The sequence below is a fragment of the Mustela erminea genome, chromosome 18, assembly GCF_009829155.1.
Source record: "Mustela erminea isolate mMusErm1 chromosome 18, mMusErm1.Pri, whole genome shotgun sequence".
NCBI lineage: Eukaryota > Metazoa > Chordata > Mammalia > Carnivora > Mustelidae > Mustela > Mustela erminea.
Window position 1 is genome coordinate 36710617 of NC_045631.1, and position 60948 is coordinate 36771564.

Consider the following 60948-nt stretch of genomic DNA (forward strand, 5'->3'; position numbering starts at 1 on the left):
GGGATAGGCGAGCAGTAGGTCTCTGAACCAGACCCCAGTCTTTGACTTCCCGTCCAACGCTCTTTCTGGGCAGCCCTCCCTGACCTGCACCTGAGGGCAGCTAGGTCCATCCCTTCCTCCATCCTTTTGCTGTGCCTAGAGGACAGAGGATCAAGCGGGGTCCATGCCATCTTGTCTTCCTGCCCTGCCCCAGTAGCCTGGGCTCAGAGACTGGGCGGTGGGGTGGGAGCGATGGGAGAGGGGCTCAACTGAGGGGCTCAGCTGAGGGTCTCTAATTTGCTCTTGCCCCTTGATGTCCAGAGGAAAACAAGCCTCCTGTGCCCAAGAGATTTCCAAGCATAAACGGAGGTCAATGCCCCCCTCGCCTGCCCCGGAGGTGCCAAGGTGGTAATTAGGCTTGGGGGTGGGTCCTGGAACGGTGGGGGTGGCGTGGCCATTATCCCTGGGAGCTGAGCTGGGCAGGAGCTGTGTGGTCCAGGCAAATGGGTGGTTTGTAGGTGGTCTGGGGGAATGAATGAGTGAGTGTTTGGGAGGGAAGCTGGTGGGGAGGGAGTGGGGGGTGGGGCGGGGAGACAGAGCAGACAGATTGGAGAGCGAAGCTGGGTAGTCATGCCCTGGACTCACTGGTCTGGACCCCTGCCCATGTTCTGAGGCATCAGCTAGGAGAAGACCATGAAGCAAATGGGGGGGGGGGGCTCCCGAAGATGCTTGCCCTCAGTCTGTGCACTGGAGCACCCGGGCCGCCATTGGCTCCCTCAGCTTCAGGAAGGGAAAGGGAAGGAGGCGGGTGGAGGTCGTTCAATGCAGGGTCCCTGGCATGGTGTGGGTGCTGGCCTGCTGCCCCTCTGTGCCCATTCCCAATCCATGCTTCATCCCTCTCCTTGTCGGGGAAAATTCCTTGTTGGGCTTCAAAGGACACTTTGAATGAGCCCCTGGCCCTATCTCAACCTCATGGAGGCTGTGGGTCCTCAAGATGATCTCTCCTGGGGACGCCTGCGTGGCTCAGTCAGTTGAGCGTCTGCCTCGGGCTCAGGTCATAATCCCTGGGGTCCTGGGATCAAGTCCCAAAGTGCTCCTTGCTCAGCAGGGGGTCTGCTTCTCCTCTGCTTGCCCAAAGCTTTCTCTCTCTCTCTCTAACAAATAAATAAAATCTTTTTAAAAAGTGATCTCTCCCTTTGACCCCCAGGATCCACCATCCACTGCTTCTCCATGTCAGATTGCACAAGGCCAGCCCAGGTTTCCCTACCTGTGAAATGGGAGGAATCCCGGATTTAACTGTGGGAATTAAATAAGCCAGTGCGAGGCCAGGGTTCCTAAAATGGCAGTTGCAGCAATGACTCATGCCCCACAAGATGTCCCTTGTGTCTGGAGGCCGGGTCTCCTCCCAGGAATGGGGGAGCTGTAAGCCAGGACTTGGCCATGACCCCTGGCATAGGGACCAGGACCAAGGCGGGCAAGCAGTGGTGTGAGCAGGTCACGGGGAGGAGGTAGGATTGCTGGGACTGTCCGGTGGCATCCTGCCTGGCCCCGGGCACATTCCTCCTCCCCCGCTCTCCCCACCTGTCACCTGGCCTCTGGAGCAAGAAAGAGTGCCGGGAGACTTCCATACAGGGCTCCCCGGAGGAAAGGAATGAACAGAGGGAGTGGGTCAGGTTGGGACTGCCTGCTGGGCTCCCACATGGAGGGAGGAAGACTCTAAGTCCTGGTTTCATCCTGTTGCCCCTCAGCACCTCGGGAGTATCCTCACAACAGGGGCGTGGTTTATGCCCTCAGACTGGGGGGGGTGCTCCCTGAGGCAAGGGCTTGGGCTCTCGCCATCACCTTTCTGGGTCCCACAGCCTCACCCCACTGCTTGCTTAGATCCAAAAATTCGCTATTAATGGGAAAGTCCCTGAGGAAGCTGGAGAGCCCCCGGAAAACCTGGGGAATTGCCTGGTGTCCTCTGATCTGGAAATGGGTGAGGTAGGGGGAGGGTGGTGTGTGCGGAGAGGCAGCCTCTAGATTAGGGTCATTCCCAAATCACCTGCCCTCCGCCCTTCCCTCTTCAAATCCAGGCAGGCTAACCCCTTCTCTCCCTCTGTGCTCTGCCCAAAGAGCGGCCTGCAGGGGGCAATCTGGGGTGGTGGGGACCATGGGGGGGGGGTGATGAAGGAAGCCCCAATTCACAGCTGATGACACCCACGCTCAGTCTCCCTTCAGGAAAGAGACCCCTCCCCCCCACTCTATCCAAGTATGGATCATGGGGCAAGGAGGTGGTGAGGGATTAGGGAGGAGAGGAGCTGGGCTAAACGGAATGCTTTTCCTAGGCTGGAACTGGAAGGATTCGGAGGCACTTGGGAAGTAGAGTTGGAATCATTCGGACAGAGTGTAGACTGCGCTGGGCCAGCTGGGGCGACCGGAAGACCATCTCAGCCACCCCTTGGCTTCTGGGCCAAACATCACTGACTGACTACCTCTCAGACGACGTCTCCTGATTTAAGGTCTACTGCCATGAGCTTATGCTAAGGTCTCCACATCCTCACCATGGAGAGAAAAACACTTTCATTAAAGGCCTACTGCATCCCAGATCTGCCGTGTGCCCAATGAGGATGTTCTTTTTTTAAATTTCTTGTATTCTTGTATTTGCCTTTTTTTCTTTTTTTTAAGATCTTATTTATTTGAAAAAGAGAGACACAGCGAGAGAGGGAACACAAGCAAGGGGAGTGAGAGAGGGAGAAGCAGGCTCCCTCTGAGCAAGGAGCCTGATGCGGGGATTGATTCCAGGACCCCGGGATCACGACCTGAGCTGAAGGAAGACTCTTAACGACTGAGCCACCTGGGCACCCCCAATGATGATGTTCTTAGCATGACGGAGAAACACACCCCTCCCTCCTTTGAGCACCATCCAGGGACGGCAACACACAAGACAGATTCCAATTCAAGACAGAATGAAACCCAAGCTGGGCAGAGATGCCAAGAAATTGGGGTGTGCAGACAGGGAAATTCATCCCTACCAAAGATCAAAGATAATCTCCCCAAGCATCAAGAAGCCAAAGGTAACTAGAATCCAACACCCAGCTGGGCCTCTTCTGCCCAGCAGCTTTCTCTGTGTCCCCAGTCTAAATCGGTCCCTCCCCCATTATAGCTTCTCCTTGGGTTCCAAAAGACACCCTGAACGTATTGCTGTTTGTAAGGATATATTTATTTATGGGATTATGTGATTAATCCTTCTCCCCCACAACACCCTAAGTGCCAGGAACAAGCTTGTCCGTGAGCCAAGGTGCTTGGCCATGGAGGTACGCGGCAGGACTAGCGTAAAACAAGCCACTGGATGTAGACAGAATGGAAGACGGTGAAGTACATAGCGGGGGCCCAGGCTGGAAAGGCAAATTGGCACCAGATCAGGGCGGGCCATAAATACCAGGCAACGTTGGGACTTTATCCTGCTGGCAATGGGGAGCCATCAAAGGTTTTTGAGCATGAGAGTGGCGTGTTCCAACCTGTGATCTGAGATCCCTCTTAGTGCAGTGTGAAGGAGGGATAGGGCCGGGGTTGGGGGGGTGGGTGCTCCCCTGGAGCTGGCAGAACCAGCCATGGTTGCCATGATCTCTGGTTTAAAAAGACCTTAACTGTGTCCAAAGTAATCAAAGTGGAAAGAAAAGCGAGCACCTTCGAACCCACTAATGCTGCAGGAAGGGTGAGGTTAGGTGAGCTGTTGGATGGGGGGGTTTTCTAAATTCTAGTGTACTGTCTTAGAGACGGGATGCCTTTAGGCTAAATCAGGCATATCCAAGGTGCCATTTTGGGGGGAAGATGAGTTCTGTTTGGACGTGGTAGGTCAGATTCACGATCCTTCCTCCCGGCTACTCTCCAGTTGTCCCACTGTAGCCAAAGCCTCTGTTCCCTTACCTTTCTAGAACCCCAGCTTCAGGGTGGTTTGGCTTCCCCCAGGGTGGTGAGGCTCACAGAGACCACTGGAGAGTGAGTGGGTGGGTGGGTGGGGGTTAGAGGGGAGCCCTGAGCCTCCTGGCTTCCTGCCCCCACTTGGCACTGCCTCCTGACTGGACCTCCCACTTCCTGCCCCTCTAGGAGCTCCTACCCTTCACAGGTGGGGAGGAGGCTCCCCCGGCAGGCTGGAGAAGATAGGGAAGGGACCTGGGAGCTCCCAGGCAGAGGGAGTGCTTCAGTCTCTGGTAGATGCTCTGGTAATTAGGGAGTGGGGAAGAGTGGAGAGAGTTGAAATCTGAGGCAGGTCTAGCTCCAAGAGCTTTGCCCTCTTCTCCCTGCCCACCAGATAACCCCATGCATACCTGGATTCCTGCAACCCTCAGAAGAAGAGCAGGAGAGGAGGGTGTGAGGGACACCCAGGGGCGGTGGGGAGGCATTGGGTCCAGCAACATGCAGGTCTAGAGAGAGAACGCAAGCCCCTGGACTTGGGGACATTCAGGACATGGCCCCTGAATGATAATCACGGGTCTAGCGCAGGGCCCTCCCTGGAGAGCACAGGACACAACCCCCGGACCCTAGAAGCAGAAGCCCAGACCTCAGAGCATCACAGAAGGGACCCCACAGCCAGCCCCTGTGAAGGAGCAAATGCCTAGCTGGCAAAGCCCCCACTAAACAAAGCTGCATCTGCATGACCCAGCAGAGACAGACAAAAGGAAGAGAGAGCAGTTGGAGTCGAAGAGGCTTTCACAGGGCACCTAGATCTACATGCTTTCCAAACTGTGTTGCCTAGAGTCCTCCCTAGGAGGTCTCAGGAGTTGGGTGGGAGGGAGAGTGGACCTCTCTCTCTCCCTACTCCAGCCAGAAACCCCCTCTTTGTTTGATTTATATACTAGGCATCTGCCTGAGGTTCTGCTTGGGGGGGAAATGTAGGCTGCTACTAAGCCAGACACAGATAAATAAGGCTGACCCTGAAATGCTACACACTGGAGAAAGAGCGCCCTCCTTCCCTTGCTTCTGTCAGCCCAGCTGAGCCCCTCGGCTGTTCAGATGTGGGTGTTGGAGGTACACCTGAATTTCTGGACTCTCTGTCCAGTGCTCTTGAGCCGCAGGGACTTGCCAGGAGGGGGCACTGAGGGGAGGCCCGGTGGGAGAGGGGTTGATCCTCTGGGAGGCCAGGCTCAGAAATGGGGCGGCCCCGAACCAGAAGGGGCCCGGGGCCAGTGCCCCAAGGCAAGGCCGCCCACTCACCCTGGCGCGCCCGGCCCCCATCGCAGCCTCGCGCCCCTCGCGGTTGGCGACCACCCGGCAGGCGGCGGCGGCAACGAGGGGGTGCGGCCAAGAAAGGGTTAATCTGCAGCGCCTTTCATCAGCAGCTTGGCGGGCTCCCAAGGCCCACAGGCTGGGTACCTGGGCGCCTACCTCCGTCGGTGGGGCGGAGACGTGACCACAGGGCAGCCCTGCCGTCTGCATTCCTCCCGCGTGAGTGCGTGAGTGACAGCCGCCGCCGCGCCGAGCCCCTCACAGCGACCGGCCTCCCGCCCCGCCTGCCGCGCAGGAGTGGGGGCAGCCAACGCCAGGAGGGCCTCTCCTCCCGCTGCTGCAGGCCCCGCGGTCAGGGAGCCCTTTGCCGGGAGAGGGACCGGGACAGCCCTGCTGGGGGACAGAGGAGGAGGGAGACGCAGCCTCACTGGGAGGTCAGGATTCAGGAATGGAGAGATGCCCTGGGCTTCCTGGAGGAGGGGGTCAGGACAGGGTGGGCACAGCCAGATCAAGGCCCAGGGCCCTGGGAATTTGGCCTCTGTCCCCCGTGTCCTCCCTCGGCTCCAGCCATCCACATAAATTTCAACCCTCCCATTACATGGTGGCAGAATGGCCATCCTCCATTCCTCTTCCCTGAACTCACCAGCCCTCGCCTTTGATCTCTCCTGGGGCCTGTTGGTGGAAACAGGAAGTCGCCTCTGGCTTGAAGCAAACTCAAACAGGGTGTAAACAGGCAAGCACCCCACCTCCAGGCTTCCCCAAGATGGACACCAAGTGTCAGGACAGGAGGGAGGGTCCTTCTCTCTGAGAAAATGGTGGAAATGCTCTCCCTCCACCCCTAGGCCTGGGGGTTCTCCAAGAAGGCCAGCAGGACTAGTGAGAGATAGTGGCTTCATGGTGGGGGGGCTCCCTATCCTAAAGAGCCTGTCCTCGAAGTGAAGCTCCCGCCAAGGCTCAGCACCCCTCCTCCACACTAGCATGTGTGGCTGGATCCTTGCCTCTTCTGGGGGACAACCCCCCAGTATCAGTTTGTCCACCCAAGCCCTCTGGGAAAGGGGCGTTTGGGGCAGCCCAGAAAAAGGAGCTCGGCCACCTAGCCCTAAACCACACAGTTTCCACACAGCTTCCTGAACGCCTCAGTAGCCAGAGTCCTCAGACCTAGGCGGCCAGCAAAGAACCCTCCCGAGAATGTTCGAGAAAAAGGTGCACCCTTCGAACTGGCACTTCAAGCTCCATTTGAAGTGCAAGCTCAGCTCTGACTTCCAGGCTCTCTCTGTTCGGGTTCCAAGGGCGCTGGGCATGTGTACAGAGGAGAGAGAGGGGAGGCTGAGGGGAAAGGGGCATGTAGACATGTGGAGGAGAGGTGGGTGAGGGCAGGAGCAGGTGGGGACCTGCCCCAGAGCAGCCTGGTTCCAGGACAGCGGGAGCACAGCTCTGCCCGCTGGTGTCTGTCCCTCCGTGAGGCCTCCCGGGCACCTCCTTCCCATTGGGACTTCTTTGGGTTCCATCTCTTGGATGCCAGTCGCTGCTGTGAGAACAGGTAGAAGTGCGGTCTGGTATCTAGATTTAACGAAGCCCTTCTGTGCCTTTGGAATCCCGCCAGGACTCTCCTCCCCCTTCTCAGTCCTCACTTAACTATGTCATTAATGTCTGATGAGCGGGGTTGGGCCATCTTCAGGAGAGAAGCAGCGGACTCTCCCCCTATCTGGGGCCGACGGCTGATTCCTGACCTCAGGAAAACGCCCGAGCAGGAGATGGGGTGAGGAGCCGTGCAGGGCTGTCCATACCCAGGAGACCCTGCTTCCCTCTCCCCCCAACTCAGCCCCAGGGCCAGTAACTCCATCTCAGTTCTCTCATCTCTGAAATGGGATAATAACGCAGAAACCACACACAGAAGGTGCGCTGAAGGTTCATCTGTTAGGCAGAAATGGGTGTTGAACAGCCGGGGCCCTGGAGAGCAAGCCAGCTGGGCCAAGGACCCCAAAGCCCGTGGTCCCCAGCTTGAATGAGATGGATGGCCAAGCTACTCGCCCCCACCCCATCAGCGCCTCCCTCCAGGTCAGGACATCTTCCAACCTCCATGCATCGCCTTGAAAAGAAAGCTACAAGTAATAATAAGGCATTGGGCTAAAATCAGGTAAGGATGAAATAAAGTCAAATTAGGAATCAGGCAAGAGACCTCAGAAGAGCTGCTCTGTCCTCCATCCCTCTGCCTCATCTCTGGGGCTTGTGCCTAAGTAGGGGTGACCAGCTGTCCCAGTGTGCCCTATTGTGGCTTCAATAGAGAAGTCCCACATCCCAGAAGCCTCCCCCCATCTGGGGTAAGAGGGAACAGTTGGTCCCCCTTTCTCAGGGTAGCTGTGGGAATTAGGGAGATTACAGATGTCTGATCCCCTCACTCTGCCTGGTTTTCTTTCGATATCTATGTGGCAGTGGAAAAATGCTGGAGGCCTTAGAAACTTCTGCCTACCCCCCAAACAACATAACCTCATGACGAAAAGCAGCCTCCCGCCCTCACCCACCCCACGCTAAAGTCTAAGACCCTTTCCTGCCCGCAGTGATCCCTCTTCCAAGGAGAATTCTCAGCTGAGGGCTGAGGTCCTGGACCCCTGTCCCCTTGCACACACTCCAGGCACCAGCAGAGCCTTGGTACTCCCAAGCAACCAGGGAGAACCTTCCAGGAGACCAGCCCCATGTTGCCATCTGGTGGTAATTCCCCAGGGAAGAGATTTGCCCAGGTGACCTCTAGGTCAGGCTTCTTTAAATAGCCCCAAATTGCCTTTGACACAGGCAACCTGGGGTCACTGCTGGGGGAGGAAGACCCAAGGCTTTGAAGGCCACACCCCCCAATGGCACTACCTCGAAGCCACCTCTGGGGGCCAGGCTTCCAGCTGTGCAACAGCCGTCCACAGGCATTCCTGATGGGTAGCTCCAGCGGGGTCTCTGGGAGGGGCAGGGAAGGGGTGAAGGAAGCGGGGGTGGGCCCTCCCCTCCCTTATTCTTCCCCAGCTGTTTTCCTTTAGAGAACACCAGACCCCTGCCTCCCCGCCCCACCACTCACACACACACACACACACACACACACACACACACACACACACACCAGAGATGGGACCTGCAGGTGCCGGGGCCCTGTGTGGAGCATGGCATCCTTCGTGGCATCAGGTCAAGGGGGTGGGCAAGCAGCCTGGCCTTGGGCCTCTGCCTCAGAGCCAGGCCCCCCAGGCTGGGCAGGGAGCTGTCAAATCCTCCACTACAGAGACAAATGGAGCCGTCAGAGAAAATAGCTTCTAATGGGGAGCAGGAGCCAGGCTGGGCTGGGGGTTGGGGGGGTGGACTCTGCTGGCCAGATGTGAATTCTTCACTAATCACACCAAATTGGCCCAATTTGTTCCCTGACACGTGGGGGGACCAGCTCCATCTTTCTCCCACTGAGCAGGCTTCCCTCCCTCCCGCATGGAAGCACTTTTGCTCTAAGGGATGGGGCTGGCCAGCTGACAGCAGGGCTGGAGGAAAGGGGATGAGGCCAGATTTACATACCCTCTCTCCCTGGAGGACCCCAGGAGTTGGCTGGGGCTTGCCTGCCCTCCCTCTCGGACAACGCCCTGGGTCCTGGGTGCTGAGGGCCACACAGTTCAGGGGCTCTGGGGAGGGAAGGCAATGATGAATGGGGGCTAAGCCATCTGCTTCCTTGGAGTGGGTGGCACTGGTGGGAACTAGGGGGTCGGAGATATTCTTGAGAAGAGCAGGGAGGGGAGACGAGACAAGGTGATGTCACCTGTTAGAGGCAGCAGAGTTTCCCGGGTCCCATGAGGGCCACAAACTCGGAGCATGCTGGTGAGGGGAGGCAAAGGAGAATCCTCGCACCTCGCTCCAGCTCTGAGCCAAACTGACCCCTTAAATGCTCATACTGAAAAACCATCCAGAAGGTGGGATTCTAGCAGGAGGGCTGCTGGTGAACTTCAACTTCCACTCCATTTGGACCTCATTTTTCCAAAGCAAATTAGAAGGTGATAAAGAGATGGGTATCTACTGGGGTTGGGGAGTTCCAGGAGGTAGGATAAGAGGGTTGGATGGGGGGTTGGTAAGTCAAGGTAGGAGCATAAATGGAGGCCCCAGTCTCTAGAACTCTCTCTTCTCTGTCCTGTACCGGGAAAGGGAGGTCATGCACATAGATTTGGGTGCCCTAGCTCATCGTTCCAGGTCCATCCACCCCTGCTCCACCAACCCCACCCACTTCCCAAACAGCCACCCTGGGGTGAAGAAAAAATGGGGTAAAGGAGAAAGCCCGTGTAGACGCTGAGAGTGGGCTCAGGGAATTCGGGGGTTCTGCAGTCTACAAAGGGAATTGTGTCAAGCTCCTCGTTGTTTTCATGGAGTCCTCACTCTTGGTTAGGAGGGATCTGGCTGGGAGAGGGCCAGGACAAGGCTACTGGTGCCCAAGGCCCAGTAGCCACTGTGCCCCAGGCCCTCACTTCAGGCTGGAGAGAAGGTGAGGGGGATCCAGCCTGGCCAGCTCTGGGGCAGAGAACACCTCCCATCACCCTGTCCCCTTCCCTACTCTTGATCTCCCCCACCCCAGGGCTAAGCCAGTCCTGCCCCTGGGCATGGCCCTTAAAAACTTTCCAGTGCCACCTTTCACCCTAAATCCCAAACCTTCCTAAGGCTCATCCCTGTTGCAATAGCAGCTACTCCCTTGGGGGGAATTCCACTTGCGGAAACCAGTGGGGGAAGGGCCAGCCCTGCGGGGGGCGGGGGGGGGGGAGATGGGCCACCAGGTTCTGGGAAGACAAGGAAGTCACCTGGTGTGATAACCTGCGGGACCAGGTGTGGTGTGCTCCTGGCCAGCGGGAAGAGCAGGACGGAGCTGGAGGCAGTGGGGCTCAGGAGGCAGAGGATGGAGATGGCCAACCCTGCCAGCGACTTCAGGGGGCATGCTGGGGGAGAAAGGGCGAAGGGGAGAAGGAGCCAAGTGTTGCCCAGAGTCCATCTTGTCCCATCAGCCCTGGGATGCTGTTTTGTAATCATTCCTACCCCTCCCTCCCCCACCTGCCTCTCGGATCCTCCCTGGCTGGACAGAGCTCCCCCTGCTGGCAGGGTTAGAGACCCGGCTTCCAGAGAGCTGAGCTCACATGCAGGAAAGTTCCTGGATTTCTTTTAGAAACACACTCTACCTCCTATTTCCCTGCAGTTCCTAGCTGATTGGTGGGCTTATCTGCCCTAAGAACGAGAGCTCTTTCTCAGGCCTAAAGAGTCACTCTGGCCCAGGTATGGATTCTAGTCCTGCTACTTACTTGCTCTGTGGCCGTGATCTGGTATTACATAACTTTGAGCTCTCGGGTCACCCATCAGAGCCTCAGTTTCCGCACCTGGAGAGTGGGAGAACTACCACAGAGATCAGGGTGAGGACTACAGCAGGTCACAGAAATCTAGCACACGGAGCTGGCGGACCCAGCACCCATCCAATGAATCAATGAATGAATGAAAAAACAGACAAAACAGGGACGCGTGGGTGGCTCAGTGGGATAAAGCCTTTGCCTTCAGCTCAGGTCATGATCCCAGGGTCCTGGGATCGAGCCCTGCATCGGGCCCTCTGCTCAGCAGGGAGCCTGCTTCCTCCCCTCTCTCTGCCTGCCTCTCTGCCTACTTGTGATCTCTGTCAAATAAATAAATAAAATATTTTTAAAAACCAAACAGACGAACAGACAAAAGAATGAACTTAAAGGGCTCTCTATATCTTTTGCCTGATTTCCTCACAGATTCTTGGATGCCATCTAGTTTTCCAACAGACCAGGGACTTAACCCTAGCGTGTTTCAGTGTCCTCATCGATAAAATGGGCAATAATAAAATACCCACCTCGTGGGCTTGTTTCCAGGATTAAATGAGTCCATTCTAGAGCGGTGTCTGCTCTCAGTAAGAGTCCCAGGAATGTTGGTATTGTGAGACCAGCGGCCATCCCCCAACACACAGAGCAGGGCCCTTCCCGCCCCCATCCCACCTGTTCTTCAATGGCCAAGGAAAAGATGCCCCAGGGCCCTTCCTCTTCCCCTAATCTTATTGTCCCACAGGCCCAGTCCTCCCCCCTTGGAGATCCGAAAGCCCTTGGCTCAGTAAACTCCTTCAATCAGAATTACTCTTCTCCAAGACTGGAGAGAAACTCCAGGAAGTTCCACGTTCTTCAGAGCCTCCGGGCCCCACCCAGGCCCCAGTTTGCGTGGCTTTACCCTCTCCTCCCACCCTGTCTCCCTTTCCACCCTGTCTCCAGGACTGATCCTTCCCGTGTCCCTGCCCTGCTCTCAACCAGTGACCTGCCTCCCTCTCAGCCCTCCTCCCCAGCCGCCCCTCTGACTGGCACCTGGGCCGGGCTCTCCCGGCTGGCGATGGTGTGCAGACTGAGGTCCACAGCAGGCCCTGGGAGGAGCACTGGGTGCCAGGACCAGCCCGGGCTGGTGGCTCAGGCCTCCTCTTGCTGAAACCCGCCACCTCCCAACCCCTGTGGACACACACTCATCTCCTTCCGCCGCTGCCGCCAGGAAGCTGGCTCCAAGCACCTTTACCTAGAAACCAACCCTGCCTACATACCCACTCCTGACCCATGAGGTCTCTGCCGGCTTGTTCAAGGGTGTGGCCCGTGGTGTCTGCCGGGGCTCCGGCCCTCTCCCGTTAGGGGAGTCTTTCTAGAACCTGTTCCCATTCTGAAGTGGGCTCCATGCCAAACGGTGGGTGAGGAAATGAGTGGTGATGGGCAAGCAGCATTTTTCGACGTTTATTCCTCCTGGGGCAGAGACTTGGGGGACAAACAATATTCAACACAGCTCGCTCAAATGCTTTCATTTCAAGCCTCTGCTTTACCTTAATCCATATTCATATTCTCACCAAGTTTGTTTTAGTATGAAAAGCAAGCTCAGGGGGCCTGCCTGGCTCAGTTGGTTAAGTGGCTGCCTTTGGCTCAGGTCATGATCCCAGGGAGCCGCTTCTCCCTCTCCCTCTGCCGCTCCCCCTGCTTGTGCTCTCGCTCTCTGCAAAATAAATAAATAAAACTTTTTTTAAGGAAAAAAAAAACAGGCAATCTCTAAAACATATTCTTTTTTTAGAAAAAGATTTATTTATTTGAGAGAGGGAAGGAGAAAACACAAGCAGGGGGAGGGGCAGAGGGAGAGGGAGAAGCAGACTCCCCGCTGAGCAGGGAGCCCACCTCCTGGCTCTGCCCCAGGACCCTGAGATGATCACCTGAGCCGAAGTCAGAGCTTTCCCAACAGAGCCACCCAGGCAGCCCCTTAATACATATTCTAGTTGAGTTCTTTTTTATCCACTCCCTCCCTCCTCCATCCAAAAACTTTTGGGTTAAATGCAGGTGTCAGAAAAACGCATAATGGCTTTGGGTATCCCCCTGTGGCCAAGGGCACATCAGGGCCTCTGCTGTAGACGACAGGGTGGGGTGGGGGGGAGAACAGATGGAGGCGATCTAGGATGGGGGGGATGGGAGCATGAAGAGGGGATCAAGGGAATGCAGCGGGGAAAGCTCTGTCAGACCATCACCTCTTCCCCTTGCTAATCTCACTTTATCTAAGACCACGCTCTCCAGCCCTGACTTCCAAGCATGCCGCTTGTCTCAGACTTTTTTCTGTGCCGGGGTTTCCCTCACGGCTCACCCGTCCCAGTTCCAGCCAATCCAAACTCTTTGCCCCAACCCAGAGAAGAGGCTTTGGCAGGTCTAATTCTGAGGGGCACCAACACGGAGCCTGGCACAGCCCGACACGTTCCCACGCACCTGCGTTCTTTCCCTTCTGTCCCTGTCCCACTGCCTGTGTCCTCAGCTGTGGAGCCGTGGGGTTGAACTTTGGTCTCTTGGGATGCCTCCCACAGGAAGAATCTTAACCTCGTTACAGAAACTGCAGGCCTTGCTAGAAAAAATCAGTCTCTGCTTCAAAACGAATATTCTTCCACTCATTCTGCCAATGCTTAACTGAACAACTATCCTATGCCCGGGTCTGTGCAGGGTTCTGGGGCTGCCGGTAAAGCATGCTTCCCGCCCACACAAAACTCAAATGTGGGGGCGCCTGGGTGGCTCCGTGGGTTAAGCAACTGCCTTTCAGTTCAGCTCATGATCTCAGGGTCCTGGGATCTAGCCCAGCGTTGGGCTCCCCTCTCAGCGGGGAGTTGGCTTCTGCTTCTCCCTCTCCTTCTGCCCCTCCCCCCATGCTCTCTTTCTCTCTCTCTCAAATAAACAAAACTTTAAAACAAGATTTTTAAAAAACCCTCAAATGTGGGCATTAGTATTATGTTGGAAGTCTGCCTTTTTTTTTTTTTTTTTCTTCACATATACTTAAATCCTAACGTACCAGAGCCTGTGGAGGCCTGGTGAGGTGACCCAGCCCTGCCCCTGCTCCTGGACCAAGTGAAGACCTACAGGACGGGGCGGGGGTGGGTGGTGGCGATGCAGGAGGGTGCTGTGATTAAGCACTGAGGCCTAAGTGGGGGTGGCCTGGTGTAGCCCAGTTTCCGCACTTAGTATTTCACTTCTCTATACCTCAGTTTCCCCGTGTAAAATGGCCTTAACAATACTGCCTTCCTCATAGACTCCTCTCCTACTGTTCTCCTCACCTCATCTGGCTTCCCGCTACCCATGCTCCCCTGAGCTCCCCCTACCCCCAACCTGCCACTGGGCTTCTTGCTGTGCCAACCCGCCAAAAGTCACGCAAGCACCCACCTCAGGGCTGTTACACAGGCTGTTCCTCTTGCCCTGATTGCTAGACCCCCCAATATTCAAATGGCTGGCTCCCTCGTTTCATACAGGTCTCTGCTCCGATATCACCACCTCCAGGAAGACCACCTCATTACTCACTGTCCGTTTATGCTGCTTCTGCTTAAGCTAGCCAGAGCCTGTCACACCTTCGCACAGTTTCTGGCACGTGATAGGCAGCAATAAACGGAGACTGTGATTATTGAGCACACATCAATGAGCCTGACTGAAAAAGATGGGAATTTCATGAGGAGAAGGACAAAATTCAGTCAAAATTAGGTATACTGCTTCATATAGTAAACATTTCTGTGGCTATTCCTGCCATCCATCTTGATTAGAAGATGGCGGACTCCACTGCGTTTGTTCCAAAATTTGAGCCTGTGCCACCATTGCCAGTTCCTCCTCTCCTTCAAGAGCTCTTCACTCAGCCTCCGAGGGAGAGATCTGGACCATCAGTGAGATGTCACTTCCCTGGCCACTTGGATCTGTGCGGGGACCCGTCCCTCAAAGCTGCTTATCATTGATGACAAAGTCTCAGAAGCCAACCTCCTCTTCCTCTCTGCAGGGACCCTGAATGAAGAGGGTGGGGGATACAGGAAGCCCTCCTGAGGGGGTCTTCTGCTCCCTTTGGGGGTTGCTCCCCTCAATCTGAAGTCCTGTGCAGGACTGGGGAGAAGGATGCCATGTCCCCTCCCCACTCTCCATGCCAAGAGACGCTCAACCTCCAACACCAGGTCTGTCTTGCCTTTCCTTTTCTTGGCCAGTAAGGACAGGAAGGGAAACACCTTCTTCTGGTGTCTAAACGGACCTGTGAGGCAGAGAGGTCACTCCCTGTCCTCGCCTCTCTCCCAACGTGACCAGCATGGGCACAAGCTGGAAGGGGACAGTCTCTGACCAGTTTGGAGGGAGAGACAAGTCCGGGCCCTTCTCAGCGACTCCATAAGATCATGGAATACTTATGGGCAAAGTTCAGCTAATACCCTAATGCGGCAGGTGCGGTTAATAGCCCTATTTACAGTTGGGCAAACAGCTCCAAGGGGTCAAGTGGCTTCGCTTGCCCAAAGCCAGAGCACAGGCCCCATCCCCCGGTGGCACGGTGAGCAGAAACGTGGGCTACCCACCGTGGCGGAAACGTGGGCTGCCTAAGAGAGGAGGTGCTGCGCTCGGGGGCAGGCTTCCCAGAGGAAGAGGAGGAGGCCCTGGGCTGAGCAGCAGAGGCGGGGCGACTAGGGAGCAGAGAGGCAGGAGGCCGGGCTGGCACCCCTTCCTGCGTCCTGGGCATCGATGGCGGGCGGGACGCCACAGGCCGGCTGGGGAGTAGGCGCTGCCGCTGCCTGCGGGTGACCCTGGCCCCGCCCCGCAGCCGGAACTGAAGGCCCCAGCGTGTCCCTGGCCACCCCTAAACCTGCGGCATGAGGAGAGAGTGGAGGGGACCTAACTCCGAGATTTAAGGGCTGAGCTCCTCCTCCTCTGGGGGGGGCGGGCGTGGGCCCCCAGCCTGGTGGGGGAGGTCTAAGAAGAGGTCTGCCTGCAGTAGAAATCAGGCGGTGGAGCCAACCCAGAGGGGTCCCTCGGCCTGCGCCCAGGACCAGGACCGCAGGGTTGGGGCGGTGTCCAAAGGGAGCCTAGGGGAGGGGTGTGGGGAGGGCGGGTTGGAGGCCCGCAGGGCAGGGGCCAGGCTGCCTAATGGTTTTCGGAGGAGGCTCCTGGCGGATTAGAGGTCTGCCCTGAGCCTGAGCCAGGTGGGGCCGGCTGGGAAAGGCCTGGGCCTCAGCGCTGGGCTGTGCTGGGCAAAGGGACCTGGGTCTTGCAGCGGACTGTGGACAGGGCTCTGCACGTGCCAAGTCCTGCAGTCCCCGGGGAGACTGCTTTGTGCCCACCTGGCCCCCCACCCCCAGCCGGCGCTGCGCCTTGCAGACAAATACAGGAGCTGAGGAGAGAGGAAGATCTGGAGTGAAGGTGCTGGTGGGGAGAGCATATCAAGGGGCTTGTCTTAATACTGGAACTAACCAGCACCTTCCATAAGACAGAAATGCCACCTGTAGAGCAATCCGTGGGATAGTGGGTAGGGGACAGGCTAATGAAGGTGGGGAGGGCAGCTAGGATACCCAGGACCGGTTGCTGGGCTGCTGGAGAGGACTTTTCCCAGGACTGAGCCCAGGTAGGCGGTGGGAGAGAGTGCCTCCCTGCCCGGCCTCATCACCCTAGCAGAACTCCCTGCCTGTCACCAAGCTTCCCCCCACTCTGAGCCCTCTGTCTTCATCAGCCCCCTCCCTTCGCTCGTCCCCTCACTCAGCCTCCTTGGCCCAGCCCCTGCCAGTCCCTGTAGAGACAGATCTAAGGAGACTGCCACCTCCTCCAGGCAGGCCTAGGCCTGCCTCCCTCTCCCCACACAGGAGCTGGCCTCAGGCAAGAGGAGCTTTCTCCAGAGAGGACCCCAGTTCTTTTTAGGGAGGTGACCCAGAAGAGGGGCTAGGCCTTGAGCACAGGCTGGATGACTTCAAAGGGAGGTGGGTGGGGTTGGCACCTGGTCACAGGTGCCACTCAGGGTGGGCCAACCTGCCCAACCGGGTCAGGGCCTGCGCCGCACCCCGCCCTCTGCCCAGAACATCACGACACAGGCCTGCAGCAGCCCCACCCACCAGGGACTCCCCCAGGCCTCACGAGAAAGACCTGAGACACAGGATGGAGGATTCGAGGCACAGAGGGCTTGGCAGGTCATCCAGGCTGTTCTCCCACCCCGGCGCCAAGAGGCTGCGTGTGCCCATTCCCCCTACAGGCTTGGCCCCAGAGCCCCATGGCCAGGCCCACCCAGCGCTGGGGTCCACGGCTTCTGTAGGCTCCACTAGCTTTGTCCCAAAGTTCTCCCTGCTAGCTTCTCCTCTTTGAATTCTTAGGAAACAAGCAACAGGTAAGCCAGTCCTTGTTCTGGCTCTGTCTCCTCTGGATTCTGGAATCCCCAGACCTAAGGGTGGAGATCTAGGCTCACTTCTCTTCATAGAGCCCTCTGCCACCCTAGCCAGATTTCATGTCAAGTGAACACCTGCTTGTTCATGCTAAGCACAGGAGCTTCAAAAAAGAGTAAGTTTTTTTTTCCCCTTCCTATAGGAAGCTGATTGCCTCAGTTTGCTCATCTATAAAATGGGAATCATGAGAGTACTTACCACATAAGGTTGTTGCGAGAATTAAATGGAAAATCATGTAAATTTTTTTTTTAAGATTTTATTTATTTATTTGTCAGAGAGAGAGCAGAAGCATGGAGAGCTGCAGGCAGAACAGGCAGAGCAGGCAGAGGGAGAAGCAGGCTCTCTGCTGAGCAAGGAGCCAGATTCGGGACTTGATCCCAGGACCCTGGGATCATGAACTCTTGAGCCGAAAGCAGATGCTTAACCAACTGAGCCACCTAGGCATCCCCCATGTAAAGTTCTTAGCACAGAGCCTGGCAGAGGGTAGGTGCTCAATAAACGGCAGATGTCATTGTGATGGATATTAAGCCTGGAGACCACATGTAGAGAAACACATCGGCCATGGACCAGGCTGGATCTTTGCAAACCGAGTGGCTCCTGACCTCATTCCCACTGTAGCTGTTCCCACTGTAGCTCACCCAGAGTCACCCCCAAGGGAACAATAGGAGGTAGGGGATGGAGTGTTGAGAGATGCAATGAGGCCATTGGGGGAGGGGTCCTCGCACTGGCTTTTTCCAGGCCCCACACTGGCAGGATCAGGTTGGGTACCGATGAGCCATGTCCACAGCGGTGGGCACTAACCCGTCCCCACCTGCTTCTGGCAGATGTATCTGTCCCCACGCATGGAGTCATGGAGTTTGCCAGGCCGGCAGGCAGATAAGCATATTTCCTGGGCACTGACTGTGCCAGGCCCTGCCAAAGTCAGAGTCCCTGAGCCTGGAGCATCTCTAGTCTGGAGGGAGAAGTGCCTTCCTCAACCCCCAGAAGGGCCCCTAAAGGCAGATCTCAGGCTGGACAGAAAAGGAGAGGGAGGAGGGGACCCTTGGCTGGCGAAGGAAATGTGGGAGGGCAGACTAGGCCGACAGGAGGACCTCCCTTGACCAGAGGCAAGGAAAGGAGTGGTGGCCTGGCCAGGATGAGTGGGCTCTCTGGCTGCATAGGGGAGGGGACTGGAGATGGGAGGGATGCCACTGGCCCAGGTTCCTGGGCTGAGTGGGAGGGGATGTCTCTCGCTGGCCCTGGACTCTGGCTACCTCCGACCTCTCAGCGGCAAAAGCCGGATCTGCCACATTCCGGGGAGGCCCAGGTTGCCATCCTACTGGGCTTGGAAGAGCCCCCAGGGGCAGGCTGGTCTCAGGGCTGGAAAAACTGGTCTTCCTACCCACCCCCCCCTCCACCATCCTGGAGTTCGAGGAGAGGGTGTCAGCAGGAACTGGTGGTTCCCTACATTCCACACGGGATGAAACTGGGAGGGAAGTCCCGGAGGAGAGAAGGCAGGGGAAGCACAGGATGGGAGCGATAGGAACAAAGCAGGAGCCTCTCTGGCCAGTAAGTCTTGACTTGCTCATGGACTTCAGAAGCAGAAGAGTGGGAGTCAGGTGTCTTTATTCCTCTCAGTCTGAAATGGAAGACAGCTTGCTTGTCAGCAGGAAAGCTTGCAGTCAGACATCAAGGAGAACTTCCCCAATGGATGAATTGGATGACTGTCAGGGAGGAGTGAGATATTCTCTAAGGAGAAAAGGAGAGAGTGGCTTTCCGCAGGGGATGAACCCAGGAAGTGTGCTGTAGGGTGTGACCGTCCCCTTCCTTACCAGGGAGCAGGGGTGGGCGGCTGCATAGGATTGGGGTGCTGTCCTACTATCCTCAAGGATCCCTCCTGCTTCCTGGACTCCTAGGCTGTGTTAGACCTGAGAAAAACTCCAATCCCTAGCACCACCTCTAGAACAATATACTTTGCAGCAAGAGAGATTTACTGTAGACCCAAAGAAGGACCCCTGGTGGCCAGAGGTAAGCTTCCCAAGTCCCAAAAGTCCCACAGCGACCTGTCAAGCCCAGTCCTCTTCTCAGAAAGGCCTCACTCTGTAACCTGGGTCCCTCCCTCTTCTCTGGGCTGTCACCCTGCACCCATCTTTCCTGGGCCCGCTGTGGTCCTGGTGCTGGCACACAGTAGACCTTAGCAAGTGTGGGAGGGGCTCTGATGACCAAGCCCAGCCCCCTGAGGCTTTTTCATGGCTCCACAGGTCTTGTCCCCTGGAAATAAAACCCACCCCCTCTTAGAGAGGAAAAGACCAGATTTCTGCTCAAGGTCATTTCCCAGCATTCAGGGAGACAGACACTGAGCTTCTGTTTTTCAAAATGTAGGGCATGGATCAGATTCAGGGGAGCCCTTGTTCAAAATGCAGATTCCCTCAGTGTCTGCACTGAAATTCACTGGACCCAGGAACCTTTGCAGCATTTTATGTGGCTTTCCCATCAAAGTCCCCACCTCCAAGCCCATCGGAGATTCTCAGAACTTTTAAGACAATCTGCAAAGACCAACCCGATGAGCAGTTCCGAAAGGATGCTGTTTGGTGGAGAGAAGCTTTTAAGCCTTCTGTAGCCTCAGAGAGAGCAGCGGGACTGGGGGGGGGGGGGGCGCAGGGTCTTCCCTGTGACAAGTGGCCTAAATAACAAGGACCCTTTTGCAGTGTCTCCATTCTCCTCCTATGACATCTGCTGAATGATGTTTACTGCAAACCCACTAAAGGCCAGGCCTTGTTCCAGAAGCTGGTCATTTCAAGAGAGGTCCTGCCCACCTGTCTGAGGGGCAAAGGAGAAGCACAATGACCCCTTGAGGTCCCCTGGGAACCCAGAGGCACCCCTGCCCAGCCTTCTCACCCCCAGCTATCAGGAAAAGCTAAGCTTCTCTCTGCCTCCCAATGGCACTGCTCGGGGCCTGGTAAGAATGCAGATCACAGAAGGTGCTGGACCTCATGGAGGCGAGGGGACCTCCAGCCCTGTAGTTTGGCTTCCTGCAGAAATGTGCCTGCATGGACCACACATGAAATAAACACTTGTGACCCAGGCCGTTCAGGCGTTCATTTGCTCATTCAGTCATCCACGTACCAAGTGTCCTAGGCCTGACCCCCTCCAGCCAGCTCTGGTGTCTAGGATGGGCCAGTGCAGCCAGGTTAGGCAGTCCTGAGTTCGAACCCAGCCTTCCGGCTCCTGATGAAAACCACCTAGGGCTTTGCCCCTTGTGCCTGGGACTTCCCCTGGCTGGTTAGAGTGCCAAGAGCAGGGTCAATTAGGGGTAATTGAGGTAACCACATCAGTGAGTGAGTCTCTCACCATCCATTTCTCCTGCTGCTGCTTCTCCAATCAAAGCACTTATCACATTGTGTGGGCTTTGGCTCTTGTCTGTTCCGGGACACACACACACACACACACACACAGCAGACAGGTCACTGTGGGTCTCAGTGCCTGGGTGTGCAGTAAGAGTCTTCTGTGTGAGTACAGGGAGATTGAAATCAGCACCAGCCTCACCAACTGAGGGTTGTTCTGAAGGTCCTGGCTGGTCTTTGGCTGAGAACCCACAGCTCTGTGGTTCGGTCGACACACAAAGGGTTAATGCTGACTCCTCTGACCCTCTTCATCCAAGGACCCAGTATTCTGAGCTGCTGGGTGAGCGTGGAGACAGAGACACACATACAGGAGGCTTCCACAGTCTTCCAGGCTGACCCACGGGTGGAACTTGGGGAGGGCAGGAGTCGGGGCAGGAGCTAATATCACAGGTAACAAAAAGAGAGGGATGGCTAGGCTTCTGCCAAGCTCTACCTCCACCTGGCTTCCCAAGACGAAAGAGACAGCCCCCTGTTCCTGAGAGAAGCCTTCGTATGTATCTGGGAAGTGCTTTGAAGTGTCTAGCCTTGAGAGGACGTCCAAGTCCTTCCCAGACATGAAGAGCAGTAAGGCTGGAAGGTGCCCTCTCGGACCGTCAGTTCCAGCTCTGATCCACAACCACCACGGTAATCCAGAATTTCAGAAGCCCTCCCAGGAGAACTTTGTCCTCTTTTCTGCAAGCAGCTTCCAACAAGGAGAGGAGAGGAAGGTTCTACTCCCCAGCAGGCACACACCACTCTAAGGGGAGTGAGCAGCCTTCCCCAGATCACCCAGCCAGCCCAACACCACCCTGCCCAAGGGTTTGAGTAAGGAACAGCCCTGCGGTTCGAAGCAAAGCTGCGGGGATTTGGGTCTGACTTGAGGAAGGACTTCCCAGGTGGGCAGACACACCCACCCCAAGACTGTATCACGGAGGGGGAAGGCAGGAAGCCCTCCTCTAGAGGTGCTGGCGAACGCAGACGTCACTCAGAGGCCGGGATCCCCGCCACCCTTGTCCTGGGTGTGAGGTCGGTCCTGGAGAAGTGCGCTCCCATTCACAGCGAGGTACTTGGACACTCAGACACGCATCTTTGTTCAGCGTTACTGTGATGATGAAAGATTGGATTCTGTCTAGATGCCCGTCGTGAGAGAAGTCAGCCAAGTCAGACTGCGGGCACACAGGGAGTCCTTCGCAACCCTCAAACCCGGGATGGCTCTGCGCATGCGCGTGGGCAGGCCGACGGACCAGTTGAAGGACCATTCGTTAGTGAAGTCCCTTCTGTGTGGAAAAAAAAAAGAGAGAGGGAGAGATTTAATGTTTAGAAAGGTCGGGGAGGACGCAACCAAACATGAACCTCAGTTCCCCGTTGGGGGATGGGCTTGGGGAGCAGCTCTTCTAGTCTATAGATTCCTGCATTGCTTACATTTTAGGACAAGCATAGAGCATCCTAGTGGGAGAGGGGAGGAGGCAGGGCAGGGAAGAGGGTCTTGCCCGCCCTTAGGCAGTGGAGTGGGAGAACAGTTTCTGGAGACACCCTTCTCACACCAGGGAGAGGCCTGCCCCTCCCACCTGAGCTCCAGGGAAAACCCACAGATCACCTGCTCCAGCCCAGAGGGCTTAGAGCAGAAGGAGGAGGATCTTTGCCCTAGTGGGTCCTGCACAGTGTGGGTAGGAAGAGGCCAGACCTCAGCGGTCCCTGTAAGGGGCAACAGGCCCCACCCTGTGGGGCCACACAGGGTCTCTGGAGGGAGACAGGACACCTATGTCTCAGGGGAGTGTTGGAGGAGTGTTCTTTCTAGAGTAAACTTTCTAGAGTTCTTTCTGGAAAGAACTCTAGCTGGGGTAGGGTGCCTGGACACACACACACACACACACACACACACACACACACAGCCACTCAAACCTACAGCCTCTCAACTCAGCAAACTGGGGCCCACTCATGCTGACCCCATCCGGGAGAGTATACTCTCAGCCCCACCTTCAAAGTTGCTGTCCCCTCCTCAAGGCCTGCTCAGACGGGGCCCAGCCCGCTTGGAGGGGTGGGAGTGGGAGGTCAAAGGGGGATGGGGGAGGAAGAACCCCCTCCATGAAACAATTCCCTGCAGATCAGGCCGTCTCTCAGGGCTCCCCTCCTTCCATTCCCTTCCACATCTGTCCCTTCCTCCCTCACATATCCTACCCCCTCCCCTGCACAGGCCCTGCACAGGACCTTCAGGGACAGAGAGAAAGCAGAGAGACTTGGCCACTGAGCTTGGGAAACAAAAGTCCCTCCCCTAAAACCATCCTTAACTGTCCAGATGGCCCCAAAGGAGACTTCCCTGGCACACCTGTGGATGGAAAGCAACTGATACAAGGGAACCGGCCTCTCACCACAGGACCAGGAGTACAGCGAAGGCGCCCTGCTCAGGCTCTGTCTCGGGGGGCAGGCCTACCTCTTGCACTGTCCTCTTTTTTTTTTTTTTTTTTAAATATTTTATTTATTTATTTGACAGAGATCATAAGTAGGCAGAGAGGCAGGCAGAGAGAGGGGAATGCAGGCTCCCCACCGAGCAGAGAGCCCAATGAGGGGCTCGATCCCATGACCCTGAGATCATGACCCGAGCCAAAGGCAGAGGCTTAACCCACTGAACCACCCAGGCACCCCTTGCAGTGTCCTCTTGTGGCACCGAGGGAGACCGAAACAAGCCCAAGTACCTGCTTCCCACACACGGACACCAAGGTTACCCCTGCTCCACAGGCCCGTTCCTGTCCTTCTGAGTCTTTGTCAGGATTCCTCTCCCTTCTGTGAGATCCGGGGCAAGCCTCGTGTCCTCGCTAGGCCTCGGCTTCCCCATGAGTAAAATGGGGGCTGGCGAGAGACTAGTAAGTGGGAGCAAACGAGGTGACGGGAGTGAAAATATTTAGTAGTGGCTGCTTCTCTTTTCTAAATGGAGGCGGCCCCTGTTTGGGGGGGGGGGTGCAGGAAGAAGGTCAGGGTGAAGGTAAGTACCTGCCAGGTGCCAGGGCCTCCCCGCAGGGGAGGAACCAAGCACAGTTGTTGGGCAGCACCCAGAGGCCTGAGTGGGAACTGCACGCTTTCCCCTAACTGGCTCCGTCCCTGGAGAGAGGAGGCCAGGGGAGCTGGAGGAGAGACCAGCCCCAGCCGCCCCGGGCAGGCAGCTACCTGGCCCTCTGCAGGACTCTGGGAGAGGGGTGGGCAGAGGGCCTGCAGAGGGAAGACAGAGAGAGAGAGAGGCCTCCCGCAGGGAGCTCCCCAGCTTGAGGGACAAAGGACATCGGGACCTGGGCTGCTGCTGTCGGAGACCCCAGGGCAGGGCGGGGATGGGGAGATGGGGCTAGGAGGGAGCTGGGTCCAGGCTGAGCAGTGGAGGGAGGAAGGGCTGGGCTCAAGGTCAAGGGTAGATGACAGTGTCCACCGAGGCAGGCTGAGTTGGAGACAGGATGGCTGTTCAAAGGGAGAATGGGACAGAGATGTCTGGGCTAGGAGTGGGGTGGGTGGGCCATTTTGGCCAGCCCACTGCCTCGAAGCCCTCCTAAATGGGATAACTTATTGTTGGCTGTAGCTTTTTTTTTTTTTTTTTCCCCTGTGAAAATCCACCTGAAACCAAGTTCCTGGTCTCCTTCCTCTTTCCCTTTCTTTCCCCCACCCCAAGTTAGGCTTCCCCAGGTCTAGCCTTTCTTGGGAAGTTCCTCCTAGAGCATGACCTCAGATGTCTCCCTCCCTTCTGCCCGTGCCGGGGGAGGGGGGAGGGAAACCACTGCTTTAGTCACGCCAGATAATCACCTCTGGTCACTCACTGTCTGGCCTCTTCCTCCAAGTAACTCCAAGGATCTCTTAGACATTATCTCACCATGGAGGCGAGCGGGGGGAGGGGAAGAAGTGGGGAGGTGGCATTTAAGAAGGGAGAAACTGAGGCCAGAAGGGGTCATCATACCCACCTACCCTGCTCCCCACGGAGGCTGGAAAGATGACACTTCGTTATGATCAGAGGAGAGATAGAGGCCAAATGTCAGGAAGAACTTCCAGGAGGAGAGCTGTGAAAATGAGAATTTGAAAGTGGCCTTTCGAGGACTCCCCAGAGCCCAGGGAGTGCCAGACACCATGGCAAGGGCTTTGCAGGAATCATCTCCTCCGTTCTCCCAATGAGAGAGACACTCTAATTCTTATTTTCCTGTCAAAGATGGGGAAACTAAGGCTTGCCCTGAGTGGAGTGAGCTCCCTTTTCCCAGACAGTTCAAAAAGCACATGGGAATGCTAGGAGTCAGGCCTCCTGTAGGTTTCCATTGTTTATTGGTACAACTCACCCAGAGTTGGACTGTGCCCTCCCCATTATCGTGGAAGGATCCAGGCCTCAGCTGACCCCACTGCTGGCCTTTCTCTCCCCAGCGTTTTCATATGACCTGAGAATTATGCATGGAAGAGGAAAATGAGCCAGAGAAGGACCAGTTGTATGAGCCTCTAGTGTTTTCAGTGCTCACTCTCGAGCATCCTTCCTCCCTCTCCTGTCTCCTGCCCGTCCCCTATCCTGTACTCCCAGAGCCACACTGGCACACGAGCCCTTCCAAACCTGGAGCAGGGAATTATTCCCCTAACTCTGCCCCACTGCAATCTGGTACGGGGAACGTCACGCACTCCCATGACCTGGGAAGTTCCTCCTGGCATCTGACCCAAATCCTTTCTCTACCAGCTTTGTGGAGGCTCTACTCGGGATGAGAGAGGCAACCACGGGTCCCTGCCTTCAGCTGGAGGATGGAGGCACAGTCTGAAGCCTTTCTTGGACACAGGACTTCATGGGTCCCCAGAGGTCACATGACCACATGGCCCATCTCTGGCAAGATGGGCAGGCAGGGGCCCCACACCCAGGGGACCCACCTGTCTCTCAGCTGCGTCCCTCATCAGAATAGCAAATAGAGAGGCAGCAAGAGACTGTCTTATCTGATGGGAGCCCCACTCAGGCCCACTCCCCCGGAAAAGCCTCATTACAAGAGCCCCAGCCCCTGGCTCTGCCCTGCCTGTTTACTCTGTCATAAGAACAACACGACTCAGCAAGACTTCAAAGGGAGTCTCCTGGTGGTGCCTGTGCACAGGAGGGAGGGAGAGAGGAGGGGAGAAGGGAGAGCAGGCAGAGAGAGAACACAGAAGGCCAAGGGGGTGCAGTAGGGTGGAGTGGGGGCTCAGGGCCCGGAGGCCTGAGTGAGTACCCTCCATAGGCAGGAAGGAGCCCTGAAGCAGCACTGCCTCTGTCCTCAGGGGGCCCCTAGCTTATGGGGGAGATACAACGCTACCTTGGGAACTCCTAGTCTGATGGGGGAAGTAGCTCTCTCTTCTTTCTCACACACACATACACACACACACACACACACACATCCAGGCCATGGAGACCGCTGCTCCTACAGACACTGGGTGGCAGGTAGAGGATGGCCACCCAGCCATCTTGACCGGAAGCCGCCATCTTGACCTAAAGCCACAGCAGAGCCAGAAGACTCACTGCATGACTGACCAATGCCGCTATGCCCACACCCTCTGCGTCCCCAATCCGCCCCTCTGCCCACTCGAGGTCCCACTGAAAGTCTTCCCTTGAATCCTCCTGCAACAGTTCCAGCTTTCCAGCCAGCAAAGGGAAGCGTGTTGGGGCCTTCTCCTCTCCCTGTCACATGGCATTCGTGATGGCCTCCCCAGGATTCTGTCTTCTCCGCGGCCACCCCACACAGTCACCCTGGGGGGCCTCCAAGAGAGGCCATCCCAGCTCTCACACCTTCAGGGGCTTCTCCCCCCACTGCCCTCTCCATCCCCAGCCTCATTAAGGAAGGCGGTTAACCTCAAACACAGGCCAATGAGTCCTGCAGCCCATCACATGGGAGGCGCCCAGAGGGTAAACTGAAGGCAACATGCCCCGGCCTTGGAATTATCCCAGTTCCCATTACTTGAGGCCCGGCCCTCATTCCTCCCAGGTTCAGGAAAGGCAGAAGGCGAAAATGAGGTGCTCGGCTGGGGCAAAGTATGGGATCCCTGGGATTCAGATGCAGACACTCCCAGGGAAGATTCCCAAAACGGATGTGTCCCCCACCCTGCACCGGGACCTCTTGGGAACAGTGAGTTCCACGGAGCAGTGTCCTTCCCAACAGCAGACTCGGGACACAAGCAGTGTCTTTCTGCAGAGGAGCTTGGGCAAGGTCAAGGGGAAGAGGCTGGTGAGGACGCTGCAGGGGGACCCACCGGAAGAGGATACGAGCCAAGGCTAGCAGGGCACTGAAACCCAGAGGACAGACCTGGGCACACACGGCCATGGACACTCCATCTGGGTGGTGTGGAAGGTGTGGTGTGGCGTGGAAGGATGTTAGCAACAGGTATAGCTAATAGTTCACTATTTTAATATGGGTGAGGATATAGAACTGGTGCGCCAAGCCACAATTTCCCAGATGTCATTGCTCAGACGTGCTATTTACTTATTCTGTTTAACAAACACATCACCCTTTACACTCATCAGGCCCACTTTAGCCGCTTTACAGCTACAAACGCGACCCTACCAATAACCTGATGAGAGGAGCACTCTCATTACATCCCCTCCACAGATGAGGAAACAGAAGCACAGAGAAGTCAAGGGACTTGCCCCAGTCACATAGCCAGTAAGCAGTAGAGGAGCGAGGTTTAAAAAGTGGGTTGAGGGGCGCCTGGGTGGCTCAGTGGGTTAAAGCCTCTGCCTTGGGATCAGGTCATGATCCCAGGATCGAGCCCCGTATCGAGCCCCGCATCGGGCTCTCTGTTCAGCAGGGAGCCTGCTTCCTCCTCTCTCTCTCTCTGCCTGCCTCTCTGCCTACTTGTGATCTCTGTCTGTCAAATGAATAAATAAAACTAAATTAAATTTTAAAAAATAAAAATAAAAAGTGGGTTGGTGTGGGGCACCTGGGTGGCTCAGTCAGTTCAGCATCTGAAACTTTTTTTTTTCCTTACAATTTTATTTATAAGTTTGACAGAGAGAGAGCACAAGCAGAGGGAGTGGGAGAGGGAGAAGCAGGCTTCCCGTAGAGCAGGGAGCCCGATGTGGGGCTTGATCTCAGGACCCTGGGATCATGACCTGAGCCAAAGGCAGACGCTTAACAACTGAGCAACCTGGGCACCCCTGAGGAGCTGAATCTTGATCTCACCTCAGGTCTTGGATCTCAGGGTCTGAGTTCAAGCCCTGGGTCAGACTCCATGCTGGGTATGGAGTTTACTTTAAAAAAAAAAAATGTGGGTTGATACCAAATTTGTCAACTTTAAGTGTAAAGATCCCATACAGCAGAAACTGTGATGGAGATGTTCCCACAACTACAGCGTGGGAAGCTCTGAATTCAAGGGACATAATTGGAATTTTATGTCCAATTATTTATCTGCTTTGTTTGTGAAAATTAATTAATTAATTTCACAGTCCAGTCCTTCACCCATTTCTCTTGTTTTCCTCCGCCCAATCCCAGCTGCTGAGAAAAGACACAGACTACAGGCCCATCCCCTCTGGGTCTTATCCTAGAGTTCACCCCTACATCTTGTCTCAGTGCCCTCCCCTGCCCGCCACCAACCCCAGCCCCAATTCCTGCCCTGAGTTTTGTCCACACGGCCCAAGGCACAGGATCCTGGCATTAGGTCATTAGCAGAAACCGTAGACTCCGCATCTTCTAGCTCTGTTTATTAATTCAAATAATCGTTGAATGCCTACTGCACGCCAGGCAAAGTGCTCGGCGGTAGAAAAAGAATAAAGGGAAGGAAGGAGTGGGGAGGGAAGGAAAAAAAAACAAGTTGTTCCTCTGTTAATTGCCACTGGGAGATAGCCAGTGGGATCCCAGCTGAGATCCCACCTGCCCCCTCAGCCTGCTGCCCCCTGCCACCATCAGGAAAGGCCATGTGCCCAGGCGCCTGGGTGGCTCAGTCATTGAGCGTCTGCCTTCAGGTCCCAGGGTCCTGAGATCGAGCCCGTGTCCGGCTCCCTGCTCAGTGGGAAGCCTGCTCCTCCCTCTCCCAGTCCCCCAGCTTGTGTTCCCTCTCTCACTGTCTCTCTCTCTCTGTGTCAAAAAAATAAATAAAATCTGGAAAAAAAAAAAAAAAAAGGCCATGTGCCTCTCAGGCCTTGGGACGCCCCTCTAGCTGGGTCACCCCGGGGACCACCCTGTGTTCTGGGGGCTCCGTCTGCTCCTTGTCCACAGCCCCCCTCCTGGCTCCAGCCGGGGGCAAGGGGGTGGGCTCCTAAGAGATGAGAGGGAGCAGACCTGGAGCCACAGCCTCCGGAGGAGTGAGCCGGGATTAGGGGACATAGTGTGTGGGTGGCTTGGGATTCCTCCAGACACTTATCTCCCCACCTGGGCGGTGGCCGCTGTCTCCACCTTTCTGTCTTGGCGGGCCTCCTCTGCCAGCAGACCTGCCCTCAACCTCCCGCCTAGGGGTGGGTTTCAGTCCCCTTCCAGCCTCCCCCATCATTCTCCAGCCCACTCCTCCCTCCCTCTCAGCCCTCCTGGCAGAAGCCCGCCCCGTCTCCTCCTCACCCAGCACCCAGAGACCCTCTACCCTGACATCCCGGACCAGGAGGCATCCCCTTCATGCCTCTTCTGCGAACTGAGCCACATGTAGTCATTAGAAAGGCTATTTCAGGTCACTCCAGACTTTTGTTTTGCCTCCCTGCCCCCACCTGACTCAAAGGCACAGGCCTTGGGCAGCCAGCAGGACACATGAGGGTCTCTGCCTACAGCAGCTCACAGGCTCAGTTCCTCACTCCAGACAGTGTCTCTCATTCCTCAAAGAGAGGATGATGGCAGGGGGGTGGGGAGAGGGTGGTCAGAAAGGGAAAGGACCACTCAGAAGTTACCAATGCCAAGGCAATACAAAGTGCTCAGGCTCATTAACTCACCTAACCCTCACAGCAAGCCTGGGCACTATTACCGTTCACCTTGTGCAGATGAACAAAATGAGGCACAGAGAGGTTAAGTAACTTGCCCAAGGTCGTACAGCGAGGATATTCAAAGCAAGATTTGGACCCAGGCAGGCTGGCTCTCTGCTCTTGCTTTGTGATTTCTTATTTAAAAACAGGAAAATCTCCACCTACAAAATCAAGTGGAGGCTCCTCAGTGAGGCATTCAAAGCCCTTCCCAAGCTCTGAACTCCTTCTGTAACATTCCCTCTGCCTGGGAGCCTGACAGACGGAAGCCGGGCTCTGCCAGTTGCTGTGTGACCTTGGGTGAGTCACTCTGCCTTCCTGGGCCTCAGCTCCTCATCCGCTAAAATGGGGCATAAGGACACACCTAGTCTCCTGCAGATTCCACGAGGTCCTTTGGGTAATGTGCCTGCTGGTGAAGCCTCCACTGGGAGCTCCCTACAGAGCAGGAAGGGGGAAGACCCAGGGTCCTGAGATGGTCAACTGAGGTGTCTAAGTTGTTGGGGGAGGGCATGGAGGGGACACCAGGGGCCAGGGTGAGGAGGAGCTGTCACCCAGAGAAAAATAGGCCCTAGAGTGGCCTGGCCAGCCGCCAGCAGGGGGCTGCATTGGCTCTGGGCTCTGGGTAAGATGGCACCAGATCAAAGGGTTCCCACTGGCATCACCCACGCACTCATGGAGGGGCAGCCCTGTCTGGGGCCAGCCTGGGCCCCTATGCCTCCTGCCTGCCCCCAGCAAGCCCCAGGGCTGCAAGATGCTGGCTGGGGCTCCTAGGCACAACCCCTGGAGAGAAGTCGCCTCTTCCCCAGAAGGGAGACTGAGTGCCCAGGCTTGGTGGGGCGGGGGAGGACAGAACTTGAGAGACTATGGCCTTGTTAGGGTGGGGAGGGGTCTGGACTCAGCTGAGGTGAGCCCAACCACTCCCCCTGGTCTGAGGCAGACACAACGCGCCCACAAGGGACCTGAGGCTTTCCTGGCTCTACGGACCAAACCGAATGATTTCCTGAATGTGGTAAATAAGGCAGAGTGGAAAAGATGGGCCTCTGACCCCAGCACCTGGCACTCTTCCTGAACTGCCGGAGCGCCTCCTCCTCAGCTTCCTCACCTGCAAAGTGAGGGAAAGAAGCCCACTCCCGCCTGCGTCTCAGCACCCCCTGGGCTCCGAATGAGATCAGGTGTACTAATGTGTGAATTATAAAGTGCTCACAAACTCAAGTGTCCGGCGGAGGGCCAGCCCACTCTCAGTCCTCCAGAACCTTGACCTTCTAGAAAGGAAGGAATGGGCCTATCTACTGTCAGGATTTAATTCTGGATCCTTCTATCCTTGGTCACACCCACCACTTCCCTCTTCCTTGAAACTGGAAACAGTCAGATGGGGATGTGAATTCCCTACCCCCTGTGTCTCCAGGTGATGGGGGAAAACTAGTCTCAGGTCTTGGGACCCCCTCCCTACCCTGCTGTTCCTCCCCCATCAGATTCCCAAGACAAGGCCCCTGGGGCTGAGAGCAGGGCACAGGAAGGCAGAGTGGGTTCACAGTGCTGGAATCATCCAAGAGGGAGTGGCCTGGAGCCTGCTTCCACCCACTCACCCACTCATCTCTGGGGTTCTCTGAGCCTCATTTTTGAGGCTGCAGCCAAGCAGGTTACCTGGGAATGGGTGGGCCCCAGATACCCCCAGGGGCTCCATTCTCCAGAGCTCCCCACAGCAGTCTCCCCATCCCACCTGCCCCCACAGAGATGACCTGGTGGCTCTGGCCACTATCGCCACCCTTTTGCACTGAGGCAGGCAAGGAGCCCTTCCACAGCCATCTGGGATGCCGAAAAGACAGTCTCCCCAGAATATTAGTGGGAGATTGAGGCAGAGGGAAGAAGAGACGATGAAGGAAGGACAATTGGAGGGCTCGGAGCCAGGGTCTTAGTGAGGCCCCCCTATGGTCCAAATATGCCAGCTGCTGCAGCATGCAAAGTTCCAGGGTGAAACGGGGTCTCTGTGTCCTTCAGATGGCCTTCAGGAACCAGCCACCCAGAGCCTCACAGCTCAGTTCCATCTGTCCCCCTGTCCCTTCCAGCTCTGGTGTCCTCCCTTCTTGCCTGCTTTCCTTTTTTCCTTTCGTTCATCCAAAGAACTGTGTGGCTACTCTGAGCCCAGGCCTGCTGTGGGTCTCCAGGCTCTGGCTGACGGCTCATCGTGGAGCCAGCTCTCCAGGCATCCGGTGTGTCTTGTCTCTCCCATCAAACCAAGGGGTCCCCAGCCAAGGCTGCTCCTCCTCCCTCACATGGGGGCTCCGCAGAACACCAGCTGCCTGTCTTGGGCCTGGTGCTCTTCTGCCCTCTTGCCCAAGTCTCCCCACCCCGGAGCATGGTGACAGAAAGACCTGTCCCTCCCTGCTGCAGAGGTGTGCTCAGACAAGTCTGTCTGGGGTGAGCACGCCAACCTTAGCCCAAATCCCCAATTTCTAAAGGCAAAAAGAAAAAAACAGAAAATCCTCCTTCACTCTTCCAGACTTCTTCCCAGCCAAGAACCTCAGACCAGAGGCCCTGCCAAGTCAGCAGAGGTGGGAGAAGAGGCCAGGGTTCTTAGGGTAGGGGAGAGGGTGAGGCGCAGGGAGCCAGGTGCTGGAACCAGGAGGAGAGGCCTTCACAAGGGAGGAGCAGAGACCCAGAGAGGCCAGGGCAGGTGAGGCCAGGGCCGCCTCCCTGACCCCGCATGGTCCCACGGTCATACACACTCGGGACTCAGACGCTGACACAGAACAATCTCTCTTGTTCCCGTTCCCACACTGGGCCTTGGGTTGGCGGGGAAGGGGGAGGCCAGGAGGCTACTGTCCTCCTCCTCTCCTCGCTCCCTGGCCTCACCGAGATAGGGGCCTCCGTGCCCGTCCTTCCTGAACCAGCCACCCCAACCTGGGCTCTGCTTCCCCTTCTTGCCAGCCAAGGGAGAAAAGAGTGTCCCCAGGGTGCTTCTGGAAGTGGGCAGTGGTCCCAGCGCTTGGTCCTCAAAGGATGGCTGAGTAGGGAGGGGAGAAAGAAAGAGGAAAGGGGAGGGAGGTGGGTGGCCCGGTGCGCTAATCCCAAAGACGGGGAGAGAACCGGCACATGCGCACGCGGGCCCAGACTCTCACAGCTCTTTGCTCATATCTGTGGGTGTCCGTGTGTCTGTGTCGCTGCACACCATCTGAGACCCCGGGGCAGTACACGCGCGCGCGCGCGCGCACACACACACACACACACACACACACTGGGGACCTGTTGGCGGACACAGTCCCTCTTCCTCATTCCCATCTGGAGACAGGCTCCCTCAACTGCACAGGCTCACTCACACAAGCACACCCGCTCGCACGCCTGTTTATAGTGTCACAAGTACACCGAGCGTGCACGCACACCGCGTCACTCACACATGCACACATAATCACACACTCCCTCACCGTCCTGCGCATGAACACACACACTCACACATCTTTGGGTTGCCAGACTGAGCCCCCTCTGCCCAAGGTCTGGCCAACTCTGAGGGGGTACCTCCCCCCACAGCCCACTGAGTTCCTGATCCCACCCCTTCCCCCCGGCATACTCCAGGCATGCTCTTTCCTGGGGTCTGTCCCGAAATGCCTAAAATTAGGGTTCCTGTATATCCCCACAACTCCTGAGCTCCCATCTACCCAGTGCGCACCCATCTTGGCCTAGAACGTAGAACGGACCAGAACCATCCAGGTGTCCCGCCTGTTCCCCATGGTCTGGAGCCCGAGCTCCCATGGGGCTCTGAGTCCCCTGCCGTGCCAGCTTGCCCTCGCCTTCTAGGAGGGGCCCTGGAGGGATACCTGGGAAATCCCTGGGCCCCGGGAGTCCTCCTCTGTAAAAAGGATGTGGTCATCTCATTCCCCAGCCATAGTGGAGGTCAGGAGGCTCCCACATGACCAGGGAAGGGCACTGTTAGCTGGCAAACATCATGTCCAACCTAGAGGTTAGTCACACCCCTCTCATTATCACCGCCTCACGGTGTCCTTGGGACACAGGCCAGGGAGGACAGGGCCAGTCCGGAACTGCAGCATCGTGGGAGGGTTCAACCTGTCTGCCTTTGCCCTGGGGGTCTATCCACAGACCAGACCACTCACTGCACAAGGCTTACCCCTCAAGGCCAGTCTCTCCAAGGGGGTCTGAGTCGGGGACACCAGGTGCCCTGGGGGGTTGGACATAGGGGGTGGGAGCCTTTTCCCTGGTCGGGGCGCAGGGAAGCTCTATGCCTGATAGAGCCAGGGATGCCTGGGCCCCAGCAGGGCTCCAGGTCCAGTCCAAGCCCTAGTGCTGGGGGATCTGTAGGGTTCTTCATCCCCTATTTTCCAGGCCTTGTAAAGTCTCCCATTGAGACAGTGAATTTTCTCCCAGGAAAGAGAATGGACAAGGCATCACCTGTCGTAGGGTCACAAAGACGGCCCCTGAGAGGGAGGTCAGCCTGGCCAGAAAAATCAGAGCTGGGATGGGCCTGAAGGAAGTCCAGGGAGGAGTGGGAGGCCCCAGGGCCATGCTGAGAGCCCAGAGGGCTCCCACGGGGACGAAGCTGACAGCCCACAGGCTTGTCCCAGGGCCAGTCTCAACCCCGGGAGGCACAGCCGAGGGCAGGCTTCATCGTGAGAAGGGGGTGCAGATCACTTCAAAAGGAAGGAAGGAGGGAAAAGAGAGACACAGGCCGAGGTTGTAGAGATGGAAAAAAGCTACAGCAAAGGAGACAGAAAAGCCCAAGCGGACGGTCAGACAAAGAGAAGAGACTGCGACAGATCAAAGGGGAGAGAGGGCAGAACGGCAGCCTGGGGAGGCTGGGGGACAAGTCTAGAACCTGAGCCCCAGAGAACCAGGAGCAGAGGGAAAGAGAAAGAGGGAGAAGGGGAGAGGGTGGAGAGACAAAGACTACAGGAGAGCCAGAGCCAGATCAGAGCAGGGAAGGAAGCGAAAGAGAAGCCCTAATTATGGATGGCTGTGGAAGCACAGGGCAGCCTGTTTGAAGTCTGTGGTGAGAAGCATCAAAGAGAGCGGAGGGAGGCCAGCGGGACAAGGGGAGACACAGGAGGGGCCGCCCTCTGCTCAGGCCCACCTGGACCTCCCATCTCCACCCTCCCCTGCCCCAGCGCCTAGCCCCCAGCCCTCCACCCAGCTGCTCAACTGGCCGGGGGCCTGAGCCACCTGGTCCCCAGCCCTCCCAGCATCCCCTCCGGCTGGCCCCGCTGCCCTCCCAGCATCCCCAGGGGCATGGCTGCCTTCTGGCCCCAGGGACTGTCTAGATTGGCTTCCCTCATGGTTCCTGCAGCTACCGTCTCCCTGTCCGTCTCCCAGACCCACTTCTGGCATCCGGAGACCCGGCATTCCCCCAGACCCACTTCTAGCATCCAGAGATGGGCTCCGAACCACCCAGCTTCTGTCCAACACCGGTCTGCATGATCTGCCTTTCCTCCGATTCAGAAAACTCCCTCAAGACTCCCAAGTCCAGCCCAGGCAGGGGATTCCAGCCCCTCTTGGCCCCACTGGATGGCGGTGGCAGTGGGGGGCGGGGAGTGGTTCTCCAGATAGCCTCTGACCATCTTCAGTCTCAGTCCAGCAAGTCAGCTGTGCTGGGAACACCAAGGTGGCCTCCTCTAAAGATCGTGTCTTTCTGCCCTTCCTCGTCTGCCCACTCCGGAGTTCTACATCCAGTGGGCAAGAAAGTCCTTCTGCAGTCTTCTCCTGTGTCTCCTTGATGTGTCCTTCAAGCTGGGGCTCCTCAGACCCGTTCCCGCATCTGGACCTGAGACTCCAGGAGGGGGAGGGGAGGTCTCAGAAATGAGAGGCTGCATGAGGCCGAGAAGCCAGGCCAGCTTGAAGGGGAACCTTGATTTTATGACCTCCTAGACTGATAATCCTGGGCACATTCTTCCGCCTTTCTGAGCCCAGTTCCTCATCTGTAAAATGGAGGGAAATTCTCCCTATCTTGAAAGGAAATTGTGGGACCGTCTGCAAAGTGTCTGGTATCCAGTAGGCAGTCTGCATGAGGCTCCTTTAATGTCACAGAAAGCAGGGCAATCCAGACTCCCCCTTCTGCCAGGGATTCTCCCCCCGAAGAGAAGGGCCAAAGAGAGTCCTTTCGAATGCCAGAAGAGGCCTGGTACCTGGGGTGGGACAGAGAAATGATTTCACAGCCCACCCCAGCCATCCCCCTGCCAAGCACACCCCGGCCCTGGCATCTGAGTGCTGTGTCTTTTTTTTTTTTTTTAAAGATTTTATTCATTTATTTGAAAGCGACAGAGAGAGAGTACAAGCAGAGGGAGAGGGAGAAGCAGGTTCCCTGCTAAGCAGAGAGCCCGATGCAGGACTTGATCCCAGGACCCTGAGATCATGACAGGAGCTGAAGGCAGACGCTTAACTGACTGAGCCACCCAGGCACCCTTGCGCTCTGGGTCTTGCTACAGCTCCTGGTAGCCTCCCCTCATTCCAGGGAACAGCTCAGGGAGCTTTCGCCACTGTCCCCCTTCTGTTGTAAGGGGAGCTTTGCTGCTATTAATTTCCTGACCCCATCACACCACTTGGCAGTTGCCAGGCCAACCTCCATGACTCGGAGCCTCTCCGTGCTGACTACCCTCAAGAAAACTTGAAAGAAACACTGGACCCCCAGAAAGTCTGGTCACCTTTCCCTGACTCTGGGGGAGGAGGGAGCCCACCAGAGACAGATGCGGGAGAATCATGGCAGTGCCATCGGCACTCTGTGTCCATCTGGGAGGAGAGGCCGTCCTTCCCAGCGCAGGAGCAAGGAAAGTGTCGGCGAGCAAGAGAAGAGTCCAAGCTGGGCTCCCAAGACAAGCCACATCTGCCTGTGTGACTGACAGGTCACAAATGCACAGACCCTCAGACTTCATAGGTGAGAGCCCGTTGCTCACTCCCACCCTCCCAAGTATGACATAAATCGGGTTGAGTCCAATCAGCATCTTCTAGATTCTTCCATGACATGGTTTCTCTCCATCAGTCCAAATGATTGAGAACTGGCCAAAACCATGGAAAATTCATTCCCTGTGTATAGCCGGTCTTCTAAAGGCACCTACAGGCTCCAAGATTCCTGCCACAAATCTGCTCACACACCATCCACCCACTGTCCCATCCATCTCCATCCAACCATCCTCCAACCACCTTACAATCTATCATTCAACCGTTCACCCATGCACCCACCCGTCCATTCAAACTCTGCCCACGTACCCATCCACACGTCCCACCTACTTCCTTACCCACCTACCTGCTCGCCCACAGCCCCCATGCATCCCCCGCCCCCTCACCTGTGCAATCATTCACCCTCTTCCATATATCACCCACCCACTCTGTATGCACTGTATGTCCCTCTCCGTGTGTTGATCATGATTTATTTTCCAGGTGCTGCGCCAGCTCCCAGCCTCCACAGCGTCTTTCAGCCATTGAGAAATCAAGCTTCCTTCTTGGTAGTCTACTCTCGCAGGTGGGAAGGCGTCCGTGCCTTGCGGCCTCCCCTAAAGACTGAACGAAAGGAGACACCTGCAGCAAGAGGGGACTAGACCCCCAGAATCACATTTTTGTAGAAAACATTAATTGGGAGAGGTCTTTGGGACAAAGTAGATCCCGACCCAGTCGGCAGGGAGAGGAAGGGAGTTTCCACAAATAGCCACAGCCGCCTGGGAGGGACGGCGAGAACTGTCCATGGAATGGAGCCCTGTTGCTTAAGGGTGGGGTGTGATTCAGGGAGGGCCCGGGTCGTCTCCCCCAGGTGCCGCTGACCTGTTTCCATCCCCAGGTTTCTCAAGCAGACTCCTCGGCAGTGGTAGGGACAAGGTACAGAGGAGGCAGAGGCCCAGCCACGTGAAGGCCGAAGGGGCTCTCCTGACACAGAGCAAGACCCCGGGGTCCATTCTGGCCCTGTTGCTCACCAGATATGGGACATCGGGGAAATCCTTTAGTGTCGCAGAGCCTCGGTCTAAACATCTGTGGAACGGGAAAAGAAGCAATCCCTCTCTTATCTGTTGAGAAAAATCCAGTGAGAGTTAACATGAAAACTTGGAGGATCGCGTCTGGTTTTGCACAAAACACAGCAAAGGTTAGCCTCGAAGCCGTGGGCCGGTGACTCTAACCATGCCCTCACCCTCCCCGATGGAGAAGCCACAAGAGCTCTCCAGATCCAAAGTGAGCAGCGGAGACCTGAGGTCATTCCCCAAGTCTCCTCCATTGAGCCCATCCCTCCTGACCCAACGCTGACGCTGACATGGCATGGGTGCCCACTCCCTTCTCCCCCCTACTCTGAGGCTCAACCGGCCCCATCAGGTTTTCCCCCCAAGGAACGCAAATGGAAAGGTCTGGAAGGTCTGAGGCGCAGTCAGCAGTGGGAGCGGGGTACAAGGGCCAGGAATGGTACTCAAAGACACGAAGGTGCCGCAAGGACCTGGTAGGACCGTGCTTGGCTGATGGGAAAGTAGAAACCAAGGGGAGACCCAGTCCCGACCCGCAGTGGGAGGTGTGAGCCCCAGAACCCGCTTCTCTACGGGCTGTGCCTCTGCTTCCACCAGGTTCTGGGGGAGGAGACGCACACACACACACACACACTCGGAGCTGGAGAGGTTGCGGTGAGGGCACCGCCCCTGGGCTCCGAGGTGTTGGTGCCAGCCGGGTGGGCTGGCACGAGGTGGGGAGAGGGCGGCGCGGGCAGCTAATCCCCCCAGCGTCTCCCAGACGCCCACAGAGACCAGGGTGAGCTCTTTGTCTGAGCGCAGAGACACAGAGGGGCGGCGGGCAGGCGGGCAGGCTCCTCTTTCTCTCCCCTGCCTCCCGCCCTGGGGCAGGTATAAGCCTGCCGTCTGTGGGGACGGTCGGAGGGAGTGGGGTGAGAGGATTAGGGGAGAGACAGATGCTTACAACCCATAGGGTTCCCTCCCTCAGGCCCAGAGGGCCTGCGGCTTTGGGGTGGGGGTCCCCGGAAGGACAATAGGGCATGACCCTCAGCAGGAACGGGTCTTGTTTGCAATAGAAAGCCGGCTGGTGGTGGCTGGCCTGGCTGCCCTCACACACCCAGTCACACACACACACAGCCCGTGACAATCTACACACACACACACACACACACACACACACACACACACACGCAGGCACGCACTCAGAGCCAAAGGCCCACACTGCCCCCACACATGTGTCTCCACGTCACACACACAGAGACCAACACCCTCACACAATCACACAGCCCCTCAGTCACCACCGTACTGGTCCGCTGCCCCCCAGAAACAGGGTGACCAGCCATCCCGCTCCCCCATGGGGGAGCAAGGCCACGGTTACCCATGGGTCCTCCCAGCCCTGCATCGCCACCGAAACCCGGCCACAGGCCCCGCCACGGCCTGGCATCGCAGACTGGCAGCCCGGTCACACAGTGCTCAGTGACTGCCCGCTGTCCTGGGACACGTGGTACTGAGTCAAACAGGTGTGCGCCCTCCGCACACTTGAACACACCTCATGGCGGCCCCTCCGCATGCCTCTGTCTTCTTCTCTTGCACACGTGGACCTGCTCCCCAGCCCTCCCACTGTCTCCAGACATCTCTGCCCAAACATGTCAGTCTGCTGAGAGGGAACAGAGAGGCTACCCCCCACCCTTCCTATTCCTTGAACTCTGTCCCCTGCCTACCCCTCCTAAGAGTAGTCCCCCACCCCCGAAGAGGGCAAAGTTCTGGTAATGAGCCCCAGGCCGTGGACACGTGAGGCCTGAGCTGGGCCTGGGCCAGTCTACCCTGGGTCGGCCCTCCCCTCCCATACCTCCCACACCTCCGCCAGAAGCCCTCCGGCCTACAGAAACACATCCTGAGCGCAGCAGCCAGACCTCGGCTGCCCTGGACAGCGTGGTCACTCTCCCCTCAGCCTCAAGGATGTGCCCCTTCTCCTCCCTGACCCCACTCCCTGCCCTGAAGCCTGCCTGCCCCACAGCCCATGAGCCCAGCATTGGCAGCCTGAGTCCCACTGTGGCCAGCGCCTCCAAGGATGAAAGACCTCTGGCTCCTCCAGAAACCAGGGCTAAATATACCCCTCGCCAGCTTTCTTGTGCCTAACTGGAACCAGCTGGGCCAGACCCACCCTTCCGCCTGCAGGACAGGCCACGGACTGTCGGACGGTGGACAGGCCGATCATCAGCGGGAGCCATGCCTGACTGGGCTCCCCTCAGTGTGGAGCCTGCAAAGACAGGAAGAAGGGAACCATGTCTCTCAGGGTCCCTGTCTTTAACCCCATTGAAGAGACAAGAATGCTCCCTGACAAGAATGTCTCCCTGACACAAGAATGTGTGCCTGCGAGACAATGCTCCCATGGTCTCGCAGGCCATGCGAGACCAAGCCGGGTACACGGAAAATGGGCTCCTTCTGGGCCTCAGTGTTCCTATCTGTAAAATAGGGATAAAATAGCACAGTCCTCCTAGTGTTGTTGGCCACAGTAAATGAGTTAATACAGGTTAAGTGCTGAGACAGTACCGGCACACCGTCAGCCCACCATAAACACTGGTCGTCGCTATGGACAACCCAGGGAGAGAGACCCCTCTCCGAGGGTGACAGTCCTCTGTCAGGGCGCTGGGTTTGCACAGTCTCTGACACGCGGAGATGCGGACCCAGGGCTCACCGCCTGGAACCAGCAGGGCTGGGGGCAACAGGACAGAGGGATGGGCCGGCGTGGGGCAGAGCAGTGAGGGGATCGGGGAGGGGTCAGAGGAGCCAAGCTCCACCCACACCCCGCCCTGCCCCAGGCCTGGCCACGTCCTGGCTCCCCTCCCCCGCCAGGACTCCGCCCCCGCTGTGGTCTGCACTGTGGCTGCAGCTCCCACGCCACGGCCCAGTTTAGCGGCTCCAGCCCTCGGCCCCAGGACAGCCCACTCTCCGGCCCAGTCCAGAGGCCTGAAATAGGAAGGAAGAGGGGCCTAAAAATAGCCCTAATTACAGAGGGGCCCAAGGGGGTGGGGGGCGGTGGCTCCTTTCTGGCTCCTGGGCACTGCCACAGCCGGCTCAGGATCCTGCTCGGGGCCCTGGGGAAGGGACCCCACCCTGGACCTCCTGTCCCCAGCCCACTGCTGGCCTCCCAGCGGGGCAGGGACTGAGGGGGTGGGGCAGGGCAATGGGCCAGTAAAGGAGCTTGGCCCAAATTAGGGTCAACGTGGTTCCCTCCCCTGCCTCCAGGACTGCAGCAGCCCACCCCAGCTGCTCCCCATACATGAAGTCCACTGAGCAGCTCCTGGCCTGAGAGCTGCCTGGAAAACATTGCCCTTACTCAGCCTACCTTCCCCTGCTCTTGGTCCCTGCCTCCTCCAGGAACCCTGTCCCGACTGCCTCACCTAGCTCTGGCTCAAAACCAATAGGGGCCCCAGAAGATTACCACTTTGTCTCCCCCATTCTGTGGTTCCTGGGACAAGGCTATCTTTTCCCATCAGCCTGGGGGCTCCCCGAGAGCAGACAGGGGCTGCGTCTTTGTCAGAAGAGACAATGGGAAGGTATATAAAACAAAGGGAAAGGCAGAAACTGGTCCCAACTTGGACCAGTGACTTCATTTCTTCGGTTCTCATCTTCAGGTGTAAAGCAGGGATGCTCACCAGGCCCTCCCGGCTTCCAGGAGCAAAGGCCAGGTGCTACCCTGCGGGGGACGTTAGAGCGGCTCCGGGAGCTCCAGGCCCCCACCCCTAGCCTTGCCCGGAGTCTGCTGCTCTGTTTTCCTCCATGTCTAAAGTCCCAGCGGAGTGTTGGGCAGGGTGTGGGTGTTGTGAAGGGTGAGGTTGGCGGCAGGGGCAGGTTGGGTGGGCCCCCCCACACACCCGCAAGGAGCCCTCAGCAAGTATGGGACCCGCGATGCACTGCTGCCATCTGGCGGCTCCCAAGAGTAATGCCAATTACTTGGTGGAGAGGGGAGGTGGAGGAAAGATGGAGAAAGTGGGTCTAAAAGAAAAGGAGGAAGACAGAGAAAGGCCTGAGGGAGGGAGGGAGCAGAGGAGGACAGAAGGAGAGAGAGTGAGGTGGAGGGACAGAAGGAGCCGGGGGGCCCACAGCAACTGCAACCTCTGAGAAGCTCCCAGAAGCCATAGGGAACCCACCCACCCAATCCCAGCACATGGGTCTGAGCCATGAGGCCTGAAGGCCAGGAAACAGAGATCCAGCGGGTCACCCCAGGTGTCACTCCGTGGGGAGTCCTAGCCTTCAGGCCCAGCCTCATGAGCCAACAACACATGGCCGGCAGTTAACTGGCAGGGGGTGGAATGGTCCCCATGAGCCTTGGCTGACTTGACCCCTGGAAAAGGTGGGCCGTAGCACTACTGGGGACATGCGTGAAGGCAAACACACTTCCCCACACGCCACCCACCTTCGAGAGCCCAACACAAGGCCCCATGGACACCCGTGACGTGTGTTATGCAGATGGTGGAATGTTTGGGGGGCCCCACCTCACCCTTTCCTGCTTCCTCTCAGGGGCGGCAGGCGGAGGGTGAGCTTGTTTACCACTTATGCTCCGGGCAGTGGTGATGAGCTCAGGCTGGCCCATTGCCCTCCACGGGCAGGGCCAGGCCTGAGTCATGGGGGTTAGATGACTATGGAGGCTAAATGGGTCCCATCCTGCATCCCCTGGCAGATGCTGGACACTCTATCCTTCCCCAGCAGCAGGCTGCACTTCCAAAGGCCTTTGCAGCCACATGGACCACGGGGGCGGGTCTTGAGGTGGAGGCAACCACTGGGCCTCTTTCCTGACCAGAGGACAACAGGGCCGATCCCCACCGCTCTGCTCAGGCAGGCCAGCTCCCCTGAGCACTCATCTAGGAGCATTCCCTCCCCTCTGAGGCATCCCCGCTTAGGCCAACGCCCTTCCAGAATGCCAAGTGGGCCTCCACTCACATGCAAGGTTCCGGACATATCTTGGAAATAAATGAAATATTGGGGGAAGAAATGGTTGTATGGACGATTATGTTACTTCTCCCTGGGCCTCGGTCTGCTCCACTGTAAAATGGAGAGGGGGATCCACATTCTCCAAGGGCCCTTCCCAAATGACCTTTGTCCTTGGCTGATGGCATGTGTTCCTGGGCCCACAGCTGAAGAAAATTAAAAGAAAGGCCTTAGCTGTGTCCCCTGACAGACTTACAGGCCTCGGGATTACCTGCAGACCAGGATTCCCACGGCCTGACCCCCTAGGACAGCTGAGGAACCTATGTCAGGTCCAGACACCCAGTAATAATCCTACCTTATAGGATGTGTTTTTGTCCGGCAAAGTGTTTGTTTTAACATTTTATTTATTTGACAGAGAGAGACACACAGTGAGAGACGGCAGGGGGAGTGGGAAAGGGAGAAGCAGGCTTCTTGCTTAGCAGGGAGCCCAATGTGGGGCTCGAACCCAGGACCCTGAGGATCATGACCTGAGCCAAAGGCAGAGGCTTAATGACTAAGCCACCCAGGTGCCCAGCAAAGTCTTTTCTAGTACATGTAGGTCATTTGATTTCCATTGAAAATGAATTCTTAATGAATTTAGTCCCGCCCCATTTTTTTGAACTCTCCTAAAGCTACAGCTTCCCTAGGACCCCCTCTTCCAAAAGGTCCCAGCTCATTTCACTGTTGTCCCAGAATTCTGCCCCAGCAGTGCGTGTGGCCTTCTATGGCTGGCTGGGTTTCAATGTGTTTGGCCTGCCACCCCAACAAGACCACTGGCTTCCTTGGCCAAAACTGGAAACCTTCACTCAGGCAACCCCCATCCCAGCTCCCAACCCCCCACCCAGTACTCCACAGGTCTGATACAGACTTGGACACATAGGTCCCTCACTAGATGCACTTGGTGGCCCTGGAAAGGCCAGCCTCCCTTCCCACTGTGGGCATCACTATCCCCATCTGTGCAAAGAAGGGATGGGAAAAGATGACCCCTGTGCACCCTGAAACTCACCAACAGAGGTTTTAGAACTCACCAACAAAGGCATTGGTTTTTGTTGCACAACTGAATGAGAACAAGGGAAAAGAGTAAGTTCTACAACTGCCTTCAGCCCAGCCCACCCCCGCCTCCAGCCCCCAGCCCCAAGCTGGCACCGGCTCTCTACCATTGCTCCCTTGGCATTACCCACTTCCTCCTGGCCACCCCTGGCTCCACTGATCCCCCATTCTCCGCCCTCCCCTCCCAACCCTGCCCCCGGCAGCCTCCTACTTCAAGCCCTGACAGTGCCTGGGCCCTCCCCCCTCCATTCCTCTGATCTCCAGCCCTGGCAGCCCCTCTCCCCACCTTGGCACTGCATCTTTCAGCCCGCTCTCTGCCAAGCCTGGGCAGCGCCCACTCTCCATGCCTGGGCACCGGGATTTGGCTTTTGCCTCCTCAAACCTTCAAGCCTCAACACTGTCCTCGCCCACCCGCCCCCTGGGCGCCAGAGACTCGCTGACTCCTGCCGAAGTCAGCCTGGTCATCCCCCTGCCTCAGGGCCAGTCTACGCCTCCAGCAGCATGGCTGGCAGGGCTACCGTCACCCCTCACCCCCCGGGGTCCTCCAGGGGTCTCTCCAGGGATCTTACCTGCATCTACTCTCTGGTGAGAGATGAGGATGGCTTCCCTGTAGCATCCGCAACAACATCAAAGACACTGAGGGCTCCGTCCCGTGTCCCAGAGGCAGTGAGGGGCCCCGGGGTGACCACTGGCTGATAGTGGAGTTTCAGAACCATCATATCAGGGCTATTAGCAGGAACACTGAGGCATAGCCTCTGCCTCCAGGCCAGCAATGCGGGTGGGCACCCTCTGGCCCCAGTGCAACCCGGGGTCCGCCTGTAGTCCTCTTTCACTGCAGGGCTCACTGCCACATTTCATACTGTTGGCCCTTCCCCTCTGCTTTTTTTTTTTTTTTAAGATTTTATTTAGGGGCGTCTGGGTGGTTCAGTTGGTTAAGCAACTGTTTTTGGCTCAGGTCATGATCCCAGGGTCTGGGGATCGAGTCCCGCTTTGGGCTACTTGCTCCCAGGGAAGCCTGCTTCTCCCTCTCCCTCTGCCTGCTTCTCCCCCTGCTTATCCTCTCTCTCTCTCTCTCTGTCAAATAAATAAATAAATTCTTTTAAAAAATAAGAGTTTATTTATCTATTTATTTATTTGAGAGAGAGAGAGCGGGCGCACATCAATAGGTTGAGGACCAGAGAGAGAGGGACAAGCAGATTGTGCTGAGCGTGGAGACCGACTCGGGGCTGGATCTCAGGACCGTGAAATCATGACCTGAGCCAAAACCAAGAGCTGGCTGCTTTAACTGCCACCCAAGTGCCCCCATCCTTCCCTTCTTTCCTAAAACCCTTCCTCCCCTGCCCCTGGCTTTTCCCATTACTTTTCTGGCTTTTCAAAATGTATTAATTATATCAGGTACATAGAAATGTGCAGGTAATAGTACAACAAACCTGAATGTCCACTACCTACCTCGCTTACTAAATGAGTCATTACAGAGAAAACTGAAACCACCTGTGTCCCCTCGCCAATCCCCTCCCCCTCCCAGAGGGAAGCTCTCCCCTGCATGTACCAGTTATTCCCATGAGTATTTTACATGATTATGTATTGTGTGTGTGTATATATATACATATACATTACATGTATATGGGTCCATTTATAATATGGATCTATATTTTTCATGTTTTTAAATTCTGCACTGATGGAATCATACCGCAGAGATCCTCCTGCGGCTTGCTTTTTCCGGCTTAACACCTGATGAGTTTTATCCGATTCATTCCAATGCATTCATTTTCACTGCTGTGTAGTGTTCCATGCCACAACTGGCTTATCCATTCTCCTGCTAATGGACAGTTCGAGTATTTCCTATCTTGTTTTAAATTGTGAAAGTAAAACAAAAATAAAAACAAAACAAAAAAATTGTGAAAGAGATGTATGCACAGATCTCGTAAAATAGGTAATGTTAGGATATCAAATAGGTGATGGGAACTCGCTTTTGCCTGCTGCCCATCCCGGAGGTACTACGACCCGCCACCTGCGTGGACTCTGCATTACTTTTTCCAGGTGTTAATCATACACGTTCTTTCATATCCATAGTATATTTCATAAGCATTTCTCATCTGTATGTCTGTACCTCTCCTCTCTCCCGGGCACCCATCTTTCTACTTTCTCCTTCGCAGTCTCTCTTGCCACCTCACCCCAACCCCATCCACCACCTGCCCCTTAAATAGTGAGGCTGCTCAGATGTCCAGCTTTGGCCTTTTTATTCCTGGTTTCCCTGTGTTACCCTGCTCTCCCCTGGCTTCACTCGCCTGTACACTGACCTCCTGAAAGCTCTCTGACCTTGTCTCCTGAGCTCCGAGCCCCTCCTGGTCTACCCTGTGGACAGAAATACTTTAAACTATCAGGTTGTCCAAATTGATACTCACCAGCAGCTCTCGCCCTTCCAGAACCTATTCTTCTTCCTCTTCATCATCCCAGTGCCTCCCCTTTCTGTCCCTCCGGAGCTCAGACCTGGGGACGCCCTCCCTTCACACACACACACCCCCCACGTCCCAGCCCATGCCTCCTGAGACTATCACCATCACCTCCTAACAGGCTTCTCGGTCTCCAGCTTCTCCCCACTTCAACCCCTCCTTCTTGTCCCCTCATTTGAGGGTAGAAGGCTTTGGGAACCCATGAAGGGAAAAAACCCAAAATCCCACATAAATCCTTTGTTCTGAAGCTTAGAGTGACTCCCCAGTGTCTGCGGGGTAATATCTGCACTCGCCAGACTGGCCTCCTCTCTTCCCTCCCCAATTCCCTAGCAGCCCGCTCAGGCTCCCCCTGAACTCAGCAGACTTCTGAGAACTCAGAGATGCCGGACAGTGGTCAGGGAGAGCGGGACCGAGGTTCAGTCCTGAACCTCTCGCCGAGCCCCAGCCAGCCACATTACCCAACCCGTGGGTGCCGTCTCCGGATGGCTGGCTCCAGAGCCCTCCTGGACTAGAGAAGCAAACTGTTCCGCAGACAGTGGGGTCTGGAGGCTCCACTGGGTAGACAAAAGACAGTGCATTATAATTATATTTTCAATTAGCTGTTCACTTTTCTCCCACACTCGCTAACCAAGATCCAGGAAGAAAAGGCCGATTTACAACATGAGCTTCTCCTCTCCCACTAATGGGTTCAGACTTCTGGGTGCCTTTAGGCACATAAAGGGTTCTGGAAGAAGCAGGCACTTCTCTCCACTCGCCCTCCACAGCTGAGGCAGGGGCAGGACCTGAACCCCCATCCCTTAGCAAGGGGGGCCTTCACACGCCTCCCTCAGCTCTCAGGCTTCTGAACCCTATCTTTAAGATCAAGTGGCCTGGCCACAGGGAATGGACTGCTAGTCCAACAAGAGAAGCCCAGTCCCTGTTCTTACGAGAGTCTCAACCTGATGGCAAAATATCAGGGAATGTGTGAAATCACTTTGCTTAATCTGGGCTGTCCCATAAAACATGGATGAGTGTTATTGCTTAATTATATTATTAATGGCAATAATAATTGCCACCGTTTATTAAGGTTTACAATGTGCCAGGAGCTGCATGAAGTTGTTTTATGCATTATCTCATTTAAACATCTCAGCAGGGGCGCCTGCATGGCTCAGTCGTTAAGCTTCTGTCCTCCACTCAGGTCATGATCCCAGGGTCCTGGGATTGAGTCCTGCATCCGGCTCCCTGCTCAGCAGGGAGCCTACTAGCAGGGAGCCTACTTCTCCCTCTCCCACTCCCTCTGCTTGTGTTCCCTCTCTCACTTTGTATCTCTCTGTCAAATAAATAAATAAAATCTTTTTTTAAAAATCTCAGCACTTTTTGAAGTGAATATATTATGATCCCCACCTTGGGGATAAAGGAAATGAAGCCCAGAAAGCCAGAAAGGTTAAAGCCTGATGCCTGACATCACACAGAGGGAAAAATTCTGGAGTTAGAATTTGAACCCAGGATCTCATTTTTTTTTTTTTTTTTTAAAGATTTTATTTATTTGAGCGACAGAGGGAGAGAGGGAGTGCTGCACTAGCGGGGTGAAGACAGCAGGGTGAGGAGCAGAGGGAGATGGAAACTTCCCACTGAGCAGGGACCCCAGGATCATGACCTTGAGCCAAAGGAAGATGCTTAACTGGCTGAGCCCCCCAGAGACCCCCCAGAGTCTCATTCTTAGCCGCTTTGCTTTGCTTTTACTCTTGACTTGAATCTTTCTTGGGGACAAAATACCTCCCACCATGTATTTCTCTTTCCTTGCTGAGCCTAACTGAAAAAAAAAAAAAAAAAGATGTGAGTGGGTGCCAGTTCCTACAGAGAGAGGGGCCCCAGGGCCAGGATGTGCCTTCCATGGTGGGGGAGGTGTCTGACCATAAGCGTGAGGTCAGAGAATGTTCTGAATCATTCTCCAAACTCTGAGAATTTCTTTCTAAAACTGAGCAATAACTTCAGGACCTTCCAGAAATATTCCGGGCCTAACTGAGGGTCTAAATGTCAAAAACAAGGCAGGCTGGGGCCCAAATGTCCTCGGTGACGCTGGACAGAGGTATCTGGCCCCCACAACCTCTGGGGACAGAGGGCAACTGCTCTGTCGGCTTCCTGTGCGCTCTGGGTGCAGAGACCCACGTTCCCAAGCCCATAGTGTCCTATCTAAGGACAAACGTCTGAAGGGTGCCTGCTCCATCCGTGGGAGTCAAGGGGGCCCAGGAATCTTGGTTTCTCCCCAAATGCCCCTTCCATGGCACTTTTCACACTGAGTTAAAATTGCTATAAATGCTTGTGTGGTTCTTTGCTCTCGGCTCTGGGGCAACTCCCGCGATGAGAGGTGCTTAGTAAGCCAGGGATCCCTGACCCAATGCACCAGCGTAGCCTCAACGACTGCGGTAGTTTTTCTTCAGGGGTGGTGACAGTCACACTCTCCGGGCTACTCCGCTCCACTGCCCTCCCCTAGAAGTACCAGGCTGCCGGCCCAAGGAGCCTCACCCCCTCCTGTCCCTCGAGCCAAAGGCCAGGCCGTGGGGACCAGGACCCAGCGGTTGCCCTGCCTGGACCCGCCAATTCCGAGTCGTAGGAGGCGAGACCAGACTTCAGGAGAAGCTTCCACATGGGGGCGCTGAAGGGGCGCGGGAAAGACAGCTGCAGGGCCCCCTGCGGCGTCATCGGTGGGGGATGGGGGCGGTGGAAGAGATCGTCCGCCCCACGCCCGCCTCCTCTCCTCAAGCGTCCCCACGGGGCAGCCACGACCCCTCCCCAAAGCCCTCTCCCCGCCGCCTCCACTCCCAGCTCCGCTTCTTCGGCGGTCGGGCCCCGCCACCCCGCGCCCACCGGCGTCCTCGGGCTCCGCGCAGATGAGAGAGCGCGCGGCAGCAGCGCACCGGGTTCGAATCCCGGCCCTACCCCTCCGCCGCTGGGGCTCCTGAGCCACGGCGCTCGGCGCCCCGGAGCCCGCCGCCCCCCGCGCCCATCCTCCCTCCTACTGCGGACGGAGTGGGCGCTCGGGAAACGTCAGCTTCCTGCCCGCCGCCCGCCCTCCTCTCGTGTTTCCCTCCTCGCTGTTCGCCCTCAGCTTTAAAAAACTCCCTCCTTCCTGCGCCCTTGCTCTTCTCGGCTCCGCGGTCTTCGCCAAACCGCAGCCTTTAGCAATCCTGCGCGCCCACCCGGCGCCCCAGCAGCCTCGCCGCGGCCGCGACCCGCCTCGCGGGCCACACGGCCCCCCGCGCCCGCCCCTGCCCCTCGCGTCCGGCTCGCACCCGCCTCCATGCAGCCCTCCGGGGTCGCGCCCGGCTCGGCGCCGTCGGCCTCGTCCGGGCTCTGGCTGCCGCGCCCTAGTCCTCCCGCCGAGGCCGCGAGCACGGGGCCGTGCCCGGGTGGCCGAGGGCACCGGGCGGGGCGGCGGGCTGGGCGGCCGGGGCAGCGAGCGCCAGCCGGGAGACCGCAGCCCGAAGGCAGCGCTGCAAATAGCCGCGGTTTCCAGCCGGTGCCCTGCCTTCCTCCCGGCCTTCCGGACCTCTGGGATTTTCACTCCCATCTTCCCGCCGCCCTCTCCTCTGCCCCGTGGCTCCTGCCTCCTCCCTGCTGTGCACCAGCCACATCCTGTCCCACGACGAGCGGCTTCTGCGCGGGCGGGGCCGGGAGTCCACGCCGAGATCCAGGGTTTCAGAGGTCGAATAATCACAGAAAACAAGTGAGGATTAATTGAGCGCCTACTATGTGCCAGTCACAGGATTAATTGAGCGCCTACTATGTGCCAGTTTTGTGCTTAGCTCTTTAAAACTGGGGAACTCATGAAATCTTTACCACCATCCAATGAGCAGCAGCTCCAATTTTCAGATGGAGAAATTGAGGCCCAGGGATATTTCTTAAGTCCTAAGGTCACTTTGTTTGGACCTGCAAAACAGGAAGCCATCTCCCACTCCCCCACCCCCCCAACACACACATCCAGAGGTCCATGCTGTCACTCTGCCTCCAGCCCTGTGTTGCTTGCCCTTAGAAGCTGAGGCTCTAGTGTGAGGTGGGAAGCAGCTGACTGGGGTCTGGGGCGCTAGTCTGCCACCAATTAGTACAGGCATCTAGAGCAAGCCCAACCCGCCTCAGTTTCCACATCTGTAAAATGAAGATGAAAAGCGAAACTGTTCCCTGGAAGGAAGAGCTTGTCAACAACACTGGAAAACCCAAAGTGGAATGCCCCGCCCTTGGGGAAGTTCAGTGGGAGGCAGAGTGACCGTCACCTGCAGTGTTGAGACAGACCCAGAAACCAAGGCTGGTGGGGCCAGAAGAGGGCTGAGCCTGGGGAATCTGCATGTTAGCACGTGCAGGTTTGGGATCAGGCTTGGGATCCACCAAAGAGATTGCTGGGCGGGGTGGGAATGGAGGGGATGTGTGGGGGGTGTCCTCCCCCAAACTTCTGTGCTTGCCCGTATCCCTCTCTGCCTCCACTGGCCTGGACTCTGAGTGACTGCACATTTCTTAAGGACCCACTGTGTGCCAAGCACATATATCACAGCCCCACTCTCACATAGCTGGGGCGTAACCCAGCAGAAAAGGAGGGGCTGTTTTCAGCCCAGCGGTCCCCTCTGGGAGAAATGGAGCAAAGCACCTTCCTCCGGGGGAGCAAAGCCTCACACCAGGCTGTGAGGCTCAGTGAACAGAGCAAGGGCTGGGTTTCCCATCTACTCTCCCTCTCCACTGCCACTCCTGCCCCTCCCCTGTGCTCAGCTACAAGGGATGTAAGTGGGATACTAGGAAAACCGAGGAAAAGGACGAATCAATTCTTGTTGGAGTGAGGAAATAGGCACAGAAAAACCTACTGTGGAGGTGACCATGAAGTGGGCCCTTTAAGGAGGGTGGGGTCGTACAGGTGGAAAAGGAGGTCTAGGCAGAGCCAACAAGCCAAGATCAAGGCACGGGGCAGGGAGTCTGAGCCTGTCCTGAGCGGTGCTGCATGTCTGGGACCAAGGAATGGCTTTGGGGCCAATGGGGAGGGGGGGTATGCCCTTCCCTTGTTCCCATCCCTGTGCACACCAAATGGAACAGAGCTTCCCCACCAGCCAAGGGTCTCCCCTGGACTGGGAGATGTTGGACGACAGGGCTGGCATCTTATTCATCATCTGTGGCCCAGGGCCTCACCTGGGCAATAACAGTTACAGTAATAACAGTTAATGGAGTCAAATATTTACTGCCTGTCTCTGTGCTAAGTGTGGCACACGTGTGATATTTCACCCGCCAGCAACTTTGGAAATAAGTGCTATTGTTAACCTCATGTACAGATGAGGGTTCTAAGGTTTAGAGGTACTAAGTAATGTGTCAAGGTGACACAGCTATGTAATGGTGGAGCTAGGATTGGAATTCAGGTCTCTGACCACGGGGCCCTTGTTCTACACTGACAGATGGACCGATGGATGGATGGATGGATGGATGGATGGATGGATGGACGGACGGATGGTTGATTGGATGGACAGATGGATGGTTGGTTGGATGGATGGATGGATGGATGGGAGACAGGGAGGACCTAAGTGGAGAAGGGCCTTGAATGCCATGCTATGGAGCCCGAACATTATGCCAAGGGCCATGGGAGACACCGGAAGGCTGTAAGCCAGGAGAGACTTGCCAGATTAGGGCTCTAGAAAGATCACTTTGACAGCAGTGGGAAGTAGTTTAGAGCTGATGACACTTGAGCAGAAGGCCGTTTTTCTGGCAAATCCCAATTCTTCCCTCTGAGGAGCTTTACTCCTTTAAGCACTATGTTATTTCTCTCAGGGCAAGATGTGCATTTCTACGTACACGTGGAGGTCCCTAGATGGAGGGGAACCTCGGGGGGGTGCGGCGCAGTGATGGGGAGACAAGTGGTTAAACACTGAGTTCTGGAGGAGAGGCCTCTCTTACAGGGGAGCAGAGCACAGGGAGGGGAGGAGCCGCACACTCCCCTTCCCCATGTCCAGGACGACTAGGCCCCCTTGGGCTTCCAGCCAGGCCCCCACACAGTGCCCCATTGTGCACCTGCCTCCAAGGGAACAGAGCCAAAAGGTGAGGCCAGTGTTGCATCAGAGTGCTAAGCCCTGGGATCAAGTGCTGGGCCAGCAGTGGAAGAGTTCTGGTCCCTCCTCTGGTATCATTGGTCTTTCCAGCCAGCAGGAGGGAGCGAAGGGAGTCACAGGAAGTGGCCCCAGGGGCCAGATAAGCTGAAGAAAGGAAAGCAGGGTAACTGGAAGGACAGAGAGTAGGTGGAGCTTCACCCACCCCCCACTCCCCAAACACACACGAAAGGAGCCAGAGAGAGGCCCCAGGCGTGCTGGAGACAGCATCTTTAAGCCGCGAGGAGCTCTGGGAGGGTCCCAGGACAGAGCAGTACCCACTATGCTGCCCTGCCTCCCCCTGCTTCTCCTGATGGGGCTGTCTGCAGGCACTGTGACAGCTGACGAGGAACTGGCACTTGGAGCGGAAGCAGGGTCCTGGATAACCTTGACCCTGGAGGTACTGGGGGGTGAGACACGGGCTGGTCTGCGGTGGAGAGGGTGGGAGATCCCTTCCACAGCTGCCCAGAGAGCGGGTTGTACATTGTTAGCCATTTTGTCGGACTCCCCTCTGCAGGTGGGTTCAAGGCCACGGGCCCTGGCTGGGCAGACATCCAAAGGGGCAAGCATACATGGGAGCAATGGTGTGTGTGTGTGTGTGTGTGTGTGTATGTGTACGTGTGTGTGTTTGTGTTTTATGTCACATATGTTATGCTCCTGGCACTGTCCTAAATGTTTCATAAATATTGACCAATTTAATCCTCCTATCAGCCTTGTGGGAAAGGTACCATTACTATCCCCTTGCACAACTAAGGAAACCAAGGCACAGAAAGGTCAAACAGTTTGTCCAGTGTTATGCAGCTTTAAAAGCACATTTGTCCGAGATCAGATTTGGTTTGTCTGTGCATCAGAGGACATTTTCCAGAATTTCCTTTCAAGGGGTTCAACTTAGGGCAAGATCACTGTTAACATCTCCCACGTTTCTCTTACTTCATGATAAGTACTTGGTCCGATGGCCACTGTCTTCTACTAAATGGACCTGAATGTGGTCACTGGGGAGAAATCCAAAAATGAGGCACACAGCATCTGGCCAGGACCCTGGGGCCACTGGAAGAGCCAATGAAGGAACGGCCATTGGTGGCGAGTTTCCTTCCTGCTTTGTCTGATGTGGAAGCGTGTGGAGTGGAGAAGACCACAGGGTGCACAGACCCAGGTTCAAGTCCCAGCTTCTCCATGGACTCTGCGCGACCTTGGGGAGGTCACTGCTGCTTTCTGGCCACCTGTGACATGGGAGGAGAAGAAAATCATCCCCAGCGGTCTTTGCAGAGTCTGTGCCTAACAGCATGGGACTTGGCCCAGGCCCAGCAAAGCCAAGTGGTGTGATGGGGAGCTCTCTTCACAGCCACAAGAGAAACATCCTCTTCCCCAGGTGCTGCTGGGCCTTCCACCTGTGAGCACCTCCCCCTGCAGCTGGGTCTCATGGCTGTTCTGTTCCCTGAGACACGGGGATGGGAGTAGAGGAACCATTCACACAGGAGGGGTGAGGTGACAGAAGGAAGGAACAAGGAAACCTTCAGGATGAGCAGGTCACTGCCTCAGCCCTGGGGGGTTCCCCCACCTGCCGTCATCCCTGGAGCTAGGCATTTGGGTTAAAGGCATAAGGCAGGATTCAGGTGGAGGAGGGGTCTTTCCTGAGTCAAGGGAAGCCAGGGTCCAGAAACCCCAGGGAGGGCGGGAGAAAGGTAAGACTTCATTCATAAGTAGCCATTCTCCCCAGCTTGCATTTGAAGGCTGCCTTTACCCCGGCCAAGTGGTTTTCATGAGCTTTTCAGCAGTGGGTCCAAATCTCCAAAGAGACTTTTCCAGTTCCTAGCCAGACTAGGTGACTCCAGCCTGAGATAGCTGCCCCAGTCCCTGACGTCCTGCACAGAAGACAGACTGGAAGTGACTGAATTGGCCCAGGGCTTAGAAAGGGCCCCTCTTCAGCTTTTAGTATCCTGCACACATTGTGTTCTAAGCTCTGTGCCAGGTGCTGGGCACACAGAGACGTGAGGATGATCTAATGACTGTCACTCACTGTCACCCTCTCCACTAGCAAGCATCTCTCCCTCTCAACAGGGCTGAGAAGCCCTTTGGGGGCTCAGGTTAAGGCCAGAAAGTGAGGCCACACTTTTTGGCCAATATCACAAAGCTTGGTGAAAAAAAGGAGAACTTCAGTTCAGCACCATTGGCCTAGACTTTTCGCCCCATCAGCTCAAGGATGACAATGTCTTTGCCCAGAGGAGTGGCCTCCACCCCAGGCCACATGCCATGTTCCACGTGGGAGGCCCAGGCTGTGCGGTAGGGTAGATTCGGGACCATGTGGGGAGTTTGGGAGGAAGAGAGGACAGCAGCAGTGAGAGTGGGGGTGCTGGGGAAGCCCTCCCGCTTTGCCTATAGGGTGCCCAATGTGAGTTCCCCAGCTGCCCGCTCCTGTCTATGTTGGAGACGTTTTCTATGATGGAGCAGAACCATGCTCTGGAGTCAGACTCCTTGTGTTCAAATTCTGCCTCCGCCACTTCCTGCGTGACTTGAACAAGTCACTTACCTTCCATGAGTCTCAGTTTCCCCGTCCGTAGGTGGGGAATCAGTCACTTCAGGGGCGCCTGGGTGGCTCAGTGGGTTAAAGCCTCTGCCTTTGGCTCAGGTCATGATCTCAGGGTCCTGGGATCGAGCCCCACATCGGGCTCTCTGCTCGGTGGGGAGCCTGCTTCCCCCTCTCTCTCTACCTGCCTCTCTGCCTACTTATGACTTCTCTCTCTCTCTCTCTCTCTCTGTCAAATAAATAAATAAATAAATCTTAAAAAAAGAAAATCAGTCACTTCATACGGCATGTGCAAAGAGTGAGATTGTGTCTGCAGTGTTGGAGCCTTTGAGCTAGGTGACCTGGGTTCAAGCTCTGGCTCCGTCTCTCACATCCTAGCTGGTGAGCTTGGGAGGACTAATGTCTCTCTGCCTCAGTGTCTTCATCTGTAAAATGGTGACCATACAGGTTCTAGCTTGGTGTGGCTTCAGCGAGGATTAAATTAGTTAATATAAGAAAGTGCTGGGCCCCAAGCCAGGAACGCAGGTGGTGGAACACTGTCTATGAATGATTGTGTCTAGGCGCCATGTTGGCTAAAGAAGGCACCAGAGCCACCTGCTGGCACAGAGCCAGGGGGCATGATACTGCTGTTGCTCAGGCTGCCCACCCTGTCCAGTGTCCAGACCCTAGCCTCTCCCACAGCTCTAACAATGACCTCTCCGCTTCCCCAGGATGGTGGCATTCACCTCCAGCTCCAGCAGGTGAAGAGGGGCAAAGCCAGCCAGTTCTTTGGGCTGATGGGGAAGCGGGTGAGAGGTGAGTGACAAAGGTGGGTGCTGTCTGGTGGGTTCTGAGCGGGTTTGGTGACACCAAGCAGGGGCCCAGGTTCAAGCCCAGGCCTCCAGGGCCTGGTAGGGATCGCCCGTGCCATAGGAATGATCATCAAACCCGACACTTCGGAGAATTCATTATACCAGACTACAGGTGTTAAACCCGGGACTGGCTCAGGCATGCAGGGGTGCAGTCATCCTAAGGGTGAGGGAGCGCCTCCTGGCCTGCTGGTGCCCTTGCCATCCATCCGAGGGATGACTCCAGAGACAGCTGGTGAAGCTGGGAATCAGTGTCTAGATGTGAGCCAAGCCACTGGCCAAGCTTTCTAGTCGATTCTGTTTGGCTCATATAGAATCCTTAAAATGAACCTGTGTTCCCTGAAGATATTCTTAATGCAGAAGTCATGTCCGAGGGGATCTGGACAGAGGGTAGTTCCTCCTTTTTCACTGTCTATATTGTATCTATCTCTATCTCTATATCTATACACACATTTAAGTGTTGTCAATGAGGGTTTGAGGAAACTACCATTTTTATACCCTGCCAAGGACACGTCGGCAATCTCCATCAAAACTGGAAGTACACATACCTTTTACCAATAGTCTCACTTCAGAACATGTACAAAATAGAAATGCTATTGATGCATGAATCTTAAGATATTTACATCAGAGTGTTTATTGCCAACTTGTTTGTAATAGCAAGAATTTGGAAATAACATAAAAACCATCAATGGAGGAGCACCTGTGTGGTGCAGTCACTGAGTGTCTCAGTTTCGGCTCAGGTCATGATCTCAGGGTCCTGAGGTAGAACCCCACATCAGGCTCCAGGCTCAGTGTGGGAGTGTGTGTGAGAGTCTCCCTCTCCCTCACCCCCCTCCAACCCACAGCTTGCACTTTCTCCCTCTCTCTCTAAAACAAATAAATACTTCTTTAAAAAAAATTTTTTTTAAAAACTGCTTACTTACACACTTGTATAAGCAAATACATAGGGAAATTTCTAGAAGAATAAATACGAAACTGTCAACAGTGGTTACATCTAGGCTGGGAAGGGGAAGTGAGGGAGAGAGAGTGAAAGGGACTTTAATTTTTACTGTACAAACCTCTCATGGCTTGCTTCTTTTTATAGTGGGCATGTACTCAAAGAGTGCTTTTTTTTTTTTTTTAAGATTTTATTTATTTGACAGACAGAGATCACAAGTAGGCAGAGAAGCAGGCAGAGAGAGGGGAAAGCAGGCTCCCTGCTGAGCAGAGAGCCCGATGCGGGGCTCCATCCCAGGACCCTGGGACCATGACCTGAGCTGAAGGCAGAGGCTTTAACCCACTGAGCCACCCAGGTGCCCCAAGAGTGCTTTTGTAGTAAAAAATATATATATGCACATTAAAACAGAGAAAGCTGACTTATGACCAGACACTTATGACCTTTGTTTTCTTCTCCACAAAATGTGTTCTCGACTGGGCCATTTCAGAGTTCTCTTCCAAATCCAACACCCCATGAGGAACAGGGGATGGGGAGAGCAGAGAAAGATTTATTGAGCACCTAGAATGCTCACATATGACATCTCACAACAACGTCCCCTTTATCACCAGCGGGAAAACTAAGGTTCAGACCTGTTACAAACTTTTCCAAGGATGTCCAAGCAGTGCCAGGCACCAGAGACTCCAAAGTCTGTGCCCTTCCCAGGGCTCCACACTGTCTCCCTCCATGAGCAGCCAAGCAGCCCAGCCATACAGGGATGATGGGAAGGGACTGGAATTCTGCCAACTACCCACCAAAGGCACCAAACCCCAAAGAACCATGAGCCTTCCCACCTCACCAAGCCCCTGGGGAAGCAGTGCGGCCCTCATTCCTTCTTTCTCTTTCCCCCAGGAATACCTCCCATCCGGCCGGACAGAAGAACAGGTAAGCGTTCTCCAGATCTTCCCCTCAGCCTGCTCCCCGGGGAGGGCTGAGCTGGCCAGGCCGCTAACAAGTCAGTGAGATGGGGGAGACCCTCTGGCCAGGGGCACCCCATGCTGGCCTTGGAGAGGGCGGGGCCAGCACCGTTTGGCCACACGCTGGGCTTGCTGGCTGTCTCCTCAGAGAGAGGATTTGGACATGTAGGGGGAGTAGCTACAGGGATAAGGAGGAGAAAGTATGAATCCAGTTCTGCCAAAGGTTCAAAATTGCTTTGGGTCTAAAGCCTGGGATTGGAAAAAGCTAACCAATCCATTCCGCCCCCTGCACCTAGAAGGATCTGGAAAGTGCAAATCTGAGCAGCTAGTACCCTGCCCAAAATCCTTGGTGAAAAGGGGGGAAAAAAATCGAAAAAAAAACCAACCAACTCTTACCCACCATACCCTCAGTACTCTCTCAGGATCAAGTTCAATGCTCTGACGACTCACCACATCCTCCTCACTGACTTGACTCTGGGCCCCACCTCCCCTCCCCTGAGTGCCTGCCCTACCCGGATGGAGCTGGTCTCCGTGGCCTGGGCGCCAGGCTGTCCTTGGCGCCCTGCCCAGCCCTGCCCGGCCAGGTCATGTGGGTGCTGTCCCCAGAGTAGACCGCCTCCCACCACCGACAGTAAAGGGTGGGCTGCTGCCTCTGTACCCACAACGCGAGCAGTTTCTATGAGTGGTGTTCATAGGTGTCAGTGGAGGGAAGGGCAAAGGGAGGGAGGATGCCAGAGAAAGGGGTGGGAATCAATGAATGACTCAGTGAATGAATGAACCAATCCACAGTTTTCCCCTCAACTCCCAAACGCTTGAGGAATGGCTATGTTCCAGCTCTGGTCCTGGCCCTGCCCTGCCCTTCCTGGGTCCCAGCACAGACTTACTCTGCTGCACTCTTTCTCCTCTAGCTCCACCACCAGAGCATCCGCAAGGACAAATGGTGCAGGGCCTTGTGGACAGGGCGCAACTATCTACAGAAGGTAGGTGAGCTCTGGTGGATTGCAAGGGCATCAGGGGAAAGTGACCGATGCTTCTCTGCCCATCTCCATGGTGGGGGCCAGGCAGATGGACAGACGGAGCAAGTTCCCCACAAGCCACTGGGCAGATGTCCCATAGAAGAGAGCGGTTGAAGCACAGGGAGGTGGTCCCTTCAATGATCTAGGCTTGAGATAGCCGGAGTCCAGAAGCTGTACCCTCTCCACTCACCCCAGCACCCAGTCACACTCTGCCCCTGCCTCTCTCAGGACCAGCTGGAGCCACAAGAATCGTGTGTGTTTTTCAGGCCCAGGAACATCCCCCTTATTCCCACAGTGATCAATGATTGTTAAAAGTCATGCCTTTAGCCTTGAAGTATTTCACATCCTCAGCAATTGTAAGTGTGAATCACTCCAGGAGGGATCACACCCTAAGCAGTTACCAGCTAACACCTTCTGGCAGGGGTCACAACCCCAAAGGGGCCCAAGGGTACACTCAAGAAATGAATGAGATGTCATGAAGGTAGGTAAGAGACACAGGCCGGGGTGGGGATATGGGGAAGATCAGAAGTTCAAGCCAGCCGGCACCCGAGGGGGTCAGAGACACTGAGCTCCAGTCCGCCTTCAGTAAAGCCTGACCTCTTCCCCCAGAGCGCATCCTTCAGCAGAATGCCCTTCCAGCTTCCCTGGTCCAACACCTGCTCCTTCCAACATAGGCTCTTGGGACTAAAGATGGCAAGTCCTCTCCTCCCCCCACCCAAGATTCTTTTCTAAATGTCAGCCATTCCATCCTAAGGGCCATGGAAGTCATCTCAGTACCTAAATGGAAGTGAACATCCCTGCACGCGAAGTGTGGGCAGGAATCCCATTTTTCAGGGATGGAAAGCTTGCCTGGAGTCACACAGTGAGCCGAGGACAGCCAGGGCTAAAGCTGGGTCTCCCATGACCTAGTCCACGGCACCTTCCGCATCTCTCGCAAGGCCTGCAGGCTTGCAAATACTGGATCACCACTTCCCTCCTCTTAGATAGAATAGCTAAGGGGTGGCTCATCCCAGCTCCAGATGTGTTTCCGGCTGAGAACTGGAAGATGTGGCAGATGGACTTGTAATTTGATCGTCCCAAATATCTATAGGCCGAGTTAGGGAAATGGAGGGCCCAAGGAGGAGTGACTAGGGAAGCCCCCCCCAAGGGTGGAGGAGACAGACAAGACAAGACTCCTGAAACCACTGTCACATACAGAACTCTTCCCAGGCAGAGAGGATGAGGACCACGGGTCCGAGTGAGCACCCCCACTGCACCCTTCCTGGAGGACGAAATGCCCATCTCCTTCCCCGGACAATACAGCTGACAGCTGGCCAGACCAACTCTCTTCTCGTGTGTCTCCTGCGCCTGACACTGGTGTGTCCCACCTGGCCTCCCTGAACTCACTGCGGTTCCTTCTAGAACTCTCGGTCCTAAGCCATGGTGATGCACACACGCACCGTTGTTCCAGTTGTGAGCTGCAGTGACCCTGCTCTCCCCCCACACTCAGCTCCCATCTCACTGCTGAGCAGGGCCGAGTGCCACGCACTTCCATGTCTCCTGTGCCTGGAACACAGGAGGGGCTCAATAAATGGACAAACAGTGTATAGTTTCTTCTCTGGTGCAGAGCAGAGGGCAGGGACGGTCTGGGTGCTACACCCTGCTGGGGACTGCAGAGCAGCAGCACGGGGCGGGGCATGGTGGTGCTTTTCCAGAATTGCAAAGGGAATAGTAAACCGTCCTGGTCCCCACCCTCAGGCGGGAACACAGGCTTGGGATACAGGTAAGGAAAGCCCTACCAGAAAGCAGACACCCTCTCCCTACTCAGAGTCATCATTTCAACACCCCAAATCCCTGGCTTCTGACCTGGAGATTTGGGTCCTGGGTCCGTCATCAATTCACATGTGTAAAGTGGCTCTTCGGCTGCTTTGCTTCTGGGACCACAGGCAGTGAGGCATGCTCTGAGCTCCATGGGCACCACCAAACACTTTCTGCTCTCAGGGACCCCCCCCCACGTCTGACGGGGACACCACTGTCATTGCCCCCATGGTTCATGGGGCAGGATGCAGAGGACCCCGGGATGCTTGGAGAGAGGCACATGAGCTGGAATGAAATCATGGAGGGCAAAGCTGGTCATCAGCATGGAGGGCTACGTAAAGGAATGAGCTGGGAGTGGGGTGGGTTCAGCAGTAGAGGACAATTCGTGAATTCACTAAGCTGCATAACATTTAGCCTCTAGGTCCCTCTCCCCACAAAGAGGAAATGGGTTTGACGTTTTTTTAAGGGATGTCTGATCCTTTGGGAGTGGGGTGGCCAGGCTGTTTTAGGAGGAGAAGGTGGCCCTGGAGGAGAGGGCAGGCCCTTCACCTGGGTGCCGGGGAAGGTTTTAGTGACGTCAGAGACCACTAAGGAATGGCCAGGTGTCAGCATAACCAGCAAGAGTCCTCTGTTTGCCTTGCAATGAAACAGCCTCTATATTAAAACCGACTGTTTGCATGAGTCCTGACTAAACGTCAGGACTCCCCGGTCTTCCTTCTCCTACCTTACCCACGCCCAGCGAGCCATCCAGGGGTGGGAGCGGTGCTCGCCCTCTCCAGGGCAGAATACCCCTGCGGACGCACTTATTCCATCCACTCCCAACCCCCTCACTCCCAGGGCACCCCCGGTGCCCTCCCCACCTCACCCCACTCAGTGTTGTGGGCCCAAGAGGTGGTTCAGTCATTACCAGACTTGAAGGATGCACAAAGACTGAAGATTTTCTTTTTGTGTTTGAAGACTGGGGCATTTAAAAGAAACTGGAGTCACTAAATATTTGGTGAGTTTCCTCTCTGTGCTGGCACTTGGCCAGGAACTCAGATGGTCCCGGGAGGATGGAAGAAGTCGGGGACACATTGGTCCTTGTAGACCTAATGCCCTTAACATGGAGTTGAGATGTGCAAAGCCCATGCCTTGCTCTCCACTGTTCTCCAACCTACCACGTCCCTCAAGCTTCTAGTTCCTGCACATGCCATTCTGGGCAATTCGTACTCTGAAGTCAATGTCTCT

General features: G+C 56.1%; 1 protein-coding gene and 1 long non-coding RNA gene across 3 annotated transcripts; one reads left to right on the forward strand and one right to left on the reverse strand.

Moving 5' to 3' along the window:
- Positions 1 to 35534: 35534 nt before the first annotated feature.
- LOC116577946 lies at positions 35535 to 38773 on the reverse strand. The gene is made up of 3 exons (XR_004280679.1): positions 38630 to 38773; positions 37066 to 37155; positions 35535 to 36658 (listed from the first exon to the last, which is right to left on the reverse strand). It is a non-coding gene; the product is annotated as an uncharacterized LOC116577946 (long non-coding RNA).
- A 12961-nt stretch (positions 38774 to 51734) lies between these two features.
- Positions 51735 to 59508, forward strand: TAC4 (tachykinin precursor 4). Of its 2 annotated transcripts, none has more exons than XM_032321695.1 (5): positions 51735 to 52046; positions 54881 to 54965; positions 56844 to 56876; positions 57817 to 57888; positions 59122 to 59508. In XM_032321695.1, the coding sequence occupies exons 1-5, from the start codon at positions 51930 to 51932 to the stop codon at positions 59163 to 59165; spliced, it is 351 nt and encodes a 116-aa protein (XP_032177586.1). In that variant the 5' UTR covers positions 51735 to 51929; the 3' UTR covers positions 59166 to 59508. The 2 variants fall into 2 exon arrangements, with proteins under 2 accessions (XP_032177586.1, XP_032177587.1); XM_032321696.1 differs by having other exon boundaries at positions 59134 to 59508.
- Positions 59509 to 60948: the final 1440 nt, after the last annotated feature.

What these genes read in the sequence shown, in the direction of transcription:
- TAC4 (XM_032321695.1), top strand. Translation starts at nt 51,930, where the DNA reads ATGCTGCCCTGCCTCCCCCTGCTTCTCCTGATGGGGCTGTCTGCAGGC. An exon ending in GGATAACCTTGACCCTGGAG is followed by an intron (nt 52,047 to 54,880) that starts GTACTGGGGGGT and finishes CCGCTTCCCCAG; the next exon opens with GATGGTGGCATTCACCTCCA. An exon ending in GATGGGGAAGCGGGTGAGAG is followed by an intron (nt 54,966 to 56,843) that starts GTGAGTGACAAA and finishes TCTTTCCCCCAG; the next exon opens with GAATACCTCCCATCCGGCCG.